At 31.5% G+C, this 60,948-nt stretch overlaps 1 protein-coding gene and 1 non-coding gene across 3 annotated transcripts; one reads left to right on the plus strand and one right to left on the minus strand.

The window, feature by feature from the left end:
• Positions 1 to 28,527: 28,527 nt before the first annotated feature.
• LOC8259159 (protein TONSOKU) lies at positions 28,528 to 40,549 on the minus strand. 2 transcript variants are annotated; one of them, XM_048377189.1, is made up of 22 exons: positions 40,398 to 40,549; positions 39,979 to 40,258; positions 38,776 to 39,573; positions 37,962 to 38,138; positions 37,602 to 37,693; positions 36,333 to 36,431; positions 35,638 to 36,113; positions 35,513 to 35,556; positions 35,384 to 35,417; positions 35,178 to 35,260; positions 34,367 to 34,514; positions 33,626 to 33,742; positions 32,754 to 32,854; positions 32,554 to 32,674; positions 32,228 to 32,337; positions 31,583 to 31,694; positions 31,248 to 31,352; positions 31,103 to 31,169; positions 30,876 to 30,996; positions 30,595 to 30,768; positions 29,421 to 29,538; positions 28,528 to 29,341 (listed from the first exon to the last, which is right to left on the minus strand). In XM_048377189.1, the coding sequence occupies exons 1-22, from the start codon at positions 40,544 to 40,546 to the stop codon at positions 28,755 to 28,757; spliced, it is 4,113 nt and encodes a 1,370-aa protein (XP_048233146.1). In that variant the 5' UTR covers positions 40,547 to 40,549; the 3' UTR covers positions 28,528 to 28,754. The 2 variants fall into 2 exon arrangements, with proteins under 2 accessions (XP_048233146.1, XP_015573569.2); XM_015718083.3 differs by having other exon boundaries at positions 35,178 to 35,417; positions 40,398 to 40,547.
• Positions 40,550 to 60,223: 19,674 nt separating this feature from the next.
• LOC112534566 lies at positions 60,224 to 60,330 on the plus strand. The gene has a single exon (XR_003078857.2). It is a non-coding gene; the product is annotated as a small nucleolar RNA R71 (small nucleolar RNA).
• Positions 60,331 to 60,948: the final 618 nt, after the last annotated feature.

The following is a 60,948-nucleotide window of genomic DNA, read 5'->3' on the forward strand; positions in this document are numbered from 1 at the left end:
ACTCGACAAGAGAGGGTACCATCCCACAATGCGTGTGATTAGCTGGAGTTGATATTATACACACAGAGACTGTTCTGCGTTACGTGAGTGCTATATTGTAAATATAATTTATTTTTTTTCCAATATTGAAAGAAGCACAAGTAAATGAAATGAATCAAACTCTAGGCTAGAAAAAGGAGGGGTGGTGCGGGCAAGTCAGGCAGGCAGGGCAAGGTTCGAAGGGACAAGTAATCCTGTTATGGGGGCCTAAAACAACAGTTGCACTTTCCTTATTCTCGGCCATTAATTACAAAGTGGGACCAAACACTTACCTAACCACTAGAAAGATGGACATTACACAGCCTTCCTCTGGCTAGCTAAAGTCTTAAAGCTAACTTTAATCTTTCTTCCCTCCTTTATTTTTTATTTTTCTCTTTTTATCTTTCTTTTCTTTTGTTGCCATTTGACAAAAGGAAGAGATAGAGATAGAGAAAGAGAAAGAGAAAGAGAAAACCCTTTTCTTTATTCTTTGCCATCATCTTCTCTTCTTCTTCCTTTCTTCTTGCTCTTCTTCTACTTCTTAAATCTCTTTATTACATCTTTTCTTTTCTTACTTTCATATAAGACCCATTCAAAAGCTCTTTTCTTTTTTCTTTTGCTCCAAGTCTTTTTCATTTCCAACTTTCTGCTCCCAACATTACTACTGCTTGTAGAAGCATCTTCTTTTCTTCTTTAAGTCTCCGTCTCTTTCTCTCTCCCACCACATATTAAACACAGAAACCACCCGACGTTCTGTATTTTCTACACCCTATTTTGCATTCAAATTGCCCATGTTTCCTGCTTTCATTACCACCTTTTCCTTATGATCAAAGTACCCTGTAAACCAAGTACCTCTCTCTGCTTATGTGGTGATCCTTGCAGTACTCTAGTCAATTAATCTCTAAATGATGGTTGAATGTGGTAGCGGCAGAAGAAGAAGAAGAAGATCATTAGTCTTTCTGCTGTTCTGGATCTTGTTGTTATTGTTCATTTCGTTCTTTGGTTACTGCCATGGCTCAAGAACAACAGCCAACGTGTTTGATGTGAAGCCCAAGAATCAGCACAGAGGACACTTCTTGAATTTCTTGCCAAGACATTTCCCAATACCAACTTCTGGTCCATCGAGAAGACACAATGACATTGGCTTACAGAGTTGGAGGTCACCATAAGAAAAACAGTTCAAAGCCAAACCACTTTTTTTGGTTCTTTTCTTTTTTGGAAGAAAAAGGCGACTCTTTTATTCTTGAGGTTCTTTTTTTTATTCTTAAGAGAAAAAGTATTTTTAATTTTCTTTTGATAACAATGAAAAGTTGGTGGGTACTGTACATGGGGATTGCTGGTCAGTATAATTAATTCTTTTTTGTAAGGTTTTTTTGTTGACAATGGTTTTGTTAAAGAATATGTATTGTCTCTCCTTCTCACTCTCAAGGAGAGACTGATGGATTGATCTTTAATTTTATTTTTGGTGTGTATCAAATATAGACTACTAATTATGTTAGTCTAATTTTAATTCAATTTTATTGTTTATTATATATAATATATTTATATTCTTTTATTTTGCTGAGTGATGAAATCAAATGCAGAATTTTGTTCAGGTGTATTAAAAAAGATTTTCTAATTCACAATTTTCTCATTTTGCCACCTTTCTTTCCTTGAAAAAGTAATATACAATTTATTGTTTCTTAACTGACACTTTTGTTAAGTTATTTGATAATTAATTTATAATATTAATTAGTAATGTTTAAATTTTATGCCTATATTTTTTTTCTAAAAATAACGAAATGAAAATTTATATAACTTTTTATAATAATAATAATAATAAAATAATAATAATAATAATAATAGTAAGGTGGAATGTTAATATATAAGTCATGACTTTTCTTATTTTATCAAATTCTCCTTGGACATGGAATTCAACGATAGCATTTAATGAGTTTGTATTTTTATCGGATGCATTTAATGTGTTAAAATAATTCTTTTATCCATATTTAGTAAGTTATGTTCTTTCTTCTACACATAAGTTTGAACAATTGACATTAAAAGGAGTTTTTATGAAATGATGCTTTCTTTACAAGAAATAAGTTTAATTCTAATTTTGTATCACTAGCATAATTATACAATGTCATAGTTTCCAAAATTGGAATGGTGGTTGGGCTCATAAGAATTAATTATTTATTATATATAAATTAAATATCACAATAAATATATATCTCAATTTAAATTGAATTTCTTTTTTTATTTTACCTTTTACTACTCAATAGAAGAACAAACAATAATTTAGTCTAATAGAGGACCTGATTAATACATGTGTATAAAATTATTATATGACAATGATATGAAACATTCATGTAGAAATACTGATTAAAGGAAGACATGATTGAGTAACCCAATATCTAAAAAACTTATAATGATGAGGGATTTGGACTAAGTGTATGTGTTTGATTTTGTGGATAAAGAAAGAAATTGGCGCAATTTGGGGCTTTCTTTGTATTTGTGGCATTATGTTAATGTCATGTTATCATAAGGATTTAAAAGGTTACTTAACGGTGATGAGTAATGAATGAGAAACCTGTCCAGGGTGGGGGGGTGCTTGATGGATCTACAGTTTCACTATTATTTAAAAGTCCATTGGATTCTATTAAAAATGAATATTGGAATTATGAGGGAATTGAGCTTTTTACCAGTGGAGTATGATATTCTCACGATTTAAAACTAATCAGTATATGTTTTTTATATTTATTTTTTACTATATTGCTAGCTTTTAGAATTATTTATTTTTTTCTTAGTTTGTATTGTAACAAGAGCTTTATAAATGAGAGTTTATATAAGTCTTTGTACATAAGTAAATTAGTAAAAGTGAATATTGAATCAAGTTTCTTCATAGTAAAAGAATATCTTCTTCTCCATCTGAAACTCTCACTAAATCAACCACTATAAATTCATGTTTCCTCTAAAAATTATAGCTTTAAAGCTAGAATAACCTTTCTGAAGCCAATTATGATATTTGATCTCAGATCATGGAGACGCATATCGCGAAGTGTAAGAAACTGGATTATATTGTGGGAGATTCTCCTCAACATGAATGAACTAATCCTTCTTATTCCAAGTGGTATGCTGAAATCCAGAAAGTTAAAAGATGGTTACTCACATCAATGACACCAGAAATCATGAAAATATATCTTTGTATCCGAATAGCTCGTGAAATTTATAATGCTCTTGCAAAAGCATTCTATGATGGATCGGACGGAACAAAAAAATTTTGCTCTTAATTTACTAGCATTCTTAAGTCGGCGTCTAGTAGATCTCTTCTGACTTACTATGGCGAGTTGATTAAAATATTACAAGAACTTGATCATCGAAATAAATTAAGAATAAAAAATTATGACAATGTCATTATGTATAAAGCAGCTGCGAAAAAGTTGAGAATTCATATATTTTTAAACAGACTTGATATTGAGTTTGAACAAGTGAAAGGAGAAATCCTTCAAATGGATCCAAGTTTGGACATGCATATGTTTGTTGAGAAGCAAACAAGAAAACATCTTAACTAGCAAACAGACTCCCTCGGAGTCAACTGTATTGCTCGCCAAAAGAAATAACTCGTATGCTCGGCAAAATACAACTCGGAGCTTTGATATTGATAATAAATAGACAAATTCAACAAAACAATATACACATTATGGTGCAACATGACATACTCAAAGCACATGTTATGACCTAATCGAATATCCTGAATGGTGGGATCCTTCTACAGCCCCAAAACGGAAGTTTAAAACTGCAACAGTATCAACAGCTGTAGCCAAGCAACCTTCCTCGCTAAATGTTGCTGCTTTACACATATCTTTAGAACCACTAGGTAAATATTTTTGCAATTCTACTAATGTTAGGTCATATAGATGAATTATTGATTCTGGATTAATTGATCATATATCTTTTAACACACCTACTGAGCTAAAACCATATGAATAATCTATTTTATCTACAATCAATAGTGCAGAAGCTAATGGTCATTTTCTCTTGATAAGCTAAATTTAGAATTTATTCTAATTGTTCCATCTCTAGATTTTAATTTAATGTCTGTATCTCAACTAACCACCTATTTGAATTGTGTATTATTTACCTAATTATTGTATTTTTAAGGATATCAAGAGAAAGAGGACTGTTCATTGTGGTACTAGAGAATGAGAGCTCTATTATCTTGACCTTGCACCATCTAGCTTAAGTGCATTGACTGAATCAATTTTGGAGAATAGTAGTTCGGTATCCTCAACTATAGAAAATATGTCTGGTTATGGCATAAGCGCATTGGACATGCATCATTTGGATATTTCAAGTATTTATTTTCTAAGTTGTTTTTAAGAACATCTACTTTGAACTTCAAATGTGAAACTTGTGCACTGGCAAAAAGCTATCGAGTCTCTTTTCTGATAAGTTTAAATAAAAGTTCAGCACTATTTATGATTATATACTTTGATGTTTGGGAACCTGCAAAGGTATCGATCTTAAATGGAGCTTGGTGGTTTGTTTTCTTTATTGATGATTATAATCGTATGACATGGATATGCTTGATGAAAAGTAAGTAAGGTGTTTGATCATTATTCAAGAAATTTTATTTGATGGTGCAAACTCAAAATAAAACTTCAGATCAAGTACTTTGAACAGATAATGGAGGCGAATTCATTAATTATGAACTCATGCAGTTCCTCCAACAACATCGTCTCATCCATCAAACTACATTGCGCTTATTCTCCCCAATAAAATGGGGTTGCAAAAAGAAAAAACTGATATCTCTTAGAAATGGTATAAGCTATACTATTTGAAGCCAATATGCCTCTCTAATGTTGGAGAATAACTTTATCATCAGCCTTTTACCTCATGAACTGAATTTCATCTCGTACTCTAGACTTTCATACCCCACTTGATACATTAAATAAAAGCCTTATCTCACAATCATTAACGAACTTACCTCCTAAAAGTCCTTGGTTGTACCGCCTTTGTTCACCTACCTCACCATACACAATACAAACTCCAACCTCTTGCTATTCGATGTATTTTTGTTGGATATGGTCTTCATTAGAAAGGAAATCGATGTTATCACCCTCCAACTCAAAGAATGTATGTCAGTATGGACGTCCAGTTCTATGAACGTTAGATGTACTTTCCTATTATACTTACTGCAAGTCAGGGGGAGAGAAACATTGACTTGTAGCTTGCCCTTCAAATATTTTTCTAATCTCGACCTTAAACATTTTTCTAATCCCGACCCGACCTTAACAGAACCCGACCTTAAACATTTTTCTAATCCCGACCTTCCACAAACACAACCCGGTCTTTCAATAGAAACTCCTGACCTAAACCTTCCAACAGAGACTCCTGACCTATTTGAACAACCCAAACAAGAACGACTTGAGCATTATTCTCCTAATCTTGGATCAATTGAATATTTTGAGCTTGATATTCGGGCTCAAGGTAATAGAACTGAGTTTGAAGCACCACAATCAGTGTCACCTTTACTTAATGACGCATCCACAGCTGAATTTCAGGTAACTCATGAACCTTCTGTTAGAATACTTCCTAATCGAACTACCCGAGGAAAGCTTGAACCAAGTTATGAACCCATGATAACCTCTGGACCTAAATATCAAATAAATAACTATGTGTCTTACCATAGGTTATTAAAGATATGTGAATAATTTCAAAATTAATTATCTTTTGTATATGTATCTAATAATGTGTAGGAAGCTATAAAAGACCCGAGGTGGAAAGAAGCAATGAATGAAGAAATGAAGTCTCTTCGAAAGAATAAAACTGGGGAAGTTGTAGATTTACCAAATAGAAAAAAGCATGTTAGATGTAGGTGGATCTTAGAAATCAGAGAGATACAAAGCTTGACTAGTTGCATAAGGATAAAGTCAAACGTATGGGATAGATTATATAGAGACTTTTACTCCTGTGGCCAAGATAAACACTGTCAAAATTCTTCTGTTCTTAGTTGTAAATTTGAATTGGTCTCTACATCAATTTGATGTAAAGAATACTTTTCTTCATAGCGATCTCCAAGAAAAAGTATATATGGAACTACCTCTAGGATGTAGACTTTAGGTTGAAGGAAGTAAACAAGTTTGTAAGCTAAAGAAGTCTCTGTTGGATTGAAACAATCTTCGAGAGCTTGGTTTGGAAGGTTTACAAGTTCAAAGACGGCGTTTGGCTATAACCAAAGTAGTTTCGATCATACTCTCATTATAAAACATAAAGAGGGAAAAATAATTGTTCTTATCATATTCATTGATGATATGATTGTAACAGGAAATGATGTTGATGAAAAGGTAGCCTTATAAAACTATCTTTCTAAAGAGTTCGAAATGAAAGATCTTGATGATTTCAAGTATTTCTTAAGGATTGAGGTACTACGATCTAAGTAAGATATTTTCTTGTCTCAATGAAAGTACACTTTAGACTTGCATAAGGAAGTTAGTATGTTTGCATGTAAACTAGTTGATACTCCTACTAGTGAACATACTAAGCTCTACATTTCTCAATCAAGTCCCTATGAATATAGAAAGATATCATAGGATGTAGGTTGGATAATATATCTTGCACATGCTAGACTAGATTTGGCATACTTTGTAAGTATAGTAAATCAATACATGCACTCTCCAAGTGAATATCATATGAAATTTGTTCTTCATATCTTGCAATACTTGAAATTCTCTCCAGGAAAAGACATTATGTTCATCAAAGGGACAACTTTATCAGTTGAGGGCTATACTGATGTAGATTAGGCTAGTTCTATTGATGATGTGCGATCAATAGCATATTACTTGACCTTTATTGGAGGAAATCTTATTACATAGAGAATCAGAAGCAAAGTGTTGTACCTCGGTCAAGTGCAGAAGCCGAGTACAGAGCGATGGCTAAAGGTATTTGTGAGTTACTTTGGATAAAAAATTTACTATATAAACTCTGAGTTCCACATATTAGTCCTATGAAACTATATTGTGATAACAAATATGTATGTGATATAACTCATAATCCATTTTAGCATATGTTCAAACAAAAAATTATGGAGATAAATAAACACTTTATTACGGAACAATTAGAATCCAAGATAATTGAAGTCCCTCATCTCCGATCTGAAGATTAGCTCGCCAATATTCTTACCAAAGCAGTATCAAATAAAATGCTTTACCGAACATTATATAAGTTGGGTATGCAGAATTCCTATGCACCAACTTGAGGGGGAGTGTATAAGATTTGATTTGTTATTTATCTCCTAAGCTGAACATTATATGTCTCTTATCATATATGTTCCTGCCTTTTAGAAATATTTATTTTCTTCATAGTTTGTATTATAATAAGAGTCTTGTAAATGAGAGTTTATATGAGTCTTTGTACTTGAATAATTCAATAAGAGTGAATTTTGAATCAAATTTCTTCAGGTATTACTTAAAATATGGTCTAATTAAAATTATAATATGATACTATATGATTCTTCTTGAATAAAAGAATCAATAATCACTAAGTTCATCCGTACCTTTGTGTCTATATCCCAATGATAAAATTGAAATATAAAATTAGTGCAATTTAATTGAATCTAAATAGATAAATACAAAAAGTAAAATTTAAATATAAAAGCTCTTGAATAAAATCGAATTGAGGGAGACTCTAAGCCCTTGAATTTTGAATTCTCTTCTTGACAACAAAGATTAATAATCCTATATCTATTTGTTCTTGGTAACTCGATCATGGAGTGAGCTATCAACAAGATCTCGAAAAACTGACTCGAATTCCGGAGTACCTGTAAAGATGGTTAGAGAGTATCGGACGGGGTTGTCCGACCATTTACTCCGATAATTAATCAGTATTTGTGAAAAAATGGCTTAAATATAATGACTGTGTAAAAATAGCATGTACCTGTAAACATTGTACCATAATTTCTTATATAGATGTTAAAGGTCTCCCCGTACTATTAGGAGAAGAACTCCATAGATGTAGATTGTTTTAATTGTATTAGGGACTTGTCTTCTTGGCTATCAACAAAGATTAATAATCCTATATCTATTTGAAGTCTGATCATGACATGGTATCTAAGACTCTTTATTGTTATAAGATACAAACTTAGTCAATCCCGTTTTTCTCGGACATGACAAATTGGCGTACAATGCTCGGTTATTAATTCTTAACATAAAGATAAAGTATCTCATCCATAAGCTTACTTATATATACCACTTCACTTAAGAGCCCTAATCTACATGTCTAAAATTATCAAAATACATAAAAATAGATTTAAAATGGACTAAGAGAAATTGCAGCCATCCAATCGAGCTTGAGTGGCTCCGGCCAGGTCGTGTGGGCTGGTAACATCGATCCCTATGAGTTGGTGCAACCTATACGGTCACGGCAGGCACTTTAGTGCCTATCCTCCCCACTTGGTCATGTAGACTACACTCCGTGAAACGACTTGCTTTGGCAAATTATATTTTGGTTTGATTTTTCTTCTTTCTAAACTCAGATTTCATCCAAAATAACTTGAAACTTGATGATTTTATCCAAGTGAATTAAACAAAATTGAATCCACCAAATTAAACATTAAGATTTAATTAAATAATTCGTAAAAATACATAACAGATTATAAATAATTTAAAATTATCAGTTGATTTTAATATTTTTCATATATACTATAAGTCCGGCTTCATTTTAATATGCAATTTGATTCATTTACGTACACTAATATTAGAGTGGTACCATCCCAAAAGCTGGTAAGAAGCTTCTGTTGTCCAAGTATTTTACTCTTGCCTTAACGTCTATTGTTCGACCTTATCAGACTGTTTTTTTAAACCAAGCTATCACACTTGAACTCTAAAAGAATTAATGAAATAGAAATTTATTTATTATAAAATTTAAAATAATCAAAATTATTCTTACGGTCTTTTAAAATCTTAAAGAAATTTAGACTCTTCAAATTTTAGTTCATTTTTTATATAAATCATATATCCTTTATTTATTGAAAAATAAAAAGTATAACTTAATCAATAATTAAAAAAAGAAACACTAAAGTCAAGAAGTACAAAAGAGAAATTTCATTTCAATAGTAAAATTTTATGATCATATTCTTCAATCATGTTAATAGAGTCTTCTAATTTGTAACTCAGCTATCTGCATACTCCACTCAATAGTTATTTTAAATAACAAATTCACTCTTTAGTTTTTAAATGAATCCAATTGCAAGGCTATCAATAAAAAATCTTACAATTTTTTGAATATATTCATGAAGAAAGGTTTAAATTCTATAAAAAGTATAATTAAAATATTCAGTAAAAGATCAAAAAACCCCATAAAAGAAGAAATAAAAAAATCCTAATAATAATAAGAAAATAATAAACGGATCTGAAACATTTATTTTTATTAATTAATATAGAGTCATATATATAAAAAGAAGAATATACCATTACCACCTATCCTAAAAAGCGATCAACGGTGGAAAAAAGAAATTGATAAATAACAATAAAAGATATTATAATTTAAATCTCAGTTGTTTTCTTTGTTTTGCCAAGAATTAATAATAAAGTAACATAAAAATTCTTTTAGTTCTTACAAAGCACAGAGTCTTTTTAGCAAATTTATTGTTAAAAATATTAATCATTTTTTATTTTAAAATTTAAAAAGTCTCATTTTATGATCTGCCTAAGGCTTCCATTAATTATTTATCAATGAAAAATTATTTGTGCATGTAATATGTATTATTTATTCCTTTTACATATAGAAATAAATAAATAAAAAATCCTCATTAGCCACTTTATAGTATAGTTTGTACCATTTTCTTCTTTTCTTTTTCTTTCAAACCTAACTGCCACATTTGGTATGCATCATCTAGTCACAGCTCCGAATGTTAAAGGTAGCATACGTTAAATGGGAAAAGATAAATTAATTTCATTTATATATGTCTCGTGGTCCATAAATTACTGTCTAAATAAATGATAAGAAAAAAAAAATCATTTCTTATAGGAATTGCTAAAAAAAATGGGTAGCTACTGATGGTTAATTGTTATGGTTGAACCAACAGCTGGCAGGACTACTAGTTTCAGGAGTCATTGTTTAACCAACAGTACCCTAAGACTTCATGTTTCAACTCTGGCTAACTAAAAGTTCAATTCAAATATCTAATTGCATAGTTGGCCCCAACAAGAAAGTCTAGTAGCTTCTTTTTTTTTTTTTTCTATTTTATTTTGAAAAAGAATTTTTGTTATTGAAGTTTAACAAAGTGTTCTTGATTGGCAATTGAAAATTTTGTTACATCCATAAGATTCATCTTTGGATCCCTTATAAATTCTTCAATCTTATGTTAATAAATTTTATAGATTGTTATGATACTTCGTAAGATTTGGGTTGATGCCAATTTGAATGTTTTTTTTGAATAAATTCATAAAATTCAATGAATCTAAAACATCAACGGCGGAGATATTTTTTATTAATATTTTTACAATAGCACTTAAATAAAAGAGTTAATTACTTATTTAAGACAATATTGATTGTAGCATGCAATTTTTATTGAATTTTTAATATATATATATATACATATACATAATATTATTAAAATATAAAAATTTTATTATATAATTAATTTAGTAATTAATATATATATTACTTTTTATTAAATAATAGTTTAGAAAATAACATTATGATTATATTTGTAATGTTATATTAATTAATAGGTTTTTTTTTAAGAAATAGTATATTAATTATATTTTTATATTAATTATAATGCATATTTATGATAAATTTTATATTTATGTATAGTTTTTATATTTATCGTATAATTAATAAATCATATTTTTAATTAAAAATATTATATAAACTAGCATTCTAATTATAGTCGTGATACTAGTAATTTGTTTTTCAATTATATACTAATTTATAATATTAAAAGATAGGATATTAATGGTATTTCTAATATTAATAATATATAATTAATAAATACCTTTTAATATATACTTATTTTTACATATAAAATTTTCTTTTATATATATATGTATAATTTTAATATTTTATTATATTAGTAATATATTAACTAACAAGTAAAAAGTTTCAAATCGGAAGGCAGAATAACACTTGAATAAATCTAAAATAAATCAAAAAGACCTGAATTATGAACGACATTATTATAAGCAAACTCTGCCTATGCAATAGCAAAGTTCCACTATTTCGATCTAGTACTGCAAATACTATGAATCACATTATCCAAAGTCTGATTCACTATTTCAATTTGACCATCAGTTTGTGGATGAGCTGTGCTACTAAATTTTAATGAAGAATCAAATAACTCCCATAATATCCTCCAAAAGTGACCAAAGAATCGAGTATCACGATAAGATGTAATGGTCTTTAGTACTCCATGTAGCCTGATAACCTCCTTGAAACAATTTGGCTGTAGAAGTAGCATCTACAATCTATGGCATGGAACTTCGAGAACCTGTCAGCCATAACAAAAACAAAACCTATACCTCGTTGGGTTCGAGGTAATCCCAACACAAAGTTCATAGACAAATCCTACCAAATAGTATTAGGCACTAGGAATTGTGTATAAAGTCTTGCATTGCTTGTTTGCCCCTTCGATGATTGGTATATAGAACACCTATAAAAAATGGTGTTGACATCACCCCACAACTTAGGCCAATGATACCATCTCTTGACAATTGCAATTATTTATCTCTACCCAAGTGCCCAGCTAATCCTCCACCATGCAACTCTCGGATAATCTTCTCACAAAAGGATGTGCGAGGAATACATAATTGATTCCCTTCATAAGAAAGCCATCATACAAATAGTCATCTCCCGATGGGACATTAGAGTTGCATTACTCCCATGCATCCTTAAATTCCACATCTTATACATACAAATCCTTAAGCACTCAAAGCCAACTATCTCCACACTAAGAGTTTTGAGTAATATCACACGCCTACTTAACGCATCTACCACCTTATTTTACTGTCTCGCTTTATGCACAATCTTATAGGGGAATTTATTAATAAAAGCAGACCATCTAGCATGCATATCACACCTTATTTGCTTTTAACTACTCAAAAACATAAGGGCAAGAGGATCGGTATATAGAACAAACTCTTTAACAATCAAATAATGCTCCCATATTTTCAAAGCTCGCACCATGCATAAAACTCCTTGTCATAAGTAAACCACTTTCTTCTAGCCTTACACAACTTCTCATAAAAAAAGGCTATAGGACGCTTCTCTTGAGACAAAATAGCTCTAATACTCACACTGTTGTCATCACACTCTACCTCAAACAACTTATCAAAATCGGGTAAAACTAATACATGTGCAGTACATAACTTTTCTTTGATCAAAGCAAAACTCGTATCTTGATCATTACCCCACTGAAACTTACCCTTCTTTAAACACTTAGAAATATGTGCAACAATACTACTAAAGTATTTTATGAAACACCCAAATAAAGTAGCTAAGCTATAAAAACTCCTTACATCATCCACATTTTTAGGAGTATGGCATTCTCTAATAGCTCTCACTTTCTCTTTGTCTATTTTAATCCCATCTTTACTAACCAAAAGACTAAAGAACAATAAACTCTCTCATAAAAATACACTTTTTTATATAGCATAAAGTTCATTCTTCCTCAACACAAGCAACACCTCTCTAATATGCCTAATATGCCCACTAATAGATTTACTGTAAACTACTAATAAAAGGACGTAATACTTGATTTATTAGCCTCATGAAAGTACTTGTAGCATTAGTTAGTCTAAAGGGTATGACTAACCATTCAAACAAACCATCTCTCATCTTGAAAATTATTTTCCACTCATCTCCAAAACGGATTCTGATTTGATGGTAACTACTTCCAAGATCAACCTTTGTGAACATCACAACTCCATTTAATTGATCAAGCATATCATCCAATCTTCGAATTGGAAATTTGTATCGAATAGTGATATTGTTGATCACCTTACTATCAACCCATCCTCTAACTCCCATCTTTCCTTGGCGTGAACAACGTTGGAACTACATATGGCTCATACTAACTTAGATATATCCCTTCTTTAATAGTTTTTCTACTTTCTCCCTCAAGATCATATTCTCTTTGGAACTTATTCGATAATGTGATAAATTGGGTAGACTAGCACCTGGCACCAAGTCAATACGATGTTAAATATACTACATAGGAGGTAAACCAGTCGACAAATCTTCAAGCACCACATCACTAAATTCTTTTAGCAATTCTTGCACCTCCACTAGATTTTGTATTTTTAATGGTACAATTACACTCTCTCTCTTTACAATCAATAAATGAACATCTCTCAACTCCTTACTATCCTTCAAAAACTCACCATGCATTTTTTATAAAGTCAGAAGTTCCTTCCCTTCACTTTAGAAGCTTTCGATTGGTTCTTTTCTAATATTGGCAAAAGAGTATAACACACCCCATCCTTCTCTAATTGATATGTATTCTTTCTACCCAAATGTTTGGCATCAACATCAAATTGTCAAGGTCGTCCAAACAAAAGATGGCAAGCATCCATATCAACCACATCACAATACACCTCATCAGCATATTTTTCAATTGAGAACGTCAACTTACATTGCTCATTGACTTGAACCATACCAACTTCTTTGATCCAGCCAATGTTGTATGGCTTAGGATAATTTTTCAGGTGTCAACTGCAATTTCTCTGTAACTTCCCTACTTATTATATTCTTTTGACTTTAAATATTAATAATCATATTAAATCTTTTTTCTAACACCGTACATCTAGTGCGAAACAACCTAAGCTTTTGAGTGTCATCATCACTCTTACATTTCAACACGAACTTTTCAACTACACACACATCATTTTGTTCATCATCTTCTCCTTTGTCATTCCCATCATCTGGATCACAAATCACATCTTCCTCATAATTCTCAGCCTCCTTCTCCACCATATTCACTGTTTTTTTCTCTTTGAACACTCATTTGATCTATGTCCAGGCTCTAGACAATTAAAATATTTAAATGGAGCAGGTTTAGCATAAAGATTAATAAATTTTTTAGCTTTAGTGTTACCTCTTGGCTTAGTGGTATTGTTGTTATCTGCTCTTTGCACTACCTTCCCTTTGTCAACACTTGTTGTTATTCTATTATCGTTTCCACAATATCTGCAATAATTTCCAGTTCTTGTCCTCCCTTGTAACATTAACTTAACCTTTATTTCCAAGTTCATTGCTTCTTGTGCACTAAAAACCATTTGTACTCCTATCTTTTTCGAAATTGTTGGTTTCAATCCATTTAAATATCGAGCTACTTATGGGTTTTTAGTTTCTCACAGTTTGATTCCTCTCTACCAACATTAGGGATTCTGCCGTGTACTCACACTCTTACTATATTGTGCACACTTCTGATAGGACTGAAATATGTATTACTTATAATCTGGAATCTACTGCGTAATAAATATTTCATTAGTCTCCATATAGCAATTGGATTTCTCCCTTCTCTTCGCCTTGTCTCCTTCAACCTATCCCCCATAGTTATGCACCTCCTTTCAATCTATAGGCAACCAACTTCATTTGCCTCTTCTCAAGAATTTACATATATTCAAAGAACCTATCTACTTTCGTTATCCAATCTAGAAAATCTTCAATGTCTAAATCACCACTAAAAGTAGGAATATCTACCTTTAGTCTAATCTCATCATCTCTTTGGTAATTTTAAAAATTCCTCCTAGAACCCCTCTTCTCTTGCTCACTTACTACAAGACCCAAGCTAGTTTCGTCATCACTCTCATCGTCTTGTATGGGTCATTTAACAGGAATTCGAACATTTTCTGCTCTTCTGAAGTTAACTCCACCAGCTTGATTATTGCCTCCATTCAAGTTTTTGTTAATATTAGCTCCCATTAAAGTGAATTGATTAACAAGTTTTGTCAATTGTTGTTGTAAATAATGAGTTGATTTTCGATATTCTTCAATTGCTCTCCAAACTGCAGGGAAGCCTTGATCTTTGTCACAGGCTTGGTTGCTACCGTTACCACCAGTGTTGGACATTTTGGATTGGGCGAATTCCCGCTCTGATACCACTTGACGCAGCGTGTGGCATAGGTTTAACGTGCACTCAACCCTAGAATGAAAATACAAAGAAAACAAGCTTCTAAATCCAAGAACCTCAAGAATAATTTGAGAGAATCTTAAAAGAATTGATTTGATAAAATAATAATAATAAGTTATTGACAAAATAAATAATAAGAGTATTTATAGTGCCCAAACCCTAATGACAAAGTCATAATAGAATTAAAAAGCATAATAAAAAATCATGTTTTGGGCTCTAGCCTGTGGTTTAAAGGACCGGTTCAAGCACCGATTAACTTGATACTAAAGTTCTGTTTCACAGTCCCTAACCGGTTCTTCAATTGGTGGTTTGTGCTTAGGTGGCCTGTCATTGGTTAGGCATTGTCCCTCATAAGAGTCTTAGGCTCTCTGTAAGAGATACAAAGCCGTAATCCTTGCTCCTTTACCTTGTTCCAATATTTCGAGTGGCAACTCCACCTTTTGATGGTCTTAAGATCATCTTGATCCTTTTGGACCCTCAACCAAACATCTCATTTTAAAATGGACTAGTACAAACAACGATTCCTTGATACGGCGATGAAGTTGCAATGCGCTTGGCACCAATCTTGAAAAGTCGTGCTCACAACAGTATGATAGTACAAGTTTCAATATGAATAATGTAATTTTTTTCCATCACTAAAATTTTTTCAATATGATTTTTCTTAGTTGAATCATATTTTTTGTAATGAACATCTAAGAAAAAGTGTTAGATCAGATGTCTATCATTATATATATATAAATAAATAATTACTATTATTTTTATAATTTTTACACATATAAATAGATATAATTAATGAAATGACATACGTAAAATTTATTTTCTTTTTCATTCTCTTTTTGTTTTTCTATATTATTGTTTTATTTTATTAAAAAAAGATGACATAGAAAAAAAGAGAAAAATATAATAATAATAATAATAATAATAACATTAATAATAATAATAACACTTAAGTTATTTTATTATTCTAATTACGCACATATAACCGTTTATACCGATAAAGTCGGTAAATAAACAAAATATTGAATAAAGTTTATTGATTTAGAACTTAGTTGAATGAAAGAAGAAAAGGAAAAGAAAAAGAAAAAGAAAAAGAAAAGAAGGAATTTAAACACTAAAATAATAATAAAAATAGAAAAGCTAAAACCAATTGGTCAGGTGCGGAGGGGCAATGTGAATAGTCATACTCAAAAGTGGACTTTTCAGAATTCGCCATTTATTTATCTGCAACTTATCCTGAAGCTGGAGCAGCAGTTGCTGAGTCATATTCCTTCGAGTCAAAACCAAAATCAAACACATGAATCCTCTGTTGAAATTGTGAGAACTTTAGGTTGAAATTTTTGCTGTTTGTTTTTGGGTTAAGAGCCTAGTTGTCAGCTTCAAATATTATTATTATTTATTTTCTTTTTCTTTTGGAGATGAAAGTCATAGTCAACACTCAACAAGACATATTAATTAAAAAAAGAAAATTCTGGAGGATTAGATTAGGGACCCTTTTATTGATTTTCTTCATAAAATAAAGATCTTCATTTTTTATAGACATCTTAATATGTATATGTATGTATTATGTGGTCTGTTGACTATGACAATGACAAAGAATAGTACCATTGATAAACAAATAGTATCTTTTCCCTGTTTCATGGAGAAAAAAGAGATTCAAAACAGAAGGTGTCCAAAATGTACAAAGAGGGGGGCTTTAGAGAAGAAGTACGATGATGGCAATGCACTAAAAAAATGGACCATGAATATGGATTAGAAGTAAGTAATGATTAATGTTATATAAATGAAATGATGCCTAAACCCTAAGACGCTTGCTTTTACCACGTTTTGTCCCTTAAAGATACGAAACCATTAATTATTTCCTTCCTCCTTTTTCTCTTTTTTATGCCCAAGACAAGAATGGGCTGTGATCCAATCTTTTCTTCTCTTAATAACTTTAGAACCTGTAAAAATAATGTCACTTTCCTCATTTATAATTCAAAACAATTTATATTAAAATCACTAGATATATTTTCCAATTTATTGTATTCTTAATATTAATAATGTACAAAATTTAAAGTTATACTATATAACCTATCGGTATATTAACTCATGTATATCTGATGGTGGCATATAACATATTTATTAACTTGTTCTTTAATGTTTTGAAATTAAAGAGTAATTTTATAAAAATATTATATATATTGTCATATTGTGTAAGTAAAAATTAAATAAATATCAGTAAAATATTTAATATTTTTTAAAATTTTAATATCATAAATAGAGACGCAGTTGTCTATAATAAAATTTACTTAAAAGATATCTCATTATTGATGAATTTTAAAGACAGTTAGTAGGTACGGCTCGTGATATTTTAATATATATAAATATTAAAAATTTAATAGTAAATTTTTTCAAAAATAAATTATTTACCGTGCACTCATAGTTCAGTCCCACGGTAAGTATATATATCAATTTAAAAAAAAATATGAAGTGTGAATTTTTCTTTTCCTAATTTGTAGCTCAAGAAAAACTATTTATCCGAAGCCCTTCCACACCTTCCCTACCTTCCTCATACCATATACCCTCTCCTGCTGGATTCGTCCCTCATCACCCTTACCTCTACGGCAAGAAATCATTTGCGACAATTCTTTTTAATTGATTTTACTATTTAATGCCCCAGTGGTCAAGATGACTCGAGAATAATTTATTATTTTTTATTTATAGAAATTAAGTTTTATATAATTTATGAAAATTTATTGATATCGGACTCAAGTGATAATAATATTATTTATTAAAAAATTGAGATTTTGAATTTAAATTCTCATTAGTAATAAATGAGTTTTCGTTTTTATATTTAGTATAATGAGATAGCTATGCTATTGTATATTCCATGGCATACTAATTTCCCATAAATCTAAAAAGGAAATTAAAGATTCAGAATATAACACTACTAGTTTTACTTTCTCTTGAAGATATTAATATTTTAGCTATTTTCTTCTTCGATCATTTTAAAAATATATTTTCCTTTATATTAGTATAAAAGATTTAGAATGATTGATCTCATTCATTGGAAAATAAAAAAGATATTTTTTTTAATGGTATAATTTGATTAACGATAAAAATAAAAAGAAAATAAAAAAGTATATAAAAATATCTTATTTAGTAATAAGAATTTAAGCTCATATTCTTCCCTCGTGTTAACAATATTCCTTTAATTTGCAAGTCAGCTAGCATGCGTTCTATTTCATATATGAGTTTGATTACAGAAACATCAATGAAAATATTTCATTATTAGTATTCAGATATATAAATTTTATAAAACAACATTGTAAAGAAATACTATAATCTTATAAAGAGTATCATCGCAAATTCTATAAAAAAATAAAAAGTCTCATAAAAAATTGGAGAATCTTCATTAATAAAAAAAAAATTTGAAACATTGATATTTATTAAATTAAAATGTGATAATGTAAAAAAAAATTCATTATTAGCTAAACAAATAATCCATAATGAACTAAAATATAAAAGAACTTTAATAGAAAATAATAAAAGAAAAGAAAGAAAGAGAAGAGAAGAGACTACTAGATTTTTTTTTATTTGGCATCAAATTAGAGTCACTGATTTATTAGGTATATATATCATAATTAATATGAAAATGAATAAATATTAGTTTTTATTTTTCCTCTTATAATCCTAGTTTGATATTTTTATATAGGATATATTCAACATTTTTATTTTTCTTCTTCTAATAATAAATTATCTCTTTTTGTGGAACAATTTTGAATATAGAACAAATGAGAAAACTTATAAAAGTAATTATTGATGGTACTAAAAACAAGATAAGAATTTTGTATAAAAATGTATAAGGATTTTCATAAAAGAAATTGTCAATATCACAATAATTTAGAGGTTGCACGAGGTCCTTCAATCACATGATTAGATTGATGTGTCTTATGAAATATATTTTTATCATCTTCGTTTGTTATAACAATAAAAAGAAGAAAAGAAAAGAACAATGAGAAAACCCACTCAAAATTAATGATTGCAAGTATATAGAAGAGGAATTACATATAATTTGTACATGTCTAAGACAAGTATGTACCAATGAGTGATTGCATATAATTTCTACAATATGTATGTAAAAAATGGAGAGGAATTACAATCATGAAATAGTCTTATAATCATATAGAATCCAAAATGAAAATGATATTATTATGTGAATTATTGGTTGACAGCCAAGATTTTCCAATATGTTTTTTGATATTAAAATTATTGAAATCAAAATTGACAACTCTAAATGATTTGAAATTATGATGTGAAAAAAAGGAAAAAAAGAAGATTATATATATAAGCCAAACAAAGATATGATCACTCACCTTGTGGAATTGGTTTTACTCCAGCGTGCTTCATTAATTGATTAATCTTTTCCAATTATTACTATCCATTACTTTTGTTTTTTAAAAATATAAATTAAAGGGTTAATTTGCATTGAAAACTTCCTTGTGCAAACATTTTGTTTTTATTAAATTTACAATTTTTTTCAATTATATTAAGAACTCTTTTTAAATAAAAATAATCTAACTCACCAAAAAACATACAATTTAATCAGAACATGCTTAAATATTTTTAGTTATTTGGAATAATAACCCATTTCATGGAAAATAAAAAATCTCAATTTTTATAGAATACCAATTAGGAAAAGCCTTAAGAAAACAGAAGGTGCAACATGTGACCCATTGATAAGTGCCTAACAACAACTCTAAAAAAATTTCTTGTGATCAATATCAATCATTTTCTTTCAACTTTTGAATTTTAAGAAGTTATTGATAATGTAGATATCAATTTTAAGTGACAAATGCTATTTTCAGAAACCACAAGAGGGAAATATATCAATGAAAGAAGTTTTGTCCCTAAAGATTGATCACATAATCCCATAAATAATTAATGTATCCATTGAATTACATTCACTTATTCAGCTTTTTTAAAATTTATTTTTTTAGTAGTCTTATTTCAGTGTCTTTCTCAAGTCTCAATACCTTAATTAAAGATAAGCATCTATACAGTAAAAATAATTTTTTGAGGAAATAAAAGAAAACATATATAAAAGTAAAATTGAGCTTAGCCGATCTGAACACATTATTGTTCAAGCTCGGCTTGATGAAATCAATTAGTGATTAAAATTGACTCAAATTTGAGATATTTTGAATAAGTTTGAATGATTTAAAAATACATCAAACCCAAATCAAGTTTGTATCATTCAAAATATTAGATTTTTTAATATTGTATTTATTTTTATTATATAAATAAGAATAATAAAAATGAATGAAACTTTTTATTAACAATCAAACTAATAGGAAAAAAATCACAAAGAATAATAAGCTCAAAGTGATAAAAAAAACTATTTAAAAAACTAAATAAGAATATTTTACTTTATTGATATAAAATAAAAAAAATTCAGCTCCTACGTATTATCTATTCTTTTCAAGCTTTAGCTCATAAAAGAATATTACAAATTTATATGTAAATATAAATTTATAATAAATTTTTCATAATTAAGTATAAAATTTCTATTTTGAATTATTTGTTTAACTTTATTTTTTATTATCATATAAATAGAATTAATTTTAAAAATATATATAGTCAATCTTATTATTATAGATAATTTATATTATCTATAACGAGCCTAAAAACTTATAGACATTATTGAGCGGAGCTTTTGTCTTCTCAAATTTAGGTTAAATTCTTAATAAGATTAAGTTCAAACTGTTATATGTTTTGAATAAGTTAAAAAATAAGCCAAATCCGAATAAAACTCGAATAGTTCAGATCATTATACTCCTAGACATATATGAGAGAATCATAATTATAAAACACAACTCTAATTGAAATATATACATATTTATCTCGTACACTATGTGGAGTCGCTTTCTCATCTACTGATTCTGATAGATGATAATATTATATATTTCACTTTCAGGAAGAAAACAAGGTTAAGAAATAAATCATTTTATGGTAAGATGCTAATAGTTATATATTAAATGGACCCAATCAACGCTGAAAACTCTTTATATTATGAATATATGATTGCGATTATGTGGTTATGATTACAGTAGAGAATTTCTTAGGATTATTATGGGTGAAACTTCATATTATATAATTAAAATAGATTAATCTAAACTATGTATGAAACCTTCATATCTAATATGCACAAGAATTCATGAACCCATTATATATGTTTATTATATGCAACCCAAATTGGCAGCCCTACTGAAAGATTATTTTTCTATCTTAAGATTAATTTTTGTGTTGAGCTTGTACTTGCATTTTCTTTTAAGAACTTGACTGGTCAAGGATTCTAATTTTGCAATAGTTTTTTATTTAGTTATTTTATTGTTGTTATTTCATTTTTAGTCTTGAAGGCTGCCCCTGAATAAATTAACTCATTGAAGATATAATGGTTCAAATCACAAAGTATTATCTTATGTTATTATATATGAACCTAATGATTAGAATATTGGATATTAAAAACTCTAAATTTAAGTTTGACCAAAGGCCAATCATTTTGCTTATATGCTTCAAGATTAGGATTCAATTCTTAGACAATCTGCATAATTAAATTGCAAATTGGTATGAATATTAACTTAATAAACTTAATTGAATTACACTTTTGAGAAAAAAAAAAAAAAGAAGGGTTCATTTATTACTAATATATTCAATATTGGGTTCCACTGTCAATGAAAGTTTGCCTACATTTCTTTCTCTTTAAAGCTTAAGTTTTGCTAGAAAGTATTATCCTTTCTCTCTGTCTCAACCCTAAATTTTTTCACTTCCGCTCCTCAATATATTAGGAAGTAAACTTGACCACATTTGGATGATAAAAACCCCCACTCTATGTTTTTTTTTTATATGGGACTCATGAAAAATTATTACTGATATTCAAATGATCAGACTCGTTTAAAGATATTTATATAGTCAATTGTTGGTTGATTATTGCCACCACGTGCAGCATGCTTCCCATTGAGCTGCAAAAACCAATTGCTCTATCAACACAATTGGAGTTTACCAAAAAAGAAAAAAAAATGGATCTTAAACTATTTGTGATTTACAAATTATATCCTATATTTTTGTATAGAGCAAACTATTGTTTTCCTTTTGAATTTTGAGTTTAATTATATCTTTATTTCTCTTTTTTAAAAATGAACTAAATCATCATTATTATTTAAAAAGAGATATCAACAAGCACATTATATTTTAAAATAGACTCACATTTAAAATAAAACAGCAATTTAGCTCCTGAATTGTTAACTTTCAAAAAGTAAATATTTTATAAAATTCAAGGATGAAAGTTCTTTAGTAGAATATCATTAAGGATTAAAATATGTATTATTTTGATAGAGGGGTTAAAATATATTGAAAGTAAAATGTAAATAATGATTTCATTCGATTTTCAAATAAGAGGGAAAAATAGTAATTCTCTATTTTATTTATAAATTTGTTTTATCAATTGGGTGCTTACCAATTTTATATCAGTTATAAATACATTTATGGCCAATGGTTATATGAAAAATTTGCTTACTTAGGTGAAATGGGTTTTACTCGTTTTCTTCGTGGCTCTAAATGAGTTTAAAGTAAATATTCTTATAACCATTAGATTTCTTCAATCAGAGCACTTAAGGATATAGCAGAGAAAACCTCTTTAAAAGTTTTACAAAATCATCCAAAAATGTCCATTAAGCCAAAACTTACATTTTAAACTTGTCTTTTTAAGAAAGGGTTTTACTTCAAGTGGAGCATATGTCCCTAGAAGGTCAAGATTCTCACAGCCATCACTGGGAACAATTCATATGTGAGGATGTCTGACAGGGGAATATATTTGAATTCATATCCTTCTCTTCGTTGATTTCATAATTTGTATAATATCCTCGTATCCTGCTTTAACTCAACGAGCTTTAATGCCGTGTTTGGTTAAAATTCATGTAAGAAATTTATTTTATTTGAAAAAAAATACGTAAGAGAGAAAATAAAATGAAAATTTATTGACAAATTAATATGGAGTTTATTTAAAAATTTAAAAATTATATAAAATAGAATAAATATAAAAAGACTGTTTTACCCTTAAGACATAATGATACTATCCTTTCACACAGCACCTCTCTTTGGAAGTTTTAAGTCTATAAGAAAAATACAATGTTACTATATTGGAGAATGATTTTCAGAACTTTAACTATTTCACCCATTCCTTCCATCTCCAAATTATGACAAAAAGCTTTGTTGATATATCCACTAATAAATGAGCAATAGATACTAAGTATGATTATGGATCTCTTTATCCCCCTTAATTGAGGCTTAATGCTCATGACAAAATCTCAAACCACTAATTGCAAGCATGAGGCACCTTACAAAGTTAACCATTAAAGGGAGAGGTGGAATTCATGATCATCCATTGAAGTGCAGTTACATAAAGTTACCATGTCAATGAGTAACAGTAATCAAATAGTATGTATCTCTTATAATTGATTGTAATGGAAATTTGAGCCCATAATTAGCTATAATGAAAACCATGTAACTCCAAAAATTGTTTTGTGTTCTTAATAGGTAATCAAATGTTCAAAATTTCATCCTCAAAAAAATTTCAAATTTTTCGCTTAAAAAATGTAAAGAAATCATGAAAAGTATTTGTGATTATGATTTAAATAAATAATAAATGAAATTTTAATATATTATATTGAGTAATACTATATAGTCCACTATCTTTTATTTTTTTTCTACCTGATGCAACATCTAATACTTTTACACAATTGTTTCTTGATAGAAACAAAAAAACATAAAATATTTAACATTTTCTATATTAAATCTATAAAATTAGTTACAATTAATTAAACTTGATAGAATTTATTACAATTCCTATAGAAATTCTATATTATAAGTTCTTTTTCTTATTACAAAAAGAATATTTATATTATTTCTCCTTTTACTTTCCCTCTCTAGTTTTCTCTGTCACTTTCTTTCTCTTTTATAAGTTAGCTGCTAACTTTTTATCTTTTTTGTAATTCTTTGATTATTTTGCTCTTTACCTTCAAGCAAATATTTTTCTTTTTGATGATATTTCTTTTCTGATCTAAAGTTAAGAAATGATGAACTGACTTTTATAAATAAATAAAAAAGATGGAAATTATTAATTCAATTTTTTATCATTTCGACTATAAGACTTATTTTGTTCAATATAAATTCTACATGGCTGATTTTTTAAATATTCCTATCCATGATTTTTTTTTCTTTTTTTATTAAAAAAAGTGATACACATGAAGAACATATTTTCAAATTGCATTCTTAATTATTACATAACATACCAAACATATGAATTCATATATAACTATTATTATTATTATTATTATTACAATTATTATATTTTTCTTTTGCAGTTGCTAAACTTTTAAAAACTTAAAGAGCACGCTGTGGATCACTGATTACTCCTAAATCCCAACCAATGCCACTTCTAAATGATGTGCTGAAAAAATGTGGAGCGAAGCATCATTCACCCACACCAAATCCTATTTAATGCATGAATTATTGCCTTTTCTTTTTATATAATCTTTTAGGCAAAAATAAAAGCTACAGACTGAGCTAATTGGTTGCAGTAATGCAACAGATTGTGGTGTCGAATAATTCATAAGGTATAAAGGAAATACATAGTGGCAATGATAAAAGTATATTGTAGAATTGAGCTTAATCATACGTCTGGGATTACACCATTAATTACTTTATAATGATCCTTAAAATGATATAAGCACTTAATTAATTAAGTGGTCCGCCCATCTTTATAAACTCAATCACTTATTCATGTGAGAATGTGCTTACAAATTCCATATCTCAATCAATGGTTAAGTATTAGCTAATCTGTGATTGATGCAAGCAAAGTATGTTATTGAAGAACTGAGAATACTTAACAAGTATATGCTTTAATTTGTTTCGGTTTTTAGAATTGTTTTTCGAGAGAGTAAATGTCCTCAGCCTAAAAATCAAACTCAAGACTTTCATGCGAGATTGAGAACACTCGTAGATAGTCCGGTCTTTTCAATTATCAAAATTGGGCCAAATTGCAAAAAGATAAATAACTACTGGGCCATAATATAGATTAGTTTAGAAAGGTATTCCATACTTAATTAGATAAAAGGGATTCATTCAGAAATACCTAAAAAAATATTAAAAATATTATTTTTACTGTTAAAATTTCTTTCTTTTAAAAATATTTCAGAAATATAATGGTATATGTTAAGTATACTTTTTTTACAAAATGGTATATGTTATTAACAATTTGGTATATATTTTCATAATTTTTATAATATTTAATTTTTAGTATATTTCAGTATATGTCTGACATGTGTTTAGTATCTATTCAATAATATTAATTTAATTGCAGGTCAAACTATTGGAGAGCCGAATATATACATAACTAGTATCTAAAATTATTTTTTTAAAATATTATTTATTTTATATATAAATCATATTTCTTTAAAAAGAATTTAAAAATCATTATAAAAGAAAACTTTTTTTATTATAAATGTACAGTAAAAAAATATATTAAATACATGTTGGATATATATTAATCAAAATTGTAGTGTTTTTAATTTAAATTTTTTCATTTTTAATTTTTTTTCTTAATAACAATAATATCATTTTTAATTGATTGATTTAATTAAGATTTATATAATAACTCTCGTGATTATTACAAATTATGAAAATAGTATTATGATAATTATTTTATTATTCTATATTTCTATGAAATTATTAAATATTATGTATACTTATAACATAATATAATAAAAAATGTAGAAGCAAATGAGATCTATTCGATAAAATATGAAATATATTAAGCATATATTTGATATATGAAATATTTTAATATATATATTTTTAAATATAGAAAATTAAAAAGGTAAACTCTAAAAATTAATATACACTATATTTATTTTAGTACATGTTGCATATATTATAGTATATTTTAAATACTTATACCTTTAAAAAAGACTAAAAATAGCAACAAATAGTATACGCTCAACAATATATTGTTTATATTAAATATATATTTGGTATCTACAACTATTTTAATTTATATAGATTGTACATTTATAAAAAAGAAAAGGTATACTCTTAGAAAATATTATACATTACACTTATTTTATTATATGTTAGTTATAAATTGTATATGTTAGCTATATATTAGATATATGCTAGGTAACTTTGAATTAAAATTTCAATTTATTTAATATATTTTTTATTTCGAAATTTAATTTTTTTCTAGTAGCAAAAATATAATATTAGTGTTTATTCAAAATAATGAAATACATTCAATTTATTTCAATATATATTCCTCAATAGTGGAATACTCACTATGTTTATATATTTAGAAAAACATAAGGAAAAGTTACAGTAAATAGTATGCATTTTACAGATTTTAATATGTTTCTTATATATTTGATATACATATAGTACATAAATAGTACTCGAAATTGGTCTTTAGTTTCAACTTGTATTTTTTATATTTATGCACCTGTAAGTTTGGCCACTGTTCAAAAAATTTTACTAATTTCTTAAAATAAGCATATTATCAAACATTTTAAGTGCAAACTATAATCTCATTTAATTCAATTTATTAACCAACTCAAGTAGTTATTTTATTGTTTATTCATACATAGGTAACATAGGTAGTAAAATATATTTTAAAATAGTTTAACACTTACAGTGTTCCAAAATAAAGAGAAAAAAATATTTTTTTGATATGCACAAACAATATATCAAAAACTAAAAACTTTAAAGATTCAAAATTTGTAAACATTTATGTAAAAAGAAAAAAAAAGTTAATAACAAACTATTTTATGGTTCAAGCATATTAAGAAACAGTTGGAAAACAAGAGAATTTGAAGTTATAAATTACATTTTTGTTCACTTTAAGACACCCAAAAAACTATTCAGTTTTTCAATATTTGTATTCACATTTTATTCAATAATACCACGATATAAATTTTGAATCAAATATTAATAAAACCATTTAAACAAATCAAGATCAAATAATTTTAAGACCAAACTATTTCTTAATTATTTTTTCAAATCAAACCAAATTAGATAATAAGAACTTAATGTCAAAAAAAGATGCAACTCATAAAAATTGTAAGAACCTTTGCCAACCAAACACCCATACCTCTCTATCACCAATGCTTGTTGCTTTACAATTACATAACTTTAATTTGAGTTTTGGAGTTGTTAAATTGTCTTTCTTCTTAATATGATTTAAATATTTCTTCAATTTTTGATACTCATTGAAGCTTCTTGTAACGATGATGAAAAAAAAAGAGCTTTGGTATTCTCCTTTGATATTGTTACAGTCGTAATGATAATGACGATAAAGAAGAAGAAGAAAAAAAAAACGGAAGTTTCAAAAGAGATGTAATATCACAAAAGAAAATACCGTATAAATGAAATAAAAAAAATCAAACAAAGTAAAAAAGAAATAGAGATAAAATAAAGATAAAAGAAAAATAAAACTACAGCATGATATTTAAAGAAAACAGTATATAATGTAATTTCCTCTAGATAAAATGGAGATACAGCTTATCTCTGTCAATTATTTTCTTGTTTCAGACGTAATATTTTAGATCATTCCACAGGCTCACAAAGTATAATACCAGAACAGCATGAACTTAACCCTGTCTTCAAATTACAGATTCTCACTAATAAATTATAAAAAGGAAGGAATGCCCAAATAAATAAACAAGCAGCTCTGGTAGTTAAGGCTTGGAGCACAAATGGGAAACTGAAAGATGCAAGTTCGACTGCTCTTTCCCATAATGTACTTGTGTGAAATGCTTACTTTCGGTTCTTACTATAGGCTTTGATGATGTGAGGTTCAACTAGTCTTCCTGAAATTTGCCTCCTTAAGTGGTCGAGCTCAGCCATAAAGGTAGGGGTGACCAAAATTCCGAAAAAAACAGAAAAACCGAACCAATTCTTGTTCAGTTCAATTTGGTTAATTTTTGTAAGTTCAGTTATTCAGTTTAGCTTTCTTAAAAATCAAAATTATATCGATTCGGTTCGGTTTTATACTAAAGAATCCGAAATAACTAATTTTTATTAGTATTTATTAAATTTTATTTTTATTTTTAATATAAATTTTAATTTTAGATTCAAATTAGTTCGTGCGATTCAATTATTGTAATTTACATCCTATTCAGTTCTGTTCATATTTATACATAATTTGATTAATCGATTCAGTTATTTTGGTTTATTTGAAAATTCGGTTTATTTTCAAAATTGGTTCATTTTATTTAGTATACCTGGTTCAATTGGGTTTTGAACCAAACCATCCGAATGCTCACCCCTACATAAAGGGATGGTTTGGCTTCGCCGAGCAGAGTTCTCAGTTACAGAAAAACAAAAGCAACTATCACTTCTGCTGCTTCATTCAAATATATGGGTTCATGTACCTAGACATCTTAGTTATTGCCATATAATTATATATATTTACAAGTGTACTTATCTTATAACATGGTTAACAAATAACTGGCAACTGACATGAAACACACCTAACTGTCAGAAAAATGTTGTTTGAGTGCAATGTTTTGCTCATAGATTGAATTCCAGTAAGTGATTAATCTTTTCTGCAGCAAGGTTTTCTCCTACAACACATTTCATCTGACATTGAGAAATGGATTATCTGATCCTTAATGTGCCTCCAAGAAACATCAGTTGTAAATCTAGATGACCATGCATTAGACAGTGTTTCTGCAACTGGATTTGAGAAACCATTATTGCTTAGGTCCAATAACTTCAACTGCTTTGCCATGCTGATGGCAGCTGAAAGCTCTTGAATGAATTGACACTCTAAAGAAGAATTCTTTTGAGATGAGCTTGTGCAGCTGTCATCAAATTCAGGACCTGCTTCTACCCTGATCTCATTATCTTCACTATCAGCAACTTCAAGCTGATTACAGTCAGTGTTCACAGCACATAAAGCCTCATGGTTTATGTCAGCCTTTTCAGGAGCACACACCTTCAGAGCCTCATTTTCTGTCTCAGCTTTTTTAGGACCACACACCTTCAAAGAAGACTCAGATGTACTGAAGTTGGGCTGTAAGAGATCTGCGCTACATCTGGTTGTCGAGTCATAACGCATCATATGTTTTTCATCTTGGCTGCTGTTATCAGCTACATGAAGCTCTTCCAGATGGTGATTCTCTGCAAAAGCAAATTAGCAACAAATCAACATATTTTGTGGCAAAAAAGGAATATATTAATCTGGGTTCGCTTTTAAAACCTGATAGCGTCTTAATCACTTGAAGAACTCCAGTTAGCCCCAGCTGACATTTGTTTAGTACTAAAACTTTCAGGCAACACCGTGGATTCACAAGCAATGATGTTATTGCATTCACACCCTGTCATCACCTCTATTCAATTAAAGAGAACTTCATACCTAGTACTCTAAAAGGAAACAAACCATGGCATGATGGTAGAATTTGATGTTATATGTTTGTTTAGATAATCCAATTTTGTGCCGATTTACCTCTACATTTCTCTTCTAGACTTGCTGCCTCTACCCTTTCATCGAAATTGATAAGATTAAATAAGATAGTGACCATTTGCAATATAACCAATATTTAGTGTCAGTTGATCAGCAAGTGGACCAAAAAAAAGTCATAGGTTATGCTGGTGATCATTCAAATACTCCAAATCAAATCTTTTTATAAAGAAAATACATTATAAGGGCTAAAAACAGTGCAACTTTTGAACTTTGTATGAAACTCAATTTTAATCCAAATTTTGTCATCAGTGCAGTTGTTTCCAGGTCAGGAAAAAGACATGAGATGTGTCTGTAATAAAGCTGGAACTAAATCGACAAGCTAACATGCCTAGAAAAATTAAATGAGATTCAACTACTTTAAAAGAGCTCAATTATAGCTGTCCGACCTCCAAAATGTGTAATACTTAAAATTGGATGAGGGAGTGAAAGAAAAGAAACAAAAACTATTAAGGAAATTGGAGTGAGCTGCGATCCATATTTGAGATCCTATTCAGCATTCCTAACTCCTGGCGTCTGCCAATCAGCAGCAACTCAGTATAAACCCTACTGATGCACAAGTCCAGCTAATTCAATCAGATCACAAGAACAATAATGGTAGCAACTTGAAACTAAGAAAAGAGTCCTTTGTCCACTAAACCCACCTTAAATTCAATTTTACAAGTCACTCTGAGAAATTGAATCTATTATACACAATGAGCATACATGAAAATATAGGTAGTAAATTTCTTTTAGAAGGCATATTCATAGATGCTTTAGACTTCTCACAAGTAAATATACTATGCTAACAGTTCAGCAGTCAGCTCTCACGAAGTAATACTACGAGCTCTCCATTCCAGCAACATGTATTATTATAAAGAAACAATCTAACAAAAGCAATATGCATATTATATGGTATCATAAACTTAAATACCTCTTGCATAATAGGATTTCCTTCAAGGTTTAACTCAAGAATGCCACAAACCAGAGTATCTTCAATGTTAAGTTGATGAGCATATGCAGCTGTTAGTCCACAATATGACAGGTCAAGTTTCACGTATTCTTGAGATCCACTGAACAGTGATTCAGTTACTTGAACTGCTCCATCCTAAAATTGACATAACTTCCAATTATAAATAACAGAAAAATGCTAAAGCTGCATCCAGAATTACATAAAACATAGAAGTCGCTAAGAAAAGTAGAAGTCATGCTTACAGTTCCTATGCCAGTGCTTCCAAGCATTACTCGTGACAAGCATGATATTTTAGCAAGTTGGCAGAGGTTATCAGTAACAGGCCTATTTATCTTGATTCCACTCAGATTCAGCTCTGCAAAACTAAAAATAAACACAATTCAAAGTTCAACATGCAAATTTATAACGAATTTTAGGAATATCAACTGAGAAAATAACCGAGAAAAGATTGAGTTGTGCTGCCGCGAACCTCTTCAAAGCGGCAAGTTTGGTTAACAGATTAACAATTGCATTTCCAGATATCTGGTTATTATGTCCTGCCAAAGTCAGAATTTATCAGGCAACAGAAATAAACTCAAAATTGCCATTCATTTATTTGCTAATTGTAAATGTACCTATAGACAATTGTGACAAAACTGAGCCAGAAGTTAGTGCATCAGCAACCTTTTGAATTGTTCTAGATGTGATGGAACATCGCTCTATGTTCAAACTGTAAAGAGCTATACAGGAAGCATTTAAAATCAGAAGAAATGGAAGGATAGCTGAGAATCCAAGAACTAGCACTTAAATTCACAAAAGAATTGACATGGACAAAGACAAAGCCAATAAGCTCTGTGCCAATCCAATTAAGTCCAGGTCCAACAAAGACTTAAAAAGCTATTTATGATCATTTAATAAAATCTTTGGAGCTTGTGTTTAAATGATTGAGCAGCAAGGACATTATTTTTACCTTTACATTTTTCCAATATAGTTGAAAGATAAGATCCGCATGCATCAGTCAGACGATTCCCAGAGATATTAAGCACCTCTAGCCGAGTAAAGAGCACAGGGCATTCACAAATCTACAAGTTAGAAGTTAAAAGATCCATTAAGAGCCAGATGAAAGGGCTATTCCATAACAGTTTTCAAAGTTCTAAATATACATAGTTCATTCTCAAGAATCTAGTGTCCTTTTGAAAGAAATAACAAAATGCATAAAGATGATATACAGCAGCAGCTTAGCGTCTTCGTCTGAGAATATATTCCAAACTAGTAGAGTTTTGACATTATGGGTTAATAATCACAGTACATTTCAATAAAGTTTGGTGCTACAGTGACATACTTGCAATACCTACTGACAGGAAATTGGTAAATCAAGTTAAGCTGGGATATTTGCTCTACACAACAATTCCCTCTAGTAGAGGATGATGATAAAAGAACAAAAGAGAACAGACGGCAAGAGAATCTAGATTGACACTCTACGTAGAAGTAATACTTGAGCAAGCAAAAGACTGAGAAGGTTATTCTTTTAAATAAATAGCAGGCCACAGGACCGGCAAATTTTGAAGCTTTTTTACATGTATAAATAAAGAAAGTTGCAGCACAGGTGATAGACCTGAAATAAAGCTGTTGGACCAAACCGATTACAATGCAAATCCAAAGTCAAACCACCATATTTTTGGCCTGATGTTAATAACTGTTGAAGTTTCTCCATTGTTCCATTTCCTGGTTGAAAAAGAAAATCAAAAGAAGATAATATTTGCCTGGGTGAAAACATTCAGCACCACTATTCTTTTTTCTTTTTTTAAGATATGAACAGGAAAGTAAATTAACATATTTGTTACCTAAAAAGTAAGTAAAGGAGTAAAGAAGCATTGGGTTGTGTACTTCATCAAAAACATGAATAAATTAAACTAGAGATCTGGAGGCAGATGCCATTACCTAAAATATTATGAGAAAGGTCAATCATGGCAACTGTTTTATGCGCATGCAAGGCATTCAACAATGGAGTGATAGATATATCTTGCAATTCACATCCTGATGCAACGATTTCATCCTCAACCTGGGAAATTATATTGCCACCTGAGAAAGCCAAAACTTTGCCTGCCACTTGTATGCACATATGAAAGACACTTTATTACCTCTGAAATGTATAGTTCTTTTAGCAACTTCATGTTAGGTGGCTCAGATAGCTCCTCACAAAAGTCAATGTAAAGTTTCATCAGGCGCTTTTGAACCCATCCTGTAAAAAAGGAAAAATAAAATTCTTCATCAGACACAGAACCGTACAACACGGAAAAAAATACTTAAAACAGAAAGAATATAGCATATGTTATGTAAAAACTTCGAAAGTGATAACCAGTTCCATGACTGCAGCAATTGGTGATGAAATCTACATCATACCATTGGATGTACTCAATAAGTTAGTAGAACATGAAAAATTCAAAGTTGTAATATATTTGCCTATACCTTTTCAATATTGTTGCCTTGAAAAATGTTTTAGCAGATAGAGAAAGAGAGATATGGAGGTAGTTGAATTTTATAAAAAATTAAAAAAAAAGAAAAGAAAAGAAAAGGGCAAAGTTGATAAGGCAGGGACCTAGTTAGTTCATTATAATTCAGGCATTCAAATACATCAGAAGTAGACATTTCGGAAATGAGCAGTGCCAGGATTATATTTAATGCACTTTTGAGTTAACTTGGGCTAACCATTCAGCAGCCACTTATATTATGCAAACTTCATTTCTGTCCAACTCACTACAGGAAAATGTCATCTATTGCCCATCTCAATTAACACATTTCCGATACAAGCTCATTGTTGTATCATATTTGTATTAATCTTTACCATATGCATGAGGCTCCAACTGACAGGTTGAAGTAATTGAAATCCGAAGAACCATAATATAACAACAAAATTCCATAACAGCATTCAAGATTCCAGCACATAACCAGAACAAGAAAGACAAAAGCTATCATTAGATTCCACAAATGAAAAGGTAATTGCAACACATACCGTTAATAGAAACATCAATCAGGACACTTCCTAGATGATCCTCAAGAGTTTCAAATGCTTCTAAAGATTCTAAAACTTTTCCAGCACATTTCATATGCTGAATGATGGGCAAAAGACCTAACAAGAAGCAATCAGCACATTTGTCAAAATGATGTAACAAAATAAGAGGAGAAGAATAGAAAATAATAGCATTAAAATGATAATGATGCATGCAGAAGAACGAATTTCTAACTGATCAATTTCACACATTTTGCCAGATGAATTATATTGCCTGAAACAAGTAAGCTTTAGTAGGCAAAGCAAAACTTAAGGGGTACTGCTGCTGCTGCTAAGCACACAGGCGCAAATGTATAAGATAGGTTATAATTATTATGGAGGAGCGCATCCAAACTCCGGTTTGTATTTAAGAATATTTGTGATCCATCATAAGAGCTAGGGTAGTCCATTCTTGGGCCAGACATGAAATTCAGCACAATCAGGGCATCAATCATCATAGATTTTTTAGCAAATCATTTCTGTACTTCACATGCCATGTGCCAATTGTTATACTGTCAATTGTATGTTAAAGGCAAAAAAAAGAAAATGCAGATCATATGCCAATCGATTCTGACTTTCAGAAGACTGCACAATCAAGACCCTTGTTGCCAGAGATTATAATAGTCCTAATTCATTTTTCCCATGATAATGTTTAATTTCCACGATGTGATAATTAAAGCTCATTAATCAGACAGCTGTTCTCACCCTTAGATCTTGTCTCCATGGGAAGCTGCAAATAATATAAACAGGCTAGTTCAACCTTGATAGACTCAATGCTCAAATCATCAGCAGCAAAAGATGGACCTCCTTCAATACGTAGCATGGCATCATCAATTCTAAACACAATGCATTGCTGCAGTCAAAGAGACCAAAGATTAACAAAATGTGACAATGTCAATAAGAATTGGATTGATTATAGCAGGCAACAAAATCATGAACAGGGCTTATTGGTAATTCCACTTCAATGAAGGGACATATTCTAGTGACCTGTAAGGAACTGGAACTTGCAAATACAAACTTTTAGGTTTGGGACCTAAGAGCAAGCCACTGAGATCATGAAGACCTAATTGCAGCCAAAAAAGCAAAGGTCTTTACACTTGAAATGGCTGTTAGGCCAATTTTACACTGGTATTAGCCATTAAGGATGTTACCATTGGATAAAGGGTGCCATGACTGTTATGATTTATGGTTTAACTATCCACCATTTATCAGTGCTAATAGTTATGAACCCTTGAAATTTCCACAAATAACAAGCATTGCATTATATAATAGCCATTATTTGAAATCAGACTATTCATGCTAAAACTGATAAAACACTGACTGCTTACCACCTAAACCCTCCAAACCGTCTGATATTTATGTGCATATGAGAGCACATCAGGGCCTATGTTTGCACTTAAGCATGTGTTAGTGCCTGTGTGTGCAATTCAACAGTTTCAAGAGCCAAATGCAAGAATACCATAGCAAGACAACAAAGCATGAAACCAATTTATGCAAGTAATAGAGTAACACTGACTTTGTTGTCATTGGCAAAATTATGCAACTTGAGACAGGCAGCTCTATGCCTATGCATTAAGCTTGCAGAGATATCCACATTATCTGACGATGCAAAAGCAACTTCATCAGTACTTAAAGGTCTGAATACTTTTCCAGTTTGAGTAGCCACTTTAGGAGATTTATATGAACAACTGCTTTCTTCAATATTAACAGGATTGGACGAACTTGTAGCACACTTGGGTATAGCCCTTGAGAAATCCTACCAAACCAAAAATGTGAAGCTTGTAGGCAGTTAGACTCCATATTCTCCAATGAAAAACTTACTCTGAATGTTTCATTCAGATATTTGCATACCTGACATTCGTGTGCAGATCTAGATAGATTGTTTTTCTCCTTAACTGCAAGCAGATGAGAAATAAATCTTAGTACAAAAGAATTTGTAAGTCAAAAGCTCAAATAAATTAATAATTAAAACCCACATCCATCAGAAGTAGCAACATTGTCCACTGTGTGTTCATGAAACCTTCCTCCAAAGTTCTCCTCATTCTGTATTTCACCTTCATCATCTGAAATGACCACTCGGACACGTTTACGTCCAACAACTGTCTGCTGATTGCTAGTTTTAGACAAACATTTGGGAGAAACTTCCGCCAGTTTATCACATGTATTGCAGTTTTCTATACAAGCTGTTTTCTTTCTAGATGCCTGTTTACTGGGCTGCAAGAATGAAATCAAAGGTAAATCATCATTCAACTCTTCAACACCAGCTAAATTTTTTGACTTTGTACAGCCAGAGCTATTATTCTTTGGCGAGTGGGATGGATTAGATCTGTTATCTGAAAAATCATCATCCTCATCCGTATCAGTCTCAGAGCAGCAATCCCTTGCCAAATTCTGAGTTTCAAGCTCCCTTCTTTTTGACTGCTTCAGGTTGCTCATTTCATTTTGCAGCCTCCTGTACAAGAGAACCTTAGTTTAGCAATAACAATTGTTTGTGCCAAGAAGTATGTGAAAGCATAATTTCAAATCGTATGTAAGACTTCTGATCATTCTTATGAAATAAGTTTTTTCATTCTCAACTTCCAAGTTCAGATTCCCTAGTTTCTCAAGAAAACTGCTAGTTATGAGTCTGGATGGATGACTGGACAAGTTGGTGGTCATAATCCAAATTTACCTGGCCTCCTCAACATTATCAAATCTTATCATGTGGCTATAATGCATGTTCTCTAGTGCTGAAAGCTGAACGGAGGGAAGATTAGCTTCGACCGCAATCCTGCAAAATAGGAGAACAAACATTCAAGGATAACTAGAACCCTCAAATCAAGCAGTCAGGTAAATTAAACTTCAAATGTGTTTCTATTGGTAATTGAATGGCTTCTAACTGCTATTACTGAGAAGAAAAAATATAATATTCGTATTCATCATGCTTTTCTTCTCAATTACATAATTGTAACAAAATAGGAGGATAGGTTTTGCTAAAAAATTATTTATAATTATAAGGGATATACTTTCTGTAAACAAGACACTGATACGAATGATCATACATAACCATAAAACTAAAAGTCTCATGGAGCCATAGTAGTAATGAGTCAATTATTGCCTTGTGCCTAGAAGGTGAATATAGGTTGGCCACCTTGAGGTACACATCATTGGTCAGGGTGATTAAAGTCCAAGGTAAAGCAGTTTTTTCAAGGTTTGTCATGCAGGCTCCAACCATTTCAATAACAAAAAAGAAATGATATAGATAAAAGAAGCTGGAAAGATTTAGCGTTGAAAACATTAGAAAAGCAAAAAGAACAAAGAAAATTTTCATTCTAGTATTTGACTGACACAGCACACCAGAAAAATGCATCCATGTTATATGACATTCATGATAGCATGTCTACTATATTGGTCCATGAACCACAATATTACCCACAGACAAGCATAACCTTGTTTGATTAAAAAACACCATCACAAACAGCACTGCCAATATGGGCTGAGAGAGGACATGTTTTCTTATTGCAGATATTTCTAAAGCATTAATGTTAACTGCCACTAAGTGATGTCTAGTGCAGCTTCTCCTAAGAGAAACTAGACTCTTTACTGAGTCATTCCTCATTAAAATTATACCCATGATCCTCCAATTTTAGGAAGTTATCAAAAAAAATTCAACCTAAAAACTCAAGTTTACAGATGACAACCCAAGTATATGTTTTAATTATCTCAAGCACAGCCCCTCACACTAGGCTTCATGCATAAACAAGTACAGGCTCATATTATCTTGTGCTGAAATGTAGCTGAATAATATGAGGAAGCCCAAGATTTGAACTTCAATTTAAAAGCTCAAGCTTGTAGGTGAGATCCAAATATACAATATTATTTTTTAGTAAACTAACAAAAGGAATGTTCATTTAACCAAACAAAAGAAAGATTCATTAAACCAAGGTACAGAACTGATTACCTGTAGCTTTCTTCAAATGCTTTTAGCGCTCCCACCCAATCATCATTACAGTCCAAAACATCACCCATGCTAATTTTAGCTAAAGCTTGACCCTGAAATCAATATCAATCAACAGTAAGATTTACCATCAAAATAAATATGTCTTGAACTGTAATTTGTTCAGCAAGTCTAGCACCATCTCCAATCCCAGGTTGCTCAAAGTAAATATATTTGTTTCTTGATTCTAAGTTCGTTGACTGATATCTAAAAAGATAAATAAACAAATAAATACAACACAATAAAAATCCTAAAAGCAGTTAACATTTCCTACAAGAAAAAGAAGATTTTAATATGAGTAGACCTGAGAACCAACAGACTTACCTCCAAGTTGCCAATTAAAGTGTACATCTCCCAACTCTTTGTGAGCCATTTAATGGCTTTATCAAAGCTTCTGCGCTTATGGTATGACTCCCCGAGAATCAGAAATGAATCACCCAACTTTTCTTTGTCATAAAGTTGTTTTGCTATCCTCTTCTTCCATTTTGCATATTTACAGTGCTACAAATTACATAATCATAAATGGACTGCTACATAAACATAGTTTGCAGGCACATTTATAAACTCTGAAAGCCACAGATACAAAATAAAATGCAGCTCAAATATAGGGGCAAGAGCCAGGCCCGTCATGTATAGTTGACAGAATTGTAAATCAACTATCAACCTTAAACAATCATACCAGGAAAACTGTATAGCATAAACAACTCCAAAATGACTAATATAATAAACACACCAGAAGACCACTCATTTTTAAATAGTTGACCTTTCTTTGTCAGTCTGTTTGCTAAAACACCATTTTGTTCGCTTGATACTAACTTCTACGACAGCAAGTCTGACACACATGATGCGCTAGACATTAAAGATTGAATAGTCATATATATACTACCTCAAACAAATGAGTGGGGTATAATTAAAAAAGCATAATGCTATTTGGCAACAATAACAGAATAACATGAAATCATTTGAAAAAGATTAAGGATAGAAATTCGCTCAATAACATTCCATTACACTATGCCCTGTACCAAATACACTCCAAGTACATTCAAATAAGTTTACTGGAATAGGACCCTGCACAGCAGCTTGATATGAAAAAGCCAAGTGAATCAGAGAGAAAAAAGAACATGATACAGAAAATTACCTCCTCCCATGCGAAAATCATGCTTGACTTCTCAATGAGACGATCAAGCAATTTATGTTGCTTCCTGAAAAGTTTCTTCTCATGTGATTGATCTGTTGCATTCACTGTACTCCTCATTAACTTCTTAAGATGCTGTTCTTCTTTCTTGAGTTCATCCAGTACTTTGATAGCTTCTTTTACAGTTTCAATATTTTGGTTAATTTGTTTGGCCAAAACATCCTCATCTTCCATTGATTTTGCTAAATCAAGTGCCCTGTGATAGCAACGAATTGCTTCTTCATACTTTTGAACCCTGTAATGCAACTCACCGAGATTAATATATCCTTTAGCCTCCCCTTGGCAGTGCCCAATTCTCTTACAGATTATGATATCTTTCTCAATGTGGTCCCTAGCTTTTGACCACTCCCTCCGCTCTATGTACACATTTCCAAGATTGTGATGGAGCCTGCTACGGCCATCATCATCTTCACTGACCTCTTCTTCTTCACATATTTGTAGTCCTTTAGTGAGGACTTCCTCAGCTTCTCCCAGATTGTCAAGATCCATTTCAAGCATCCCAATATTGTTGTGTGCATCTATGTATTCTTTAAGGAAAGAGGAACTAGCACTTGGTGGATTCTCCTTGAGATTCTGAGCGAGTTTCATGGCTGACTTAAAATACTTTTTTGCATTTCTAACTGCACTATGGTCATCTTCAGATTTTAAAAATATCTCATGGTACGTGCGGCCTAGTTGAGTACTGGCCCTTTGCTGCTCAATGATGTCACTAGCATCCTTCGCAAGCTCCAAATGTTTTTTCTGCAATAATATTTCACAGATTGAATACTCATATCTCTTTCAAGTCTATCAATAGTATGACAATTTCCTCAAAACAATACTCCTCCACACACACACACACACACACACAAAAAAAACGCTGTACAATTAGTCGGCTGTATCCAACTAATCTTTTTCTTTCATTTTACTTTGTTTATTCCAAACACTACAAATGTAATTTGTCCCCAACTCAATCAGTGTCTAAGCAGTCAAATTATCCCAACTTGAATTCTCATTTTAACTCTCTCTAGCACCCCTAAAACGCACAGCATTATGAAAATCTCCCATATCTGCAATGCACTAGGCAACCTGATAAAACAAATCAGAAGTTCCAAAGGAAGAACCAAAAAGAAAAAACAAGAAATTAAATGAATTAATCGATCTGACCTGATAAAGCAAAGCTTGTTCATGATCATGGAGGCGAAGATAAACCTCACCAAGGGACTGACACGTAGGCAACAAATGCTTTTCGGGCAAGTACTTAATAGAAATTTGATAATCAATTCTCAACCACTTAATTGACACCACGTATTCTCCTCTGTTCTTGAGTATGTCTCCTATTACATTTGCCCATCGAGCCTCCTCCTGCCGATTCCCGACTTCCTTGGCGCTCCTGTACGCTTGTTTCGCCGCTATTAATTGCCTGTCGTCTTTACCCATTGCTTCTCTACAACAGCGAAAAAAGAAATTTAAAGTTTTTGTCAAAGATTTGGGGAACTAGGGTTAATAGCTTCTTTTTCTATTTATTATTATTATTTTTTTTTTTCTGGTTATAAAATGAATCATGAGAAGAGGTTTTGACAAACTTTTGGCGCCAAAAAAAACCCTGGTGAAAGTTTGGCTCGAGGTACCGAAACTGAAAATTAAAAGTGCACGAAAGGACAAATACGCAAAAACATAGGCCAAAGTGGACCAGAATTGCGAATGATTTTTCAAATTGGAATGAAATTGACATAATTAATAGGCTTAAATATTGTTAAAAGAAAAGCTTAATTATCTAAGAATATCTCAACTTTTTGAGCATTTTTCTAAATTGTTATATTCTTTTAATTTTTACAGATAAAACCAAATATTTTCAGTTGCTTTTAAAAATTTAAAGTTATGATAATTTTAAATTTAAAAAATGAAATTAACAAAAACCAATGTTGATTTACTCTTTGCATCAAAATAGTGAATTTTAGTCAATTACCATTAACGATCACTATTTTGAAGCTTTAACTAAGTGAAAGGTCAACTTTGACCATTTTCTTTATTGATCTAGGGTTTCAAATATCATTTTTTTTTTCTTTTCTTTTTTGTCATTGTATTTCTTGAGGTTGTCAAAGACCTCAAGAGGAGAAATTTTAACTGTGAATCTAAGATTTTTAATTAAAAAAGAAAAAGAAAGTGTTTTGCTAAATTAGAGATAAAAGATTTGAAGAATAATGAATTGTCTCACATTTGAGCCAGATTACTATGAAGACATGACATAATATATATACATACATATATTATGCATCTCACTTTCTTTCTTTTTGTATTTCTCTTTTTTAAGTGTTGTTTTTTTTTTTAAATATGGAATTTGATTTTGAGATTTTATTTCATTTTTATTTGCAATACAATGAAATTTTTTAATAAAGTAGCTTTAAGATAATGTACTTTTTAAAAATATTAAATTTCTTAGAAATCATTTTATTTTCTTTCTTATTGATGTCTCAAACTTAGTACTCGCAAATATACGAACCGAATGTTAGTACGGGCAAGTTCACCATGAAGTCGATCTCACAAGAAATTGTAGAGCATATATTATAAATACCAATTATCACATAAATTACTAAAAATAAATCTAAATACTCTAAGCTAATATTTTGAAAATGATTTTAAGGTTTAAAAAAGATATTAAATAACCAGAAAATAAATATGCAACTCGAATAATTAGTGTAAACTATATGATAAAATAACATTTAGTCTACTTTATACTTGATAGTCCCCTTATTTTTCTTAAGTCCAAATCTAATGAATGAGCTGGTGATGTGCATTTTTCCTAAGTCACTCAAGCTGATGGGCAATAAATAATTATAGATGAAACTAATATATGTATTAAAGTAAAGAACTCATTCATTAAACTCATACTATGTAAGGTTCATACATAAATAAAAAGTCAAACTAAATACTTATGGAACTTAGCCTCACATATTTAATCCAATAGTCATTGTAACTAAATAGAAAGCCATAAAATATATAAAATAGAAGATTAAAACTCCTTCAAAATCCAGAAGTTCTTTAAGAAATGAAGAAGATTGATCCTCACTTTCCATGTCCTTGGAAAGCTTCTTTGATTCTTGAAAGAACAATGCAAAAACTAACTAAATGTTGTAAAAGATGAACTATAGGAGATTTGCAGAGAGAATAATAATAGATCCCCTCTTGTTTAATTAACCTCTACTTCTTATAGAGATTCTTTTTTTAGAGTCATTCTCTCAACATAACACTACTATAGTTATCATCTTCACTATCCTAAATAAAATAGCCAACTTAAAAGATAACTATCCTTAATTACATCATAACTAATTAATTTTCCCTTCGTGGGCCTTGATGAATTCGGCTAATCCCGTGATATTGGTATTTCACGTGTCTTTATTCCAAGCATTTTACAGCCACAGTCCAATTAAAGCTCATTTATGTATTCTTGGCTCATTTTTTTTTTGTCTATTATCACCTGAAATTAGACAAGAAGACTAAAGTGAGGTAAAAAACACATATTTCTACATATTATATATATATATATATATATATATATAATATCAATAAACTACTAAAATATCTTAATTATATATACATAATATGAACCTATCAAATACCTCCACATTCAAACCTTTACTTGCCCTCAAGTAAATAGCAACTTAAGAATTAATCTTTGCAAAATTAATGAAGCAACTCATACTCATCTTAAAGGTACTATTCAAAAAAATCTCACTAATGCAGAAATTATACAAACCCAAGAAAGCTTGAATCATAAGAATTTTCTTAAAAGACATAAACTTAATCATAGTTAGTCAAAAGATTTAAGTATTCATCATCCACACATGTTTCACAACAAATAGCGTAACTCATTATCAATAAATACAATTATGATGCATAATCCGAATTATAATAACTTTATTCAAGAGGTAAAACCTTTATATACAAACAAGAAATCAATAGGCATTTATATTTTTCACTTGCTTTGCAAGCTCTTTTACTTTAATTTTTTTTTCTTTACACCCCTTAGATTTTTACTTGATACTTGGGGTTTCTTTATTTCTTGAGATGTTATGCCTTTTTATGCAAATATAAATATGGGTAATGAATGCACCTGGTTACTCAACAAAACATACATCATAATTTCAATTGCTTTTTTACGCAAAAATCAACATTGGTCATGAAGATCCATGGTTACTCAGCAACTAAAATTAGTGGAGTAGAATTATTAAATTTAGAGCTTTTAATTTGCCCATATCATTTCCTACAAATATAGGTGAACAACAATAGTAAAAAGAAAATAATAACCTAAATCATATACTTCTAATCATACCCATTTCAAACGTTGCAAAACTACTCATCATGTATATATGCAAAAGATGAACACTTGATCATTTAAGTGCAATTAACTCATGAATTCATATTCATATATATGTTTTAAAAATCAATTCAATAACTCAAGGATTTATCATAATAGCATTCTTTCATTGATTCTTTAATATAGAATAATAACAAAAAAAAAAGCAAAGTATAAATAATTTAAAATTCTTACAAAAACTAATCAAAAGTTACTAAATACTTGGCATATATAAAAGAATTAATCTAATTCTCTTCTCCCACATTTATTATAGACATTTCCCTCTACATCTTAAGCATAAAAGAAACATGTAAAGGAGAAAAAGATAGAATACTTCCTTGAAAAATTGGAGTGCTATTTAGGTCGTCATTGATCATAAGTAACATCATTCCGTATATACCTTAAATAAACTTAAAGAACCATCATTAATAAGCAACATGTTAGCTAATTAAAAATATAATCATAAAGTTATGATCACAAAATAAATTTATAAAAGAAATCCTAGTTAGCTAAAAAGCATAGAAATCCTAAGGTAGCTAAAAATAAAAAGAAATTTCCTACTGTAGCAAGATAGATAAGTCCCAAACTTAAGCCAAAAATAAAAACCTATTACAAAACTAAAATCAATGATGGGGCGGGGATGATGGTGGTGATGGAGCATCAAATTTGACTGATTCGAAGTAGCAATCGAGCTTGTATGCTTGTCAGCATTGACTCCTATCCACGTTAGCCAAACGAGAATGAAAGGCATCGAGCCATTGGTTAAAGTTGGTGTTCATAGTGTGTAGTTAATTTAAAACTTATTGCCAACCGTGACTATCCCATTCTTGCTTTCTACTTTTCTGATTATCCAAATCGTCCTCCCTATCACCTCTCGGTGACTCATCTCTAGCTACACTACTACTATCTCCACTTGATCCGTGCTTAAAAGTAATAGGACCACCAAGACAATTAACTAAATTAGCTTTAATCAACTCATTAATATCTAAATTTTTCATGGAGGATAATGCCTCGTATAGAGAAGATTCTGGATCAAAACTATAAAGATGCATAGCCAAACCTGTAATAATATGTCATGGTCCAATACAATTCTTAGGTCTAGCCAGTTTCTTTAGAAAACTTTGCATAATAAAATATGCCGAAGAAACAATTTTATGGGTATTTAAACACTATAGAATATTAAGCTCTTGCTTTGTAACTTTATTTGTCTTTTTCCTACCAAATATGCCTCCACACGTAAATTTTGATATAAGCAAATAACAATGATCATTGAAGACGTTATTAACATCATATTTCTCCTGACCTGTGAGTTTTTTCCAAAAATTTTCCAAATCAAACTTATGATGTTACTCACAAATGCCTCCTTTCTTTAACCCAAAAGCTTGGACAATGGCATCACAAGTTTTAGTATAATTATGTCCAAATAATCTTACCTTAATCTCCTTATCATTAGAAGGATCATAATGTAGAATTGTGAAAAATTCTAAGTTAATTCGTTATATGATGGTAGCATTTTGAAGGCAAAATCCTTCTATTCTAGTATATCCAAAAGGATCATCATTCTCTCAAAAATATTCAACTTAACTAGAGAGGAAGCATCCAAAAACTTATATAAGACTCGCTCTCTTGAAACAAGGCTAAGGAATCGATTGCCCTCTTCATAGGAGTAGATATCAAAAGGAGCTCCATAAGTTACCACTAAGCTTGGTTCTTCTTCATGAGAGCTTGAGACTATTTTCTTTACCTTTTCTTTTCTTGTTCTTTTTTTTGGAGCCATTATTGACTTTTGGGATAGGTATAATAAAGATTAAAAGGTAAAGATCTTGAAGTTTTGGTAGAAAAATTGAGGCTTTTTATAGATAGAGAAAGAAAAATAAGGAGAGAGAAAATAGAAGGTGATGTAAATGGGAGAGGGTGATGTTAGAGAGAGAAAATAATGCATTTATATGGGAGAGTTAGGGTTTAGGAGAAGTGTGTTTGATTAGAAATAATAACCTTTAAGTTATTATTTTTGGTGTAAAAAATTAACAACTTTGAGTACTAATATAACTCTCATTAATTTCTTTGTTATTTTTTCAAAAATAATTTTAAAAGATTAAATAAAAAGATGCAATTTTTGCAATTGACAATACCTTCCGCGCCTGGCGGCTCCTCTGCGAGCTCGCGGCGTGCGTGGTGGTGCTGCTACTGTGCACCTCGCGGGTTGCTTCTGCTGCGTGTGGTCTGCGACCTCACGGATGGTCTCGATGTCTTTTCGTGATGCCGCGTATGTCCTCCTCCCTGTAGCATCCATGCCTCGCGTTGGTTGTGTCGAGTGGTCGGCACCTTGCTGCTACTCTGCAACCTCGCGGGTGACGCTGCACCTTGACTGCTACGGGCTCGTGACTTCCCTGTCATGCCTCTATTGCGGGCCCGTGTAAAAATTTCGCTGCTGCAACGTGGCTTACTACAAAATCAAATTTTTAAAGGCGGTTCAATTGCTCCCAAATATATCATAAGAGTTAGTAAGTAGTCAAAACATGTCATTAAGTAGTTTTTAAATTTAAATATACTCAACTAATTAAAGTTAAATAACTTAAGGAAATTTTGAACGAAATTCTTAAATATTATTAATAAATAATAAAAAATAAAATTGCAAACTAAAAGTTTAGAAGCTAAGCTAATTAAGATGACTTGACTAAAACTAAAACTAAACTCATAACTAAAGACGAGTAGCTGAAGGGATTTTTTAGATCCTAAACTAATTATATTTTCTTGGATGTCCTCTCCCTCTTTTAGAATAGGTAGTGGTATGCCATTCTTTTTTAGGCGTCCTCGACCTCTTTAGGCTTGTCTGGTTATTAAGAACTAAAATCCTTATTTACCTCTTAATTATTTGTCCTAATCCTACAAGGAAACATAAATCCTAGTTCGACGTACTTTTCTACATTTATATGCTGAATGATTAAAACTAAATGACCTTCATGTAACACATAATCTCATAAATATTTGAAGCATAATTTTGACTAGTAAAGTAAGTGTTACCACTTGAAGTTCCTCTTTTGTACTTGAAGATCATGTAGGTGCTAGGATGCTTGAATCTCTTGCAGGTTCCTAAAACAATAAGAGAAAATACTGAAAATTAAAACTTAAATAATAAAAATATAAAAAATATAATATACAAGTGCTAAATTTATTGGTTATAGCTAGACATTAACGAAGTTGTTTTAAATTGGTGGTGCCTCAATGCACTCCACTTCATGTCCATAGGCTATTCCTTTATGGTATGGCTTTAAACGATAACCATTAACTTTGAATCGTTCTTGAGTCTTAATATTACATAATTCCACCACACCATAAGGGAAAATTGCTATTAGTTTGAAGAGGACATTCCATCTTGATCTAAGCTTTCCTGGAAAAAGTTTAAAACATGAGTTAAATAATAAAACTTTCATTCGAGAGACAAAAGATTTACGAAGTAAACTCTTATCGTGCTGCCTCTTGATCATTTCTTTGTATAGTTTAGCATTCTCATATGCCTCATTATGCATTTTTTCTAGCTCGTTTAAGTGCAACAGACGCTCCTCAACCACTTTGGTTAAGTCCATATTAAGCTCTTTAATAATCTAGTATGCTTTATGTTCTAATTCGATCGATAAATGGCAAGCTTTGCCATACACTAATCTATAGGGACTTATTCCAATTAGTGTTTTTAAGCCGTGCGACATACCCAAAGGGCATTATTCAAGTGTATAGCCCAATCTTTTCTAGTTGGGTGCATTGATTTCTCAAGTATTGACTTAATTTGCCTATTGCTTACTTCCACTTGTCTTGACGTTTGTGGGTTGCAACTCTATGAGTTACTCCATATTTCTTAAGTAAGGCGCTAAATGCCATGTTGTAAAAATATGTTCCTCCATAACTAATGATTGCTCTAGGCGTTCCAAACCTGCTAAAAATACTGTCCTTTACGAATTTGCATACAATATTAGCGTCATTAGTTCGAGTAGCTACTGCTTCTACCCATTTAGACACATAGTTAACAACAAGTATATATTCATAACCATGCAAAGGTAGAAATGGTCCCATAAAATTAATGCCCCACACATCAAATAGTTCAACCACAAGATAAAAAGTTTGAGGTATTTCAGTTTGTCTACTAATATTTCTACTTCTTTGGCATCTATCACATTTAGCACACAAAAAATGAGCATCCTTAAATAATAAAGGCCAGAAGAAACCTAATTGCAGAACCTGTAGGTTGTTTTCTTACCACAAAAATGACCTCCATAATGCATTTCATAGCAAATGGCCATTATTACTCGTCTTTAAGAACATATATTCTAGTTATTTTATCAGAATAATATTTAATTAAATACGGGTCATCCCAATAACAATGCCTACACATAGATAAAAGTCTTTTCTTTTCTTGCCATGTTAAGTTAGATCTCATAATACCACATGCCAAAATAGTTTACAATTTCAGCATACCATGGCTCATGATTTACCACAAACAATTATTCATCAAGGAAAGTCTCATTAATACCTTTTTAGAACCAAGGTTATTAAAATCAGAAATCAACTTGAAAAGGTGATTAGCAACTACATTTTCACTTTCTTTTTTTATCTTTTATCTCTATATCAAATTCTTGCAATAAGAGCACCCACCTAATAAGCCATGGTTTAGCAGTAGGCTTAGTTAAAAGATATCTCAAAGCTGAATGATTTGAATACATAATAACTTTAGATCCCACTAAGTAAGATCTGAATTTATCTAGTGAAAATATCATAGCTAGAAATTCCTTTTCAGTTGTTGAATAATTCATTTGGACATCATCAAAAGTTTTACTAGCATAATATATTACATGTAAAGCTTTATCAACTCTTTAGCCTAGAACTGCTCCTATAGCATAATCAGATGCATCACATATTATTTCAAAGGAAAGAGACCAATTAGGTTTCATAATAATAGGTACACTAGTCAATCTTTCTTTTAAAATATTAAAAGTAGAAAGACATACATCATCAAAAATAAAGTTAACATCTTTAGCCAACAATTCAGTTAAAGGACGAGCAATTTTAGAAAATTCTTTAATAAAACGCCTATTAAATCATGTATGGCCGAGAAAACTTCTAATGCCTTTTACTGAAGTAGGAGGGGGCAATTTGGCAATTAAATCGATTTTGCCTTGTCGACTCCAATACCTTTATTAGATACTATATGTCCTAGCACAATACCATGTTTAACTATGAAATGACTCTTTTTCTAATTTAAAGTTAAGTTATACTCAATGCATCTCTCAAGAACATAAGTCAGATTACTTATACATGCTTCAAATGAGGAGCCAAAATTGAAAAATCACTCATAAATACCTCGATGCAGTATTCTAACATGTCAGAGAAAATAGAAAGCATACATCTTTGGAATGTTGCAGGAACGTTGCAAAGTCCAAAAGGCATCCTCATAAATGCAAAATTTCTAAAAGGACATGTGAAAATTATCTTTTCTTAGTCTTTAGGTGCAATGGGTACCTGATAATATCCTGAAAGCCCATCAAGAAAACAGTAAAATTCATGTCCTGCTAAATGCTCTAATATTTGATCAATAAAAGGAAGAGGAAAATGATCCTTTTTTGTTGCAACGTTTAACTTTCTATAATCAATACACATTATCCACCCTGTAGTCATTCTTGTGGGGACCAACTCCCTTTTTTCATTCTTAACAACTATTGTACCTGACTTTTTAGGCACTACATGAATAAGACTTGCCCAATTACTATTAGCTATAGGGTATATAATACCCTCATCTAATAATTTTTGGACTTCCTTTTTTACCACCTCTTTCATGTTATGATCAAGTCGTCTTTATGTATCTCTAACAACTTTAGAATTGTCCTCTAAAATAATTTTATGCATACACTTTGTTGGACTAATACCCTTAATGTCAGAAATTTCCCACCCAATAGCTTTTTTAAGCCTTTTTAATTCTCTAATAGTTGTCTCTTCCTCTAAAGGAGAAAGATAGAAGCTACAATCACTGGGTATGTATTCCCTTCTCTCAAGAAGACATATTTGAGTGTGTTAGGCAACTCCTTAAGCTCAATTTTAGGTGGTTCATTAATAATTTCTAATTCTATTCCAATGGGGGAATCTAAGGGTTCGATAATGCTTTCATCAAGTGACACTGGAATAGCTTCATCTAACTTATCATGTAAGTCTAAGAGTTCTTCATCTAAGTTTTCTCCAACTTTTTCCAATGTTAATGCAACTTCTAACTTATCATCTTTATCTTGTAAATATGTTTCATAAATAAAATAATCCATACAATCAACATATGAACATCCATCAATTGAAGTGCTAGAAGATAGAATTAGAGAATCAAACACTTTAAATTCTATAGTCTCTTCCAAGACTGTCATAGTCAGTTTCCCATTGTGCACGTCAATAATTATCTTGGTAGTTGCCATGAAAGGTCTATCAAAGAGTATTATTTGCTCCTTATCCCTTGCTGATGTATTTTCCATATCAAGAACCACAAAGTCAACAGGGATATCAGTTTTCCTACTAGAATCAGCAAATCTTCCATTATGCCTCTTAGATACTTAATCGATCTATCAGCCAATTGTAGAGACATGGTAGTTGCCTTTAATTATCTTAAGCCAAGTTATATATATTGAATATGGCATCAAGTTGATGCTTGCTCACAAATCCAACATGGCTTTAGCAACCTTTTTATCTCCTATTGTAATATCGATGATAAAGCTCCCAAGGTCTTTCATCTTAGGTGGTAATTATCATTGGAGAACTGCATTTGTTGTTTCAGATACCATAACTTCTTCAATTATTCTCATATTTCGTCTTGTTGGAATTAAGTTCCTTGAAGAATTTAGTATAAGCTGGCATATTCCTAATCACATCCAACAAAGGCAAATTAATGTTAAGTTTAGAAAGCATATCAAAAATTTTAAAAAATTGCTTATCATGTTTGCTTTCTTTTAATCTATTTGGGAATGGAATAGGAGGCTTATAAGGCACAACTGCCTTTGTCACGACCCCATCTGTTGGCCCGTGACCGCACAAGGGAATGGGTAGGCGTAAGGCCACTGAATCCCGTAGTAGGCCTGACACTCACTGACTTAAACAAATCTCATCTCAATTCATACTATTGATTCCATAATTTCGTAACCATTAAATTTACAATTAATTCGGTCTGCCAGAAGAATTAGGCTAGACCTGAAACTACAAAGCATTACAACTGATACATCTACTATTACTACTGCGGAGAATCTAAAACTTTACAAATTAACATACCAAATCGAATACATCACTCGATGATGAAGGAGTCGGGTTACTGATTAAGAGTCACGAGAAGACTAACAGTCACGAATCTGAAAAACAGTAAATGGAGACTGTCAGTCTCTAGAGTAAGCTAAAATCATATATGTAAAATAGTTTCGAACATCTCAATATCACATTTATTTAATTTTAAAATAAATAATAAGTCCTGAAAAAATTAAACGTGTCATGCCAAAACATATGTGTCATGCCATGCTTGAATAAAAATTATTGCACATGCAACGGGACGGAGTACTTCAGTAGAACCCTAATCCCAACTCAACATCTCGATCAATTTCAAAACTTACGTCTCGACTAAGCTCAACTCTAATATCTCAACTCTCTCATTCCAACAGGACTGGCACCCAAAGAGCAAAGCCCGATCACGGACCTTACCTCCAGTCTGGTCACTTATATCTCAACTCTCTCATTCCAACAGGACTGGCGCCCAGAGAGCAAAGCTCGATCAGGGACCTTACCTCCAGCCTGAACACTTGATTTCTAACTAAGTCGGCGCCTAGAGAGCAAGCTCGATCATGGACCTTACCTCCGGCAAACACACTCTACTAAGCCTAGAGAGCAAGCTCGATCAGGGCAAGTCCTAATCTTTACTTTTCAAATTTACCTATTTACCCGTGTCCATTACTCTCGGACCTATATCGGTACACTCATCAACCTAATTGTTCTACTGCCGTCCCATCCCGTGTCATCATGCAATAATAAAATCGTAATGCGGAAAATGAAATATGCATAAACAGTACATAACAAATTAGTCAACATATTAATCATTAAATCAGAGATATCATAAAAAAAATATTAGCATGACACACGTAAGCAGATATATGACTTTAACTCACAGCTTTGGCGACCTCCTAGCTCCGCTCTGGTGCCTCGGTTGGAGCGAGCCGAACAGACGAATTATGTAATCATGGAAAATAATTTATCAATAATGCTAAACAATTACAATTAACCCTAGGTCTAGATTTCTAGGACTGACTGTCTAAGAATCTTGACTCGGGTAAATTCTACCGAAAATTCGGCAGAATCTCCCCGACAACACAGATGTCTACCTCTCGTAAAACGGGTCCAGGACCTGCCAGAAAAATACTTCAAATATCCAACAATTCAAAACAACGGGAGTCGGGTCCCCAAACTTCACATTTTTTCCAGGCTCACCACACAAAGACAAAAATCACTACTAGAAGGCCGAGTTTTCAAACTATTATTTTTGACTCACAAATATCATCTAATACTCAACACAAATCAATAAGCATAAATTAAATCAAAGAATTCTAAATCAACGGGTCAAAGAATTACCGAGACGCTTGATTGCTCGGTCGACTCTCCTCTAGCCGTCGGAGTCCGATCGACGATTTGAACACACCATCGGACTCGAAATGACGAGCGGATGACGATCCCTGCTTCTGATTTTCTGATCGACCCCCGATCATCCGAAGAGATTTACGGACGATCTCGGTTGTTGATTCATAAGCAGTCGATCACGCCACCGCCCGTAGCCGGTGCCATCTGCGAAGCTTTTGAGAGGAGGCGGGATACGTCCTCCGATCGTCCATCCTCCGTCGGAGCTTGCCGAAAAAGCTGAAAAACATCAAATGCCACCCTAAATTTCACTTTGCCAGATCTCGCAATTCCCGCACGGGCCACAGGCATCGCATCGATATCGAAGAGAGCCAGGAGAGGCCGATTGCCACCGGAAACAATCGATAAGGCCACCGGGATCGATAGGAAAAATGCCTAGAAGCCACTGCCTTCCTTCCACCCCTGCAAGCTTTGGCTCACGCCAGAGGAGCATGACGCCTCTTGTCGACTTGTAAACGCTTGGCGCTCCGCTCGCGCCCGCCGGCTTCGGTCTGTTCTTCCTCTTCCACGCCGCTCTCTCCCTACTTCTCTCTCCCTTTCCTTCTTTCTTCCCTTCCAATATCAACATTAGACCCCCAAACTTTCCTTCCTTACAATTTTGCCCTGCAAAATTTCCAATTAACCCCCAAACTTCTTTTTATTAAAGCCTTTCAATTAAGCCCTTTGTCACGACCCCACCCGTGGGCCCGTGACCGGCACTAGGGAATGGGTAGGCTTAAGGCCACCGAAACCCGTAGTAAGCTTGACACTCACTGATTTAAACAAATCTTAACTCAAATTTATATTATTAAAACCTCAATTTATCTTAATAGTTACACTTTACAAAATTACTTCGGTCTACCAGAAAAACTAGGCGAGACCCGAAGCTCAAAAAATTACAACTGATACATTTACTATTACTACTGCGGAGAATCTAAGATTTACCAATTTAAATACCAAATCAAATACATCACCCGATGATGAAGGAGTAGTTTCATCAATAAGAGTTCGCGAGAGGACTAACAACGATACAAATCAAAAAAGCGGTAAAAATGAGACTATCAGTCTCGAGAGTGAGTTAAAATCAAATAATCTAGGAACTATTGCATTCTTCTCAGAAAACATAGATTGTTCAAATCAGTATATCAAATCATGCACATAAATACCAATCATACTATAATCATACTCTATTACTTTCTTCACATAAAATATTAGTCATGCACGTAAATACAATCCATATTATAATCATACCATAATAAATAAATAAATGAATAAATAAAAATATATTTTTACTTTTACGGGACGAGTGGCTCGGTAGAACCCTAACCCCAATTCTAATAGCCTTTCGTCTCTTAATCCAACAGTCCGGCGCCCAGAGCAGAAGCTCCGATCGGGTCCTTACCCCGTAAAAGGGTCCGAGACCTTGGGAAGAACACTTCAAATACTTAACGATTCAAACAATAGGAGTCGGGTCCCCAACTTCACTATTTCCAGGCACACACACAAAATACTGAGGCGGGCAAACCGGAGGACAATTATTTTTAACTCACAAATAACATCAAATACTCAATATAACCCAATAAACACAAATTTAAAATCAAAGGATTTCTAAAATTAACGGGCCAAAGAAATATTACCGAGCGCTCAACGGGACTCGACCTGCCGGCACGGAGTCCGTCCAGATCCGGAACATACCATCGGACTCACAACGACTACCGTGATGAAGATTCCCACTTCCGATTTTCCGATCGACACCCGATCATCCCGAGAGATTTGCGGACGATCTCGACCGCGAAGCCGATCGCCACGGGGTGCCATCACGAAGCTTGAGGCGGAGAAGAGTCGGGATACATCCTCCGATCATCCATCCTCCGGCCAAGCTCACGGAAAAGTCCAAAACGCCGCTCCACCTCCACGAACTCTCCTCGCCCACCAAACCGACAGCCTTGCCGGAAGCTCTCTCGAGGTTGATCGCATCAGAGATCGGGCCGGAAGGCCGACCGAGCAACCGAGCGAACCTGGGCAGCGCCGCCGCCACACGTCGCGCGCGATTTCACACACCTTTGCTCATGTACCAAGCTTTGCGCTTGAACAGCACCGCCGTGACACGGTAGCACCGCGTGCCAGAGTCGTAAATGCTGTGAGTCGCGTAGCCGCCGCCCGCCGACGATCTGACAAAGACCCGACTCCTCATTCTTCTCGCGCGACGCCCGCTTTTTCTCTCTCTTCCTCTCTTCTTCCCCGATTTCCATTCCTTTCAATATCGACATTTGACCCCTGAACTTTTCCTTATTACAATTTGGTCCCTCAACTTTCTTAATTACTTACAATTTCATCCCGCAGAATTCCAATTTGACCCCCAAACTTCTTTTTAGCCTTTCAATTAAGCCCCTAACCATTTAATTTGGGCCAAATTAGAATTACTGAAAATACACAATTAAATTAAATAATCAATTTCCAACTTAAAATTTAATACTACTAATCAATTATAATACCAATTTTCCCAAAATTCTTTTATAAACATCCTTTACAATTCTACCATAATTTTCCAATATATAATTTTACTTATATAAATATGCATTTGGAAAAAAAATTTGAATAACCAAAATATAATCATTTCTCAAATAATTTACTTGAATAATTTCTTAAAATTTCAAACTAATTGGGTATAGAAAATAACTCATTTATTTGATTAATATTAAATTTTTCATTAAATCATTTCAAATTAAACCCAATAAAAATAAAGCTAAAATTAACTTAAATAAAAACTCATTATTAAATATATAAAAAAAATTCCGGGTGTTACACCCTTAACCATTTAATTTGGGCCAAAATTAGAATTATTAAAAATACACAATTAAAAATATACCCCTGCTGACATAATTATTTAGGAAAATACCAAACTTACAAATTTTCATTAAATCCACATATTAATAAAATTATACTTTTAATCCTCATCCAAAAATAATTTTCCAATTTAGTCCTAACATACAATTAAATTAAATAATCAATTTGCTAAATATTGTCCAACTTAAAATTAAATACCACTAGCTAATTAAAATACCAATTTTTCCTAAATTCTTTTATAAAAACACCTTTTACAAATTCTTCCATAATTCTCCAATATATAATTATATATATATATATATATCACTCTCACACTCTCTCTTTTCTCACTATATTTCTAATCGTATGACTTGAAGAATACAAGAGTCTCTTGTCATTTTTCAGTCTGCCTTCTTCTTTGGAAAACTCCTCTATTTATAGAGGTCTTCAGCCTTCAAGCCTCATAATTGAAGCTTTGGATGCTCTTCCTAGTGGAGTGAGGGGCTCCACGTCTTTTGTATGCTTTTGATAATGGAGTAAGAGGCTTCATGACTTTTGCAGAAGGGACTCCACATCTTTTGTATGCTTTTGATAATGGAGTGAGAGGCTCCATGACTTTTGCAGAAGTTGTCTGCCACGCTTTAGTGAAGAATATTTTACTTTTTAAAGAGTCTTTTGTCTTTTTTCTTTTCTTTTTAAATGACCTTTTTTTTATTTTTTTATTATTAGGCATTTGGCCTATTACATAAATATTTTGGGCTGCCAATTCTGGTTTTCAACCTAAGGGTTTTATAAAGATGTCATTTAATGGGCTTGAATATCCCGAAACAGTCATATTCATTCGAGTCACCATCTAGATCTATTGCTGCTGAGATGGTGCTAGAAGAGGAAGATGAAGCTTTAGATTTTCCTTTGGAAGAGGCGGTTTCTAACAACTGTTTGATCAATTGTAAGAAATCTTCTTCTGTCTGAGCCACCGCTAGCTTTGCTGCTGAGATGGTGCCAAGAAAGTGGTCTATTCTTCCGGAGGTGGCAAGAAGCTATTCTTTGAAAGAAAACTTTGTACCATCTTTAGAAATAATTTTTCTTGGTGGTTGAATTTATCCCACCATTTGACTTTGAATCTTCGGGTAAGGATGATCTTTCCATCTGCTGCTTGGTTGAAATGGAAATACCATACACATACCCAGGGGAGAAAAAAGTTTGACCAAAATAGAAGTAAAGGGGGAAAACGTCTTGAGGAATCTTTTTCTTTTAAAAAAGTAGAGGTGCATAGTCTTTTATCTTTTCTTTTTAAATGACTCTTTTTTATTTATTTATTTATTAGGCATTTGGCCCATTACATAAATATTTTGTGCTGCCATTTCTGGTTTTCAACCCAAAAAAAATTTTGTACCATATTTAAAGATAATTTTTCTTAGTGGTTGAATTTATCCCACCATTTGACTTTGAATCTTCGGGCAAGGATGATCTCTCCATTTGCTGCTTGGTTGAAATGGAAATACCATACACATACCCAGGGGAGAAAAAAGTTTGAACAAAATAGAAGTAAAGGGGGAAAACGTCTTTCTATTTTATTTGGTTTATAGTGGGCTTTGAATAGATTAAACAGAGGTAGAACTTTTGGAATTATGGTCTCAAGAACATTGCCATAAAAATTCCACCATTGTTTAAACCAATATGGGATCTTTGAAGTTTGGATTGAGCTTGTATCGAAATAGAAAAGCCAAGAATGGCTTTGTCCTTCGTTTTGAAGAAGAAAGGTATTAAACCAAGCTTGTTGGTAATTCCAATAGTTGAAAGAAGTGTTTAGGCTTGATGGGTAGGTTCTTTGGAGGGAAGTTAGAAAAGATCTTGATGAATGTAAATCCATTCCCCAATCTGAAGGGTGGAGGATTCTTTGGATGGTGCATGTGGAATATGCAGGGTCTTTGTGGTCGTTATATTTTTTGAAGTGTTTGAACTTTACAGAACCAGTCACCTCAAGGATAGACTGGTAGTAAGATTGAGGCTTTGATATATTCTAGGGCTTGAAATACCATCCTGAAGGGAAAATTTTTAAAACCAGTTTTGAGGGATTTTCTGTACATAATCCTTCCTCAATAGTTAAAATGCTTTGAAAATTTACTTTTCTATATACTCATTGGATTTCAAAAGTTTTCTTTATGACAAAACTATTTCTTGAGAGTTGAGCTTTGAAATACTTTGAGAGCTTTGAGATTGGTTTTGAGGGACAATTCTATCTCAGATTTCGAAAAAGGGATAGAAAGTATACCTTTACCTTTGTTGGAATAGGAGGGTAAAATCTCATTCTTTGGACTTTGAACAGGCTTTGAATTTGCTGTCGACTTTGCTTCTTTTGCTTTCAATTTTCTTGGCATTTTCACTCCTATTTTTGAAGGAACTCTCTGGTTAGAAAGTTTGGAATTGAATTCGAATCTCCTCTTATGTATTCGATTTCAAAATCAAAAACAGAAAGAATGGCTTGCCATTTGGCAAAAATCTGTTTTGAAGCTATGTTTTGAACATCTTTTTATAAAACCTTTAGCAGATTTACAATCAATCCTTAAAAGAAATTTTTGGTTTAAAAGGTCGCTTTGAAATTTTGAAATGCACAAAACTATCGAAATAATTTCTTGTTTGATAGTCGAATAATTTTTTTGTGTATCATTCCAGTGTGCAGAAGTAAACTGGATAATACATTCTTTGTTGTTTTGAACTTGCTTAAGAATCCCACCATATCCTAGATTTGATGCATCAGTTTCAACAATTTTGAATGCAGATGGATCAGCTAGGTGTAAGCATGGTATTTCATAAACTTGCTTTTTAATGCTTTGGACAATCTTTGTATGCTCATCGGTCCATGCAGAGGGGTTTTTCTTTAATCTATCATGGAGGGGCTTTGCTAGACAGTTCAAATTAGGATAAAAACCCATCACATAATTTAAACTATCAAGGAATCTTTGTAATTGAGTTTTTTCCAAAATTTTGTCTGGAAATTTTGAAGTAAGGGCTAAAGACCTTTCAATTGGGGTGATAGTTCCCCGGGAGATGTAGTGACCAAGAAATCTAATTTTTTTTGGAATAAAGATATCTTGGATTTTGAAACCACTAAACCATTTTTCTTAACAACATAGAAAAATGTCTCCAAGTGTTTGAAATGTTGCTCTAGAGAATTTGAAAATATCAACACATCATCGATATAGACAATGCAAAACTTTGAATAAGGATTGAAAATGTCATTCATGATTTTTTAAAATTCAGAAGGAGCATTTTTTAATCTGAAGGGCATTACATTCCATTCAGACCGGCCAAATGGGATCAGAATGCGCTTTGTTTGCTCGATTTAGGATGAATCTGGATTTGCCAAAATCCTGATTTCATATCAAACTTTAAAAAAATAAAAGCAGAATGAAGCTTTTGAAGAAGATCTTTTTTGTTTGGAATTGGGTATCTAATCCACTTTAGAGCTTTATTCAATGGTTTGTAATTAATCACTAACCTAGGTGTTGCTCTTTCTATCTCACTATTTTTATTGACATAGAAGGCTGCACAGGACCAGGGGGATATGGATTTGGTAATCAAACCCTTTTGCTCTAAATCTTTTATTTCAATTCTACAATGGCTTTCTAGGGTTTCATTCATTTGGATGGGTCTTGCTTTGGTGGGAATTTGTTTATCACAAAAATCTTTTTTCATATGGTAAATCTACCATATACTATTTTCTTCTCCAAAAGGCATTAGGAAAATCAGAACAAACTTCATTTTCAATCTTTTTTTGCAAATCAGAGATTTTTCTTTGGACAAAATTATTTTGCATTTGACTTTGGATTCTTTTCAAACCCATATCTTGTTTCAAGTGGAAAAGCTGGGTTTGTTTTCCTTTAATCAAAGCATTTATCTCAAAATTATAAATTGAGTGGGCTTTTATGAGATTGGGATTTCTCTTCTTGGATTTTTCTATAAAGGAAAAACAATATTTGAATCTTTAGCTTTAAAAATGATACCAGCAGTAGTTACTTTGAAAGGAGTAATTAAATTGATGAAAGGAGTTCCCAAAATAACTATTTGCTGTAAATCCTTTGTAAGAATTAAAAAAAAATTAAAGCAATGTTATTATTTAGAATTGCAGGTTCAGTTTTATCCGCAATTCTAATCTTTGAACTATTGGCTGAGGTAAGCCTTTCTTTTGTTTATTGATGATACCTTTTAGGAACGAGCTCATAATTGATACAGTTGAGGTATGCTCTTGTATCAAATAAAGTGATAGTTTCTATTTGGAAATCATAAGGGAAAATGAGTTTTATTTAGATATACACATTTAGGAAAAATTTGAATAACCAAAAATATAATTTATTCCTCAAATAATTTACTTAATTAACTCCTTAAAAATCAAACTAATTGGGTATAGAAAAATAACTCATTTATTCGTCTAATACTAAAATTCAAACTTTGCATTTAAATCATTCCAACTAGACCAAATAAAGATAAAATAAAATTAATTTAAATAAAAACTCATTATTAATATAATTATTATTAAATATAGAAATTCTGGGTATTACAGCCTTATAAAACTTAGGTCCTAAAAATGCCCCATTGTCTTTCTCTTTCTGCCCAAGATTGAGCTCTCCTCTTCCTTCTTTCTATACACCTCCTTCAATTATTTTCATATCAACTAGTCCATCTTTTTTTGATGTATTTACGTAAGAAAAATTTTTCTCAATTAAATTGTCAATATTATTATCAAATAACTCACCATCCTTAAGAATAGTGACTGCTTTAGCTTGCTCAGGTTGACTTGGTAATTTTTTTTCTTGTTTTCTTATACAGCTTCAGTAATTTGCCCAATTGAAGTTTACAATCGCTTCATTGAAGCTTCTATGGAATTAGCTTTTTTCTCATTCTTCTCCATCCCATCATGGGTAGGTGTCATAAAAGATTGAAGTATTTTCTCCAAACTTTATTTTCTTTTGAGGGGCTTGTCCTTGATTAGAGAATAGAGGATTTTGATTCCTTAGGTGTTGAGGCTCTTGATTCTGATACTAGGGTTGGTTGTGATTCCTCAGTATATGGTGGGTTTTGATCATTATTTCTCTAGAAAATATTTAGATGGTTCCTCCATCTTGGATTGTAAGTGTTGGAGTATGGGTTATTCCTAGGTTGCTTAGGCTGATAAGAATTCATCAAATTAACCTGTTCATAATCATTTCCTGCATAAGTTTCATACGATGAGCAAACATTAGCATCATGATCATAAACACCATATATACCACATACTATATTGCTTTGTAAATTCTTAGTTGCAGCAAGTATCCTAACTTGTTTAGTTAATTCGGCTATTTACATAGTCATCTCATTATTAGACACAACTTAATTCCCTCCTACTCCTTTTGTTCTCACACTCTTTTATTGTGAAATGGCTCCTAACATCTTAAAGATATCATAAATCTCATCAGTAATTTTTCTAACATAGCACCCACAGCTGCATTATCAACCATACGTTGATATTGTTGTGTTAGACCATCATATAATGATTGGTTGGTCACAAGAAGTGGGTATCCATGGTGTGGGCATTGTAGTAAAAGTAATTTGAAGTGATCCCATGCTTCATGAAAAGATTCAATATCCTTTTAATAAAAGTTGAAAATTTTAGCCCTTAATGATGTGAGTAAAATTTACTCATGAATTTTTTATAAACTTCATCCCAAGTTCTCAAAGAATTAGGAGGCAAGGTCATTAACCAAGCCTTTGCTTTCTCTTTTAATGAGTAAGGAAAATATCTCATCCTTAATTGGTCTTCATTTAGTCTAGATAATGGAAATGTATGAACTATAGCATAAAATTTCCTGATAAATATTAATGCATCTTCACTAGGCATATCATAGAATGAAGGAAGCATTTTAAAATGAATGTTCTTTAGTTCATAATTCCTAGATGCATTACCTAGAACTATGCATGAAGTAGTGTTACTAATTATGGGACGAACATAATCCTTCATAGCCATTTGCCTTTGAGCTGCAACTTCTCTTTGGTTATTAGTTATTATTTAAACTTCTCCCTCAAATCCTTGTTCTTGCTTTTCTTCAAATTCTTCTTCTCTTGGAGGTACAAACTCATTCTCTACTTCTTAGTCTTTTTCTCCTTTTTTAACAACTGATATCAAGTTATAGGAATTTCGAGTTGATGAATCATCTATCTTGTTTTTCTGCTATGTAAATAAAATAAAAATACATAAACATGCAACACACAAAAACACAAGAAACAAAACTCGACAATTAATC

This window comes from Ricinus communis, chromosome 7, assembly GCF_019578655.1.
Source record: "Ricinus communis isolate WT05 ecotype wild-type chromosome 7, ASM1957865v1, whole genome shotgun sequence".
NCBI lineage: Eukaryota > Viridiplantae > Streptophyta > Magnoliopsida > Malpighiales > Euphorbiaceae > Ricinus > Ricinus communis.

What these genes read in the sequence shown, in the direction of transcription:
- LOC8259159 (XM_015718083.3), bottom strand. Translation starts at nt 40,546, where the DNA reads ATGTCAATTTCATTCCAATTTGAAAAATCATTCGCAATTCTGGTCCAC. An exon ending in AAACTTGCCGCTTTGAAGAG is followed by an intron (nt 30,997 to 31,102) that starts GTTCGCGGCAGC and finishes GTTTATTTTTAG; the next exon opens with TTTTGCAGAGCTGAATCTGA. An exon ending in AGTGATTAAGACGCTATCAG is followed by an intron (nt 29,342 to 29,420) that starts GTTTTAAAAGCG and finishes TTGCTTTTGCAG; the next exon opens with AGAATCACCATCTGGAAGAG.